The 72,089-nt window shown below is 38.6% G+C and overlaps 1 protein-coding gene across 1 annotated transcript; it reads right to left on the bottom strand.

Annotated features, from left to right (window-relative positions):
- Positions 1 to 20,733: 20,733 nt before the first annotated feature.
- LOC115260052 (uncharacterized) lies at positions 20,734 to 39,500 on the bottom strand. Its single transcript, XM_062857519.1, has 2 exons — positions 33,315 to 39,500; positions 20,734 to 20,997 (listed from the first exon to the last, which is right to left on the bottom strand). The coding sequence occupies exons 1-2, from the start codon at positions 39,498 to 39,500 to the stop codon at positions 20,734 to 20,736; spliced, it is 6,450 nt and encodes a 2,149-aa protein (XP_062713503.1).
- Positions 39,501 to 72,089: the final 32,589 nt, after the last annotated feature.

Raw genomic sequence — 72,089 nt, 5'->3', positions numbered from 1 at the left:
TTAGGTTCTAAGATGGCGGCCAAAACTCCAAAATGTATGCTATTTAACGACAATATGGGTATCTATCGATCGGGCTTGATCAGTAGAAGTCAATAATCGATATTTAACGCTATTTTGAAATCCAAGATGGCGGAACAAAACATGGTAGTTTGAGCTATGATATCATGGAATATGGGTATCTATCGATCGGGCTTGATCAGTAGAAGTCAATAATCGATATTTGACGCCGTTTTGAAATCCAAGATGGCAGACCACATCCAAGATGGTAGTTTCAATTCTACACTATTTCTGCCGATATTTTTTTTTTTCAAGCAATCCTAGATCATAAAGATGTCTTCTATGGTTCTTACAGGAATTCCTGCGTAGCTTCAAGCCGGCATTCCTGTCGTGATCCTTCTAAGGACTCCATCAAGTATTCGGGCTTCCTTCAGGAATAACTTCAGGGATTTTTTTCCAGAGTTGCTTTCGTAAATCCTGAAAGGATCCTTACAGAAATTTTAGCCAGTATTCCTTCATAGATTTCTGCTGGAATTACTTCACAGACTCATTCTTGTATACATTCTAAAAGTTCTGTCGAAATATTCAGTTGAATAAATTCTAGTGGAATTCTTTCAGGTATACGTCTCGCGATCCATGCTGGCTTCTCGGGAGTTTATACAGCAATTTCTCCTGGGATTTCTTCTGTGATTATTATAAGGGTTTCCTACCAAGCTTTCTGCTGAATTTCCTCTCAGGATTCTTCCAAATATGCCCCAGAATCTCCTCCTGGGATTTCTTCTGTGATTATTATAAGGGTTTCCTACCAAGCTTTCTGCTGAATTTCCTCTCAGGATTCTTCCAAATATGCCCCAGAATTCCTTAAGGGAACGTCCATAAATTACGTCACGCAAAAATCGACCATTTTCAACCCCCCCCCCCAACCTCCGGAAACTTCTCCTAAATTCCCAGAGCCACCTGAAATATACTGAATCGCCTTGAATTCTTTACGTATCCCCACGAGGAACCGCGTAAACTTTTCATTGACTCTCCTGAATCCTGAAACTCCATGAAATGGCTTGAATTGCATTGAAGCCCTTCTAAAACCTCCTGAACATTCCGGGAATTTCTTTAAAAACTTTCTTTCAACCGTGTTGCCAGAGCTACGCTTTTTGTAGGGTAAGTTCGAAGCCAATACCCCCAGTCCCATTGATTTTTGACTCACTCGACTTTACTGCAGCCCATATCCACAGTGATGATCTCTCCCATACACGTTTTGTTTGTTGCGTTGTTCCCTGGGACTATCTGGCCGCACTGGAAATCAGCTAACATTTCTTCCTTGATCTGACAAATTGTCGTTAACATTGCTGGGTTTGGAAACAAGCATATGAGTAACTCTCGCTGAGACCGGCCTGTCAATCAGTGATCGTATAAGATGTTCAGTAAGATGTTAAAGTGGAGACGATATGCGTACATTTTACATGCGCCGTAAAATACACCTTGTCTTTAAAAATGTTTAAGGTGGCGATGATCTGAAAATCCTCGCCAAAAAAGTAAGGAAAATGCATTTGGTTACTCGAATTGATGAACGTTAGTAAGAGTTACTCAAATTGATGAACGTCAGTAAGAGTTCAGAAATCATTTTTGCGGACCCCTCGATTTTGGGTAATTGTTGGCTCATTTAACTCGTTTTAACTCGAAAGATTTTCCAAAAGCCACCTCTACACGAAATGTTGTTGAAAAGAGGAGAACTACATTTAGCAGCTATAAAAAGTTATTGAATTCATCCGCCATCTTAAATGACATCTTAAAAAACAGACATTTCTAATTTTTTTATATGTTGTTTATAAATGCCCCAGCTTTCAATCAGTGCAAACATTTTTTGAAAATCGATGGTTGCCAACATGGCGACTCAACTCTTGATTTTATTAACTGTAAATTGTGGCTATCTTTCTTCTTTGCAACAACGTTTCATTTTCAGGTTGATTTCGAAGAAAATAACGAGGTATTATAGTTCAAATGGGCCAACTTTTGATCAAAATTGAGGGGTCCGTAAAAATGTTGGTGGCTTTAACTATCGGGGGGTCCATCAGTTTGAGTAATCAAATACATTTTCCTTACTTTATTGACGACTACTTTCAGAAAATCGGCACCCCAAACATTTTTCAAGACAAAGGTAAACAGTGGGCCGGTCTAATCGAGAGTTATGCTCTCTTATTACATAATATTAAATAATTTTCAATTTTAAATCAAACTAAGCAAATTCATAAAAAAAACTTTTCTGACATTTTTCAGGCTTTTTCATGTCGGCGAAAACTGAATCGTATTATCAAACTTTGATGACAAACACCTACGCACATTTTTTAATGAGACACGTCTCTTACTTTAGTTATTTTGCACATAACATTTAACTAATCATCTTCTATTGAATAGTTATCAGCGTTATACGCCAAGTAAAAATATAAAATTTTACGGTTACGAAATGCCATCAGCAAGAAAAAATAAACCTAACCTAGGGTAGGACAAAACATGTCATACTCAGACATTAATAACTCCACCTTCCGCGTTTTTATAGGTACGTCCTCTAAATACTTGTTTCGCAAATATCTTTCCTTTCATGTTTTCCGTGCCGGGAAAAGGCTTTCTCCTGTGGTGCTCTTTTTCCGCTACTGGTCTATTGTTCCTCCTGGCAGTTGACGTTCAATCTACCGGATTCCGTTAAAATGTAGCACCACCACCGGTAGAGCACGAAAAAACTCTCGGAACAGGTAGTGGCATCTCCTTTCCGAGAGTTTTCCAGCAAAATTGTGCACTGCAAGTGAGATGGTACACAAACTGAAAATACAAAGAAAGTAACATCACAAAAAGAATTTTTGCATTTCACCAACAAGCAGCGCGGCGCTTTCTTTCCCCTTTTGTGATGCGCAGCTTCCTGCAGAAGAGTAATCATGCCGGAATATCTTTATTCAGCAGGAAGTGTTTGTTTCATTTACTCGTTTCCTTCGCTCGTGGAGATTTCCGTTTTTAAATTTGAAAAATCCAACCCACCAACGTACACGCTGGGTCATCGTGTTGGCATTAATGCGAGCAAAAATAAGAAGTTTTTCAGAATCTGACTGAGGATTCCTGTAACAGGTACAGTTTTTAAAAATAAAATATTCACAAAAAAATCATTGATCGATTGATTGATTTGTCTTTATTAAAGAGACTTTCAGCCCGCAACAGTTTCCTTAATTGTTTTAAAATGTACATCTGCTCATCAATATCATCAGAACATCTTGATTTGAACATTCTCAGTTTTTTAATGAGTTTTAATTCACGAAACTTAATGTTTCCATGGGAAATATACTAATTTTCATTATTTAAAATATTATTTATTTAGATATGCGTTTTGAAAATATTTTTAGTCAACTGATTCAGACACCGACCTCAAAACTTCTGTAGCACTCAAAGTTTTTGAAGAGACTTTACTTCGATATTTTCAGCAAGAAACACTATTTTCCTTATAATTTTAATTTTTTATTGTCTATATTGAAGTTTTTTGAAAAATTCTTCCGGGAATTCCTCCAGAACTTCTAAAAGAATTCTTCCAGAAATGCTTCCGGAAATTTTCAGCAAGAAACACTATTTTCCTTATAATTTAAATTTTTGATTATCTATATTGAAGTTATTTGAAAAATTCTTCCGGGAATTCCTCCAGAACTTCTAAAAAGAATTCTTCCAGAAATGCTTCCGGAAATTCCTCCAGAAATTCTTTCGGGAATTAATCCAGAAATCCGGTAATTCTACGAAACACAATCCTGCAAAAAGTCCACTTGGAATTCCTCCAGAATTTCTTTTAGGAATTCCTCGAAAAAATCCTCCGGTAATTGCTCCACAAATTCATCCAGGGCTTCTTCTAGAAATTATTCCGTGCATTTATTCAGAAACTAGCTGACCCGGCAAACCTTGTATTGCCCATTTTAATTTTTGCTCATGCACTACGTCTCAGTTTTTTTGTTAATTTTCTGAACTTATTCTACATATGAACGGTGGCTATGAGCTTATTGTCTGATTTTTTTTTATGCGAAGGCCCACTCTTTCATATCAGTGCAAAAGAACAGTCTATTTTAAAATAAGGAAAAATCTCAGAATAAGAATGTCGTTTGGTGATTTGATTGCTAATCAATTCTTTATCAATGTGACTTAAAGGGACAAATCGTATATGACCGTAACAGTTCAACTGCCATAAACTTACTCAACAGTGCCACTCTAAAGAAAAACCTTCGATAAACAGAAGGAAACATTTAGATATGCTGTAAATTGTAGCAGTTGGTCCGTAAAGAAAACGGGACTTGAAAGAACAGCCTATTACTAAAAGAAGGAAACACCTGTGATGGAGTGAGCATTATAAGCAGCAGGAAGTTCAATCTGTGTGACAAAGATGGCATGGTGATCATTATGCCTGTGAATTATATGAACATTCGGCCTGATGTCCATTCGAGCTATTCTTCATTCGACTCTATGAACTTCGGCCTAATAACCGTCGGCCGTACACTTCCGGAAATTTTCAGCAAGAAACACCATTTTCCTTATAATTTTAATTTTTTATTATCTCTATTGAAGTTATTTGAAAAATTCTTCCGGGAATTCCTCCAGAACTTCCAGAATTAGATCCAGAAATAGCTCCAGTAATTCTTCGAAACACAATCCTGCAAAAACTCCACTTGGAGTTCCTCCAGAATTTCTTTTAGGAATTTTTCCAAAAAAATCCTCCGGTTATTGCTCCACAAATTCATCCAGGGCTTCTTCTCGAAATTCTTCCGTGCATTTATTCAGAAATTTCTCCGGAAATTCCTCAAGAAATTCCTCGTGAAATTAATCCAAAAATTGCTCCGAAAATTTTTGGAGACATTTCTCCGGGAATATGTACAGACATTTCTCTGGGAATACCGCCAAAAAACTTCTAGAAATTCCTCAGAAGTTCCGCTGGAAACTTCTCCAGAAATGTGTCAGAGAATCCCTCCAAGGATTCTTTCGTGCATTCCTTCAGTCAGTTCTTCGTGGATTGCAGCAAAAAATCCTTCTGCAATTTCTCCAAGATTTTTTTGAAAATTCATTCAGAAATTTATCAGGGAATACCTCTAGAAAGTCCTCTGGAATTTGTTTTAGAAATTCCATGGGCAATTCATCCAAGAATTTCATCTAAATTTCACCAAGACATTATTCCGGTAATTTCTCCAGAAGTTCCTTCGGGAATTCATCAAAAAATTCCTCCAGAAACTTTTCCGAGAATTCCTCCAAAAAGTCCTTCGGGAATTCTTCCAGAAAATTCTTCCAGAAATTTCTCCAGGAATTCTTCCTGAAGTTCTCCTGAAAATTCCTCCAGATTTTTTTAAAGAATTTTTCAAGAAATACCCAAGCGAATTCTTTCAGAAATTTGTCAATAAATTATTTTAAAACAATCTTCCAAAGAGGGAATTCTTGGGAATTCCCCAAAAAATGTCTCCATTAGTACTTCCAAAAATTAAAATTTTTATGGGGATTCCTATAGAAATTCCTCAAGCAATTTCTCTAGGAATTTACTAACAAACTGTTGGAAATTCCTCAAGAAATTCTTCCGCGAATTCCTCAAAAAATCATCCAAAATCACAATTTCATCTAAAACTTCTTCGAGAAATTCCTTCAGATCTTCTTCCTGAAATTTCCTCAGAAATTTCTCGGGTATTTTTGTTAAAATTCTCCCGCAAATTCCTTCGGGAGTTCCTCCAGAAATTCTTCCAAGAATTCATCCAAATATTACTCCGGAAATTCTCCAGAAAGTTCCCAGAGAAATTTCCTCAGACAAACCTCGAAGAACTCCCTCAGGGTATAGAGGAATTCCACGGAGTCATGTCAGTCGATCCTGAGCGACCATTTCAAAAATATCTGAAACTTTGCACAGTTTTTCAATTTCATCTAAATCGCCATTTTTCGATATCAAACCTTCATATTCACTCACGACTAACTTTTCAAAAGGGTGTATGCGAAAATAGTTCAAAAATATTCAAAAAGCTGTACAGCAAAAACGCATTGTTCGATTGTTATGAATTTTTCAGCAAAGTTAGATAACTAAATGATGATTCCTTAGAAAATATACACTGTAAAAAAAATCTTTTTTTACTTTAAAAAAATATGATCTTTGTCACAAAAACTCAAATATCTCAAAACCCTATCTTTTTACCAACGTCAATTTTTTAGGGAAAATGGCCCATTATATCAGCTATCTACCATAAAATTTTGGTGATGGTAAACTGATAAACAAAAAAGTTATGACATTTCAAACATTTCACAATTTTTACATTTAGTAACAAAAAAAAAAATTTTTTCTGTGTAAATTATTTCGAGAATTATATTTTGATGCTGATTTTATTGTAAAGGCTATCGCCTGAATTAAACAAGTTGTTTTCATGATATTTTTGTTTGATATTTCATAATTACTATAGTATCTATTTGAAACTAAGACGCGATCCAATGTTGTGATCAAAAATATTGAGAGTGTCATACTTTTTATTGTACCTGACTGGTGAAAAAATCCCTTGATAGTGTTGAAAAGCTGTTGATCATAAGAAAAATGGAATTAAACTTATTTTTAGGACGTAAGCTGCATATTAAAAGTTTTATATATACGCGTATACGTCTAGTTGATCTGCAAAAAAAAAATATCTCTTAGAGAACAGACTTTATGATCGGAAGAATGCGAGTAACTTCAACAACAACAAATGCATGAGAGGTACATACCACAGACAAACAGACGAAACGCCTAGAACAATTTTCGTGATAATCCATCGCCCAGTTCACACTACCACCACCTGGTGGAAATGTTTCACGAAACACTGCGTTATGCAATATCGTCATCAGAAAGCGCTAGTGTGAAACGTCAAACGCAAAGAAAGACGATGGGCGCTCTTCTGGTTATGAAAGCCACAACCAAGATTCAAAATGATCGTTAAAGGCGTGGTGAATGAAAATTTCGTCAGTGTTACGTTTGTTTGTCTGTATACATACCATGACAATGCTCACGAAAAAGCAAAAAAATGCTACCGCTATGGATATTAAAAAAATTATAGTAAATTTTTTCTTCAGCCAAGCAAACAACACCAAACTAGTCAGTTAAGGCCGGACGGGACGGTGGTTGAATCGTCCGCCATTTCTCTGTTGTTAGTAAGATGCAAATCTCAACTTCTACTTCATATTATTGGCTAAAAATTTGATCGTTCATTTGCTCACTTGCGGTGCACAATCGACTAAAGTTTCAGTTACGTCAGTGTAGTGGAAATTGATATTTGCATCTTCAAAATCGTGAGGCAAATTGTTAGAAAGAGAAGGAAGATAGGAAAAATAACACGTCGTCCCGTGCGGCCTTAAAAGTAATAAGTGATTTTGTTTATTATAATCTAACGAACAACATGAACAGTCGCTTTCTCAAAGGTCTTTAACTCAACGCTCTCTTGTAGACCGTTTGATGAAAAAAAATTGTCCAAAAGAGTTACGAAATCTCACCGAAAGCACCATAGATAAACTGAAAGAGACTGGTTAAGCCCAAATTGAATACAAATTTACGCATTTGCACGTCCTGCCGTCTAGACTTCGACAAATGAGCCATCTGTATATCATCGGTAAAGCAGGGCGCAGAAAGTTCGAAAACGACAACAACTGAGAAATTGCCAGAAGTGCTAAGTGCAGAGAGTCATGCTACCGTACCATCAGCGACATCTGTTTAAACAATTTAATCACGCCCCTTTTCAAAAATGCTTTGAAATATACTTCAACATCTATACCCATTTCAATATGTTTAACGTTGCAAAACACGCTTTCAACATTCATGTTGAAGGAGAGGGAAAACACTTGTCCTCAAATGTAACAGCAAACTAATAAATAAACGACTAATGCGCGGAGGGCGTGATAAAATCGGAACATTACTGTACATATAATATACATAATACATAATAAAAACAGCTTGGTTTACTCACGTAAGGCCATTAACAATAAAATCAGCATCAAACTGCGATTTCCGGCCGAAATAATTTACACTAAAAAAAAATTATTACTAAATGTGAAAATTGTGAAATGTTTGAATTGTCATAACTTTTTTGTTTATTAGTTTATCATCACCAAATTTTTATGGTAGATTGCTAATACAATGAACCGTCTTCCCTGAAAAAAATACGTTGGTAAAAAATAGGGTTTTGAGATATTTAAGTTTTTGTGACAAAAATTATATTTTTTAATGTTAAAAAAAGATTTTTTTCACAGTGTATATTTTCTTAGGAATCACCATTTAGTTATCTAACTTTGCTGAACAATAAAATTAGCATCAAACTGCGATTTCCGGCCGAAATAATTTAGACAGAAAAAAATATTTACCAAATGTGAAAATTGTGAAATGTTTGAAATGTTATAACTTTTTTGTTTATTAGTTTACCATCACCAAATTTTTATGGTAGATTGCTAATACAATGGACCGTCTTTTCTAAAAAAAATACGTTGGTAAAAAGATAGGGTTCTGAGATATTTGAGTTTTTGTGACAAAAATGATATTTTTTAATGTCAAAAAAGATTTTTTTTCACAGTGTATATTTTCTTAGGAATCACCATTTAGTTATCTAACTTTGCTGAAAAATTCATAGCAATCGAACGAACCATTTCGGCTGTGCAGATTTTTGAATATTTTTGAACCATTTTCACATACACCCTTTTGAAAAGTTAGTCGTGATTCAAAATAAAAATTTGATATCGGAAAATGGCGATTTAGATGGAACTGAAAAACTGTGCAGAGTTTCAGTTCAATAGAAAATCATGAATTAAAAAATTTCATTAATTTTGATGCTGTTGCTTGGAATCGCTCTATACTCAATAATTTCCCTCAAAAATGCCTCAAAACATTTCCACACAGAATCCTCAAGGAATTACCTCAGGGATCCCTCAAGAAATTTTCCTTGAGAACTCTCAAGGAATTCACACAGAGGTTACTCAAGAAATTTGCTCAAAAATTTATTAAGGAATTTCCTCAAAAATTTTTCTCAGAGAATCTTCAAGAAATTCTCATGTGGTTTCGGCAGGGATCCTCAAGAAAATTCCTCGAGGATTCCTTAAGAGATGCTCGCACGGATTTCTTAAGGAACTACCTCAGAGCATCCTCAAGGAATTCCTTCAGTCAGTGACTACTCAAGTAATTTCCGCATTGGTAACTTGAGGAATTTGTTCGGGGATTTGTTAAGAAATTTTATCAGACAATTCTCAAGAAGTTCACTCAGGGAATCCTCAAAAAAATCCCTCAGGGATGGCACCTGGAGGCATTCCTGGAGGAATTCTCAAAGGAACTTCTGAAGGAATTCCTGGAGGAATCTTCAAAGGAATACCTGGAGAAACTCCCAAAGGAATTCCTAGAGAAATCGCTGAAGCAATTAATAAAGGAATCACTGAAGGAATTGCAAGGGAATTCCTGGAGGAGTCCCCGAAGTTTATCGATATTATGGACACTATTTTCATCCCACATCAGTGGAATATTCACAACTATTCTGGAACAAATCATTTCGTCGAGTTATTTTTAAACGCGTTTTATGATTCCGGTTTCATGCAGGGCAAACATATCCAACGCACCCTGAAGTAATGCTCGCATCTAATTGCATAGTTTTTTTTTTTTTTCAATTATTTCATTTACTGTGAACGAACGTCAGTCCATTTCATAGAACGAAATCCCTATACACTTATCAGATAAAAAACAAACAATCGCGTTAACTTTTAATACGCAAGAGAAACTACGCTTATCATCAATTTCTATACTGCATCTCAATGCATTGGTTCTCGATGCGAGGCGAGGTGCCTTCAACGCATACACATGTGGGACACACAGCAGCTTCCCAACAAGCAAACACCGAACAGCTATGATTATACCGCCCAGTAACATGACTTGCATACAGACCGTCACGTTGTTGGCGTTTGGGAAGGATGCGTAGCGCATCCCGGATATTGCGAGTATTTTTTTTTGTTCCTAATGCTCATCACTGGCTCGCTTTGACCATATCCGGTAGATATGATATGGGCCGCAGAAGTATAAAAATAAAGGGTGTCTCTCCCTGTGCCTCTTGACGTCGGTAGCTGGAAGCCATAGATTTCATAATGAAAGATGATAAGGCCTGCGACAGAAAGGATAACTTTCTAATGTCAGCTTTTTACCCTTCACTTTGCTTTTGTTCTACACGCTTTTTGCTGCTATGAAAGACAAGCCGAGCGAGCTTAAATTAGTTTTATGTTTACCTTTACATCATTCACATATGATCTAGATGAGCGGTTACACAACTCCGTCGCTTCGTGGCATCATACATGCATGCATGTTTACCAAGTCCAGCAGTAAGCACGAAGTTGGTTCCTCTTCTAGGTACCGGTTGATTTCAGGTGCCCGTTGACGACGCATCGTCATTGCCATAATTACTCGAATGAAAAGGATAAACCGAATAGGAAGTCAAGATGAAAAGATGATAAGACCAACTCATAGAAAAGGTGAGTATTGATGGTACTGATGAGTTGAGTTATTCAATATAGAGCTGGTAGAGGGCATGAATTTCGGCATGTAACAAATTGAGATGTGTGGAACCGTATGCGCATCAGTTAGGAACGGGTTCATTAATACTCACCCATTCAGGTTGTCATGCCAGTTATTCCTACTGAACTAAGATTTCTTGACGATACTCGTTCGTGTTACAAACTGGGTTAGACTTACTGGACACATCAACGTTTAGGTACAATACCGCGCTTAGAAGGTAATCTAGTCTAGTTTAGAATATATATTTCTTTTTCTGTGCATTCGTAGGAGTTTTTTTTAGCTGTATTAACGAGATTTTAGCCCTTGGCTAGTTCATTTCGGGACCCACACTTTACTTCTCTTCCGAAGGAAGAACTCACATTTTTTCGTTCAACGGAACAGATGTGGAGGTCTTGGTTCGGGTACCGCTTGGTCTAACAGCGTTAGAACGGGTATCTGCATGGAGGCTCTAGGTCTCGGATCCCCAACAGTGGCCGAATAGTAGCCCGATTCCTCTGCTGATATTGGCCATAGGCAGGGCACTAGTGTTCAAAGGTTCGATCCGTTCCGGGTCGACCGGCCAGACGTCCACATGCGATTACAGTCCACTCGATGAATCTGAGGAAGCCAATCTGGTAGATGCTCGGGAGGTTCGCGGTCCAGTGAAATCAAAAATAGGGCTTCCGCCACAGGGTTATCACTCGCGTACACTTCGGGTTTATATCCCCCGGATTATTCTTCTCGGCGGGGACTCCGCCTCGAAGCGATGCGAACGTGGTTTTCGTCTTCGCGGCTGAACTACGACTCTCCTCGATTGTTCGCCGATCGCTCTCACCCCCTGACACTCATTCAATATTACACAGCGTAACAAAAATTAACTTTTTGTCTGTCTCAAGAGCAAACTGATGTGTCTCTGACAGATTTTGGGCCGCTGAATCCGAATCCGGGCTCAGATTTGCTCCAACACGTCACAATTTTAAGCTATACCTCAATTTATAGGGCAAAATATGCGATTTTGGGCTTTTTTGACTGCAAGTTATTAAGCATGGAAATATTTTTTTTAATTTTTTAATGCAAGTTTTCATACTAACATAAAATGCTTAAATCTATCAAATTTGATTAGGTAAAACGAAATATTTTACATGAGTCGTTAATTCAGATGTTAATTGACCAATTAACCTTTTGATTGATTAAAAAAAATATTTCCATGCTTAATAACTTGCAGTCAAAAAAGCCCAAAATCGCATATTTTGCCCTATAAATTGAGGTATAGCTCAAAATTGTGACGTGTTGGAGCAAATCTGAGCTCGGATTCGGATTCAGCGGCCCAAAATCCTTCGGAAACACTTAAGTTTGCTCTTGAGACAAAAAAATGTTGCGCTGTGTTATTTGTCACACTCCACCTTTAATTTCCGGAAGTAAAGAAGATGACTTCTTCCGGGAGTTCACAAGCCACTCAGCAGTTATTGCGTTTGCTGAATTTTACCCGCCAGTCGCACGCACAACATTAATGAACAGTTGGAAAACAAAGTTTACAAAAATTCTCCCTATTGTCCCAAATCTATCATACAAATAGAATCTAATTAAGATGTTACCAATTGGTAACAATATCGAAACTAATTTATAGATATATGGCAAAATTTTAGAAAATATAAATCTGGAGAACCTCCTAGAGATTGACGGTTTTGATCAAATAGATCATTTTTTAACTGAACAGTTAACTAATGTTGCTTTGAAATTTTTATGTTCCATAATGGCTAGTTAAAATATGATAACCAACATAAGAATACTTACAAGCACTCATTGAATCGCAAAAATTTTAAAAGAAATGCGAAGAACTGTGTTTTTGTATTACTTGCAACATGGCAGAACCGAGTTTTGCAGCAGTACATTGGAACACTTTTAAATATTTTACTCTCTTATCTGGCACGCAGTGTACAAACCAGAGCAATGATACTAATTGAAGAAGGCATGAACCGGTAGGAAGAGTAGCAAAGCATGTACCATTTAATGGACTACTACCGTACGTATACAAATTGCGGACGCATCATAAAAATTGACGATACAACAGTCAATTTATTTATTTCCCTACACATCCAGAAAATGCTGCACAGACTGATTCTTAAAACTATCATAGGACCTTAATAGCTATTATAAATGTATTCCTAGACATTCCGAAGTCATACACGTCGAAAACTTCATTGAAGTGTATAAGATAAAATAATATGTACTTCACGTATGTTTCGATGAACCATGGTAAAATCGACTAACGAATTACGATAATCGTTCAGTCTTCAGATCCTATGCCAAATAAATTATTGAACAGATGAAACTGAATTTAATGATTCGAAAATAAGGAAAAAAAATGTATTTTTAATCTGAAACTTTGCATGAAATGTAATTATACAAAACATTGTACCACTCAATCAAATTCTTTAAAAATATTTCGAATTTTCAAATTTACAATTGCCATTTTCAGTAGGAACATGCTCGGTTTGAAATAATGCCAAAAAAAAAAGACACAGCCACACATTCTGAATTTGACGGTAATTCAAGCTCAACTTTCCCACCAACAAACCTTTGCTTTTGTGCGCAACGAAAAATATCATCAAGATTATAAAAAAGTACTTTTACACGCTCCACTATAAATTACTTCATTATTCTTGGGCAAATGCAATTGTGATCCGGGGTCCCCTCCCCAGAGTTTGCGCTTTTCTTTTTTACTGAACCAGAAGCGTTACCTAATTTAATATACTGCCGGCTCTAGGAGTGGCATACCGGACGTGAAAAAAGGAAAATAGCCATCCCCTGCCCGTGTTAATATTTCTTGAAATTGTCCGATCTCATTTCTTAATTTTCAGGCTCATTAAAAATCTTTTCGCTTCATTTTATCTCTTTAGCAAGGCATCGCTCGGCCGACGCCGCCTGATACAGCACCGAGGATGATTGAATGAATAAATGAGAAACATCAAGCATAAACTGACAACAGCAATGGTGAGACAAAAAAGGAAACTTGTTGTTGACTCGAGTGTACTCGACTTGAGAAGTTGAAAATTAGACAATTGAGAAAATAAATGGTCTCTGCTGACGACGATCATAATAAATCTGTGCTCTTTTTTGTGTTTTGAGCAGCGATTAGTTAAAAGATACATTTATGCTAAAGTAAAGATTTTATTTGTTTAATAGTTTCCATGCTAGGACTCACGTAAGCGCCCAAGTAACACAACTTGTTATAAAACAGTTTATAATTCACATATAAAACAAAACCTGCTGTATTTTTCCTGTATTATTTACTTTATTTCAGACACTTGTATAATCAAAACAGCGCAAAAAATGACGGCTTATAAAACATCATTTAAGTTGTATAACATGTATTGTAGAACTCTTATGATGCTAATATTTTTTGACCATTTAAATGTTAAATACTAATATAGTTATCTATCAGTAAGATAACAGTCCAAACTACTGGTTTTGTACACATGCATTCAGTATGTTGGAAAAAAGATCTTTTGTTAATATATAGCTTGCAGAAATCATCTAAATAACACATCATTTGCAAAATTTCAATTCAAGCTTTTCGAAAGAAATATAACTTGAAAAAAACGTTCATATAACTAACTTAAAAAGGGTGTGTCCAACTGCCATGGTTGTTCATCATACAAAAGATATTTAATAATAATAATAATAATAATACAAACTATGTATTTAAAATGCTTATTCAATCCAAATGTGAACTATCCAAAGATAAATTGGAAATAGTTCTATTTTGAATGACAAATTATGAAAATGATGATGCTCACTATTGATACAACTGTTGCACCTGCAGTTTCAGATTTATGGTGAAACTTATGATTTTACTTATGATTTTACATACGCGCTTCATAGTTGAATGGAAAAAAGTAATAAAAAATTGTCAAATTGTTCAATTTTGTTGGGCTTTTTCGAATCGACGCAAAGAAACAACATGGCAGAGTTTTCAAGAAGCTTACAGTGCCGTTAGAAAGTTTTATGAACAACATGAAAATCATTCATAACTGTATCTGAGCGAACAAGTGTGGAAAGTGGTTTTGAAGAATTTTGATTACATTAATACAAAAAATGTAAATATTTTCCAGAATGTCCTTGCATTACAAAAATACAGCAAAGTAAATTTCTGTCATGTAAAATTCATCTATTCATATTTTTGGTCGGTACTGTACTTTAAACCACATTGCGAACAACTCTGTGAGGAAAATTTATGATAACGATTATAATACGTTTGAAAACATATTTCCAACATATTCACAAATAAATTATAATTCTGTTTTGCGGTAATCATTTAAACGTCAGTATAGCTAAATTATAGCTTATGTATTTGCGAACAAAAAAACTATCAAAACGTCAAAACTTGTTATTGTTTCTCCCATCTTTTCCGACTAAGCGAAATTCGACTGAGAAAAAAAATGGTTGGTATATTGTGTATATCAATAGTGCAAAATAGTGTTTCACCCATCAAGAAAATTATTTTAGTTTCATGAAATCAAGAAAGGTTCACTTTCAACAGCTAAAGCTGGGAACAAGTCAGGTGCGAGCTCCGAGCATTCCAGTTTTCCCTTGCATGTGCCGTGGTGAACTTTCTGCCTCATTGTATCGGCTCAACAATTTAGAAATCTAGTTTCACTGAGATCATAATGGTTTCTTAATGATTATAACTAGATGACGTTTTCCCGAAAAGGTAGACCATGAAATATTTAAAACCGAGTTTAAAATTCGCGAAGCTGTATATTTTTGTAAACATTGATTGTTTCGTTTTTTGATTGGTTGGATGTGTTTATAGTTCGAATTATGTTGTATAATTGGGCGATTAAAGTATTGCAGACATGATGCAGTCACAGATATTTTAATTTGCTGTTGGTTTTCAACGAACATAAAAAATGCTTGGTAATAACATTAGGTGTTCTCCGGTTCACTTATAATACAATTATATGACATCTTTTTGAATTGTTATTTTTCAAGATGTTTTCTGTGTTACTTGGGCGAAGTGGAGAGGCAGTTAATCAATCTTAGGCTGTCTGGGTTCGATTTCCGGTCGGTCCAGAAGCTTCAAACAATGCTTTTTTTATTTCCCCCATCGTTTGAATCAAAATTCAACCATCGCATCGCGCAACAATACGGACAATGTCGCAACCTGTATTTGTTGCGACAATCCAACCAATGCGACATAAGTTTGTCCCAGCTTGAACAGAATTGGTGATTTGATGTTGCATCAAGAAGAAGATCAAAAACGATGATGTTTTGAAAAATCACTATCCATACAACACAGGGGAAGATTATTTTTTATATCCGTATTAACGAGATTTTTAGCACTTGGCTAGTTCATCTCAGGCCCACGCTTTACTTCCCTTCCGAAGGAAGAACTCACATTGTGTGAGTTTGTCGGGAGTGGGATTCGATTCCAGGTCCTCGGCGTGAAAGGCATGCGCTTTAACCATAACACCAGATCCGCTGCCGGGGAAGATTTAAAAATGCCTCTACAAAATCTAAAACAAAATCTTATTAAAACGGTTTGATGTACGGTGTTAGACTTTCGACGGACTACATATTGAACGTATACAGTTAAATTTAATATTTTTTCCTTGATAAGATACTTAGTTTGTAGTCCGTCCAAAGTCTAACACCGTGCATCAAACCGTTTTTGATTAGATTTTGTTTTAGATTTTAAAGAGGCATTTTAAAATCTTCTCTTGTGTTGTAGGGATAGCGATTTTTCAAAACATCATCGCTTTTGATCTTCTTCTTGATGCAACATCAAATCACCAAATTGTGCAACACAAGTTTAAAGATTTTAAGCATAAAATTGTGATTTTCGAACGGTAACTTTGAGTCGATAAACACTGCAACGTTGCTGAAGATGTATCATCAAGAAGTTTCGATTTTGAGTTGGTAGTAATTTATTACTACGAATTGAAAAAAAAAACAACAAATTCAGCTTGTCTGCAACAAAAAAATTCGACATCATGTCATGTACTGTACTTATACTGTACTCCTCTATTCCATAATCGTTCCTGATAATAATATAATCTTGAACAAGTTCTGATCATTCAATAAGACCAACGTTTCCCGTAAGGTTAATCTGCTTTCATTTCAAACCCAAACCGACGTTTTCCGTAAGGCAATAAATTTAAATATTTATTATCAGCCTAGTTCAAGTTTATTCAAATTCCATATTTACCAAAGCAAGAACGATTCAACGCATTCTTGCTGCGGATCAAATTGCAAACCTTTTTGTCAACACACCAGATGTTTGACAACATACGCTACAAGGAAATGCAACACCACCGACCAACAACGCGTGTGGCAATTGTTGATCGTTGGCGTCCCACATCTTCTAGCGTTATGTATGTCCGTGTTTTCATTATGTATCTTTCTACTTTTGGTTACGCCTATTCTAGGCAATAGTCTTTTTGTCAAATGGTCTAGGCTCCACCTTTTTTTTTATAGAATGAGAAAATCTGCAACAGATACCTAAGAGGTGGTTCCTCGGGTGATGTGGGGATCGACCCACTAAAAACTCATTCTCTCTCTCTTCCTTACCTTCGCGGTACACCCGTTAGGGATGACTTCGAGAAGGGGGGACCGTACATGAGTACACTTTAATAGTAAGCGTTCCACCAGCTACCGCCTCAAGTTTTTCACTCTCCCCTGGAGGCTCGGGTCCTGGCTAGTACTTAGACTACCCGTTGAACTCAAGCTCCTGGATTGGGAAGGGGGCAAGCTCAACTAGCTGTTGTTCGGCTCGCCATTTACTCTTAGGCTCCACGCTTAAGAAATGTTAAGTGTAGATAAGCTAGCTGTTAGGATTTTGATGGAATAAAGAGCATTGTGATTTGTGAAGTCAAATAAGGCTGTAACTTTTCTAGTCCGAAAAGTCCAGTCTCTACACTCCGCAAGGAGCATAGCATAGTCATTATCTGTTAACATTTTAGGATAATGAGTAATCGCCGTGCCCTCTTTGTTGCTTGTTTTATGCCTCTTTTGTCTGACAATTCTCTTCATTTGTTCTCTGGGTAGTTTCCCCACTTTTGGCAGTAGGACTAGGCTCTGCCGCTTCCAAACTTCAGCAAAGACTCGCTCGTCCAGACATTTCTGCATAGCAGATGATCCCATGAACCCTCTCTGCAATAGCTACTTTTAGGACCAGGTTTGGAACCTGTCATGGCATGTACGCGAAAGCACCACAACTATCTGGGCACTGCTTAGTAGGCCGTCCCTTATTTTGCAAAAATTGGAAATGTTATAAGTTCGTTAGTGGAAAATGATCGTTTTAGCTGAAAAATGATCGTGTCAAAATTTGAAGTCCGTATCTCAAGGCTAAGTGGTCCCTCAAGGGGCCTAAAGTTGTCAAAAATTGTATGGGACCAAAAAAACATGAAATTTTTTTCGACGAAAAAATAGTTTATTCTACTAAAACCGGTGATTTTAGGACCCTAAAGGGCCAAAAATGTGCTTAGATTTGCGATATCTCTACTCGTTTTTGAGTTATTGAACAAAATAGGGTAAGTTTCCTTCGGAATCTAAAAAAATGGTCAAAAATGCTGATTTTTCAGTTGTTTTTTTTTGACAATATCTTGGAAACGAGTAGAGATATCGCAAATCTAAGCACATTTTCGGCCCTTTAGGGTCCTAAAATCACCGGTTTTAGTAGAATAGCGTATTTTTTCGTCGAAAAAAAATTTCATGTTTTTTTGGTTCCATACAATTTTTGACAACTTTAGGCCGCTTGAGGGACCACTTAGCCTTGAGATACGGACTTCAAATTTTGACACGATCATTTTTTAGCTAAGACGATCATTTTCCACTAACGAACTTATAACATTTCTAAATTTTGCAAAATAAGGGACGGCCTACTGCTTAGGCTGAATAAGTTTCGATCATGGCGTAACGCCTCCCTAATTACAGGGGTTACTCAAAACAACTGCACAGATCGAAAAAAAGAGTGTAAAATTCTGTCACATATGATGCACATGTTTGGAGCATGGGATATCACAGAAGTTTACATGACATATCATGTAAAAGTCATAAAATATCATGTAAATTTCCATTATATGTCATGTAAATCTGCATGACTCTGAGTGTTTACATGACATATAACACAAATTTACATGATATATCATGTAAACCATGATAACACTAAGTTTACATGACTAAAATGAAGATTACATGACGTGTAAATCTCATTATTTTTATCTGTGTGGGATAGGTAAAATTTTCACTTTGAAACAATGTTCAACGAGCTGTAACTTTTCGAAAAGGGCATCAAATAATCTCAAATTTTTACTGTTAGTTCATCAACTAGTCGTTTCAGCGCAATCGGTGAAACTATGATTTAGCGCAAGCGGTTCAAAGTTAGCATAGAATTTAGTATGGGAGTATGTTACACTTACAGAAATAAATTCCCAGAAGGCGCCCCTCGTTTCCTTAATTCAAAACTCCTTGTTGGAAATGATCTGACAAGAGGTGCCCAGGTGCACATGACATCCGTGTTCGGTTGAATTTGGCACTGTATGTGATGTTGATTCTGGACACTGTTCTGGCGTTGGATTGCTCACATCAGATGGAGAAGTTGATTGATTGATTTGTCTTTATTATAGAGACTTTCAGCCCTTGGCTGGTTCGTCTCTCGCTGGAGAAGTATTCGGCTATAGCGGTGTACTTCCCTGATCGTTGTGCAGCAGTTTGTGGTGCTTGTTGCAGCCATTTCTTTCACAAAGTTTAGTTTGTCATCCACCATTATGTTGATGTAGACATCGGCGGCAAAGGCTTAGATCCCGAACAATCGCCCAGCGAGAATCGCGGTAGAAATCCAGGAAACGGCTACACTTGGCGATCGATCTACAACTCCCTCTGCAAACTAGGCAGCTATCAGTTGTTTCTTTCGCGTTGAATGGCGTGATGAAACGTTGGCTGGACAGGGCTTCTTCGGAGTGAGCGTTGACAAACGAGTTGCACTTTTTGGCTGAACGTGATTCACCATGCACGGGATTAAATTCGCAGGTGATGTTTGGGATGGTGACTGCGCTAGCAGCCCCTGCTAGAGAATACAGCCAGCTGCTGAAGGACGACAAATTGACCGTCGGTAGCGATAATCGGTAGCTTGTTCACGAGTTGGTGAAGGAAAGCTATGTTGTAGAAGTATTCTTCCAATCCACACGCGTCCACGGTTGCGCAGAAGTTTTGAACGCTGACAGCGAAGTCCACGATGGTTTCTAATTTATCCTCTCTCAGTACCGGAAGGGAGCTGATCTTCGACATCATCGAGTGAACGATTACCTCTGATTGTCCGAACAGCATTTTGAGTGTCGACATGAATTCGCTGACGTTCGATGGATGAAGCAGTCGGCTTTTGACCGCTTCGTATGCTCGACCCTTTAAACTTCGCTGTAAGTGGACGATGTTTTCATCATTGGTGAACCCACACATGGCAGTGGTGCTGTTGAAAGTGGCCTTAAATAAGGGCCACTCTTTCGGGTCTCCAGAAAACGTCGGTAGATCCTTCGAAATGGCTTGTCGGGCTGCCAACTGCTTCCGAGAGATCGGGTAGGAATCATCTCCTTGGTCGTATAGTCGATAGTCTCGTATTGTAGATGAATGGGAATAGTTCTGTTGACGATCCGCTAATTGATTAGAGTTTGGAACAAATCGCTGGTAATTTGGAAGTGACATATTACGTGTGATGCGACGCACTGCATCCGGTTCCATGTTTTGAGAAGCAATCGGTGCGACAAGTCCGCGTTCGCCAGAATGAGGAAGCTATGCCATCGAAACACGACGCAAAGCTCGGACCGGCCGATGCTGTGTCGGTAATGGAGCATGATTCGTCGACTCGAGAGACAATCGCTGCATTCCATCGTTTAGCATGGGTGGATTAAAGGGACAACTCAACATGGGCGCTGGAGCGGGAATTCCTCGGACGAGCGAGTGCTGCTAATCTGTGCAGCTGCTGAACTCCAAACTTGCATTTTGCCGGCGTGTATGTTCGGATTGACTTGACTCTCGATTTGAGTTGCTGATAGCTCAATGCTGTGTGCATTTGTGGCTGCGATCCAGTTCTGGGTTCTGTTAAAAGAACTGTTCTTAGATGAACCGTCGTCGCTCATGGCTTAATCCAACAGCTGGTACTTTTGCTCCAGGAATGCCCTTTCGTTTACTGCTTCTTCCGCTGTCAATGCTCGTTGTCACTCTACTTCACGCCGCTCGACGTTCCTTATCTCCTCAAGCATTTGAAGTTTAAGTCTAGCGAGAGCTTGCGAGGAGTGACTTGAAGACACTGAAGCAGGTTTGGCTTCGTTTCGGGACGGAGAGACAACCCACTGAAGCGAAGTGACGAACGGAGCTTGACCTACGATTTGGGTTTGGTTCAACCCTTCCGCTGCAAGCGAGAGGGCTTGTTGACTAGTTGTAGGCTCAGGCCGCTGCTGCTGCTGTTGTGGCTGATGATGCTGTGACGGTACGGCGAGCCTATTCGGATACGTTCTGGATGGCTGCCCGGAAGGACTACCACCTCCTTGAAGAAGAGTTGCAGTAGAACTGGTTTCCTGGACACCTTTTGCTGATTCGCATTTGGCGCAACTCCAGGAAAAATTCTATATCTGCTGGGTGACTTCTACACATTGGAAGTGAGACCATTTGTAACACACGTTGCATTGCATCATCTCGGATGTATCCACTTCACGGCATACCTGGCACGACCGCCTAGGATGGGATTCATTGGGATCTGCCGTGACCACCACATGCACACCTCTTTGATTTGCACTAACACTATCACCAACAACTTTGCCCGACCGTAGAGTTCGTCTTGACATGACTGGAGTTTCGTATAAACGAAAATAATAATATGCTGGAAATGCCAACGGAAAGTTTCCGAAATATTAATCCCGAAGTAAAAGACGGCGGCTTAAGATTACTGATAGGGGGATTATTACTTTCCTGGAATGTATAATATACGTCTTATTGTTGCAACAACCGATAGTTAGGGCTTAAGTAGTCTGTTCGTTCAACTTACGTTTAGTTTCCTTACTAGTGTCCAATCTGCCTGTCTGTCTTGTTGAACCGGTCTAACGCTGCTGCATTTATGTGGGTGCAAAACATGCAATCCGTACTATCAACTCGTCTTACTATCCGTACTGTAATTTAGTCTAGATTTAGTTTATTTACATGATAAATATTAAGTACGTTGTCATTAAGTTATTTACCCTTTAGTTTGTAGGTTTTTACTAACAATTTAGGTTTAGTATATGGGTAGATTAAGTGCTAAAATCCCTGGTAAATTTCATAGTATGTAAGATACAAATTCACTTGTACATATGCATGTCAAAATACCTTCTGGAATACAAACTAGTTCACGATATCCAATTCAATTAGAGGCAAAAATAATCTTATTTTTAACAACATTTGCTAATACTAGGATGCACTTTATCTTCTTTCTTCCTCAATTTCATCTCTATTCATCTGTCAAGTCATCGCTGTGACAGATGCTCGATCTGCCATTCCGTATTGTACCTACCGACAATGGGCACGCTGACGGGTTCGTGTAGAGACATTCCACTCGTAGAGGTGTGCTGGCGTGTTTTCGCCAACACTCCTTGTAGGAAATTTATCTATGAAACTTGCTTTCGAACAACTTGTAAGACTAGGCCAACAGAAAAACAGGCCATCAGTGTTTCTAACAGAATCTATATAACTTCATGGGCCAGCAATGGATCATTGAAGCCGACTTTTCCGCTACTCACCGCATCAAAACTAAAGCGCCACCGTATATGGACGGTAACACAGTGACAGCAGTCGAATTACGCCAAACACACAAGGCTACGGTGGCGCTATCTGTTCATTTCATAGCGGTTGTTTTAGTTATTTTAGTGATCCATTGAAATGAGCTGTCCTACCATGTCCTGTCAGCTCGAACGTCATACATTCTAACATATACCTGAACTGCTAGATCTACCACAGCGGTGAACTTGACGACCATTAAGACCTCGTAAGATGTGGACACTAACTTCTGGAATAGGTATACCCATTGTCCATATCGTTACCAATTTTGACATGTACGCGACCCAGTTGCCGTTATCGGAGGGTACTCGGAATAGATCCGCTATAATGGCGATATGAACCCGTCCACTCAACGGCTGCCTTACAAGCTGCGGTAAAGCTGCGTTACCTGCACTGTGACTTTTCAGCAATGGCTCTCTTGAAGACCGGGCACCTTTGCGGCGCTTGAGCTCAAGGATCATTTTGCCTAAACAAAGTCTAAAATGTCAAGGTGGTGAACTTAGCGATTTCGTCGAGGTTTTTGATTGTCAGAGTCGCTTCCGTGGTGATTTGATCATTACTATAAGTAATTGGTGTCAACATATGTTTGCATAAAACATCCTTCTAGAAGCCAGGTAGGCAAACCCACGGATCTTTTCATTTCCCAAAAAAATTGCAACTTCCAGTTTTTCGTGCCTGCTAAGACATGGAGGCGCATGGTTGTTTATGCCTACGCTATCCATGTTTGGGGCCATTCAGAAAAGACGTTCATCGTTTAGGGGAACGGGGTCTGTAAAAATGTGACACTCCACGTATTGAGTATATGAAAAAGCGTGACAGAGGGAGGAGAGCGGGACAAACCAGGGATTGAACATTGGATGCATACGCTTCGGAAATGGTAGCCGTTCGTTACACCACCGATGCCTGTCTAACCCGGATCATTATCATGTAGACCGTCTGTTACGTCTGTTGCGTATGATGAGTTTTCGCCTGTGGATATATAAAAGCAGCGCTCATTTTTGATATCCCATTCCAAACTTTTTCTGTCATAAAGAATGGAGTTACAATAGATTTTTTTTTTTTCGGTAGCAAGTGTCTCATCCAAAAAGTTGAAGAGCACAAAAGGGCTAATCTTTGCCATAAATTACAAATTACTCGACGGTCCCGATTGAAACCCATTCGATCGTGCGGCAATGGTGCTTTCACTCGATTGCCTCGGACGAAGCCACATAAAACCACAAAGCTCCGGTTCTGTATGATTTCCTAGCAAATATTTGCCAAGTGGGGTGAGATGCGTATGAAACATCCCGGTGCTGCAGGCGAACCGTGTGTCTCCTAACATATCACCAACGCCCCATAAATGATAACAATAAAAACGCTCTTCTGAAGTTATCCAGTGTGTGTGTGTATGATGTGAGAAAAGTAATAAAGTAAATGACAAAGGTCTCGTCGTTTATTTAACTGTCGGAGAAATTCTGAAAATTCACTCCAGGTTACGAAGCTACTCTGCACTGTCACACTTATTTCAAATGGAGCGTAAATTGTGGCCACAAATTAAAGACGAATGCCAATGAAAAAACATTATTTTTAAACATGAATGGGTTTAATTTTAATGGATTGTTTATGTAACTATCGTCGATGTTATTTTTCCAAGGAAGACTTCTTGGATTCGCTAATTACTTGTTTGAAGTTTATGTTTTGAGACACCGAGTACGCTAAATTAATATTGTTCAAATTCCAATTCAATCATATTGCCGTCAAGACGTAGTTAATTAATGACCAACGTGACCAAAAACGCTTTTCATTGTGGCTTTAGTAATAGTCCAACAACAGCTGCAATGATCCGAAGTAGCCGTTCTAATTTATCCCAACCAAAGTTGCTGCCCTATAATTCGCATATATGTTTATCTGCGTAAATGGAAACAATCACGGAGATAAGGAGGCACAAAGGCATAAAGTTAGAAAAGCGAGACATTTATTATGATAAGACAGGCTACCACACACCAACCGATCCGATGTGATGACTGACTGAATGAATGGGCTGGGATATTGATGAGAGTATGGGAGGGGTGTCATCAATATCCGGAGGTCCTTAAACGAGACGTGCCAAGAATCGATCGTCAATATATTTACGAGTAGCTATTAACGCTAAATTTATCATTGATAATTCTTCGCTCCTTCATCGGTCTACGAGACCGCCAGCTGCTGTCTTGTTTGGTTATCGTGGAAGGAAAAGAAAAAAAAAACGTTTCGGAAAGTGGAACCAGCAACGAACGACGTGCTTAATATAATATTGAATAATACCAGAGTTTTATTTGACATTTCTTTTATGAGGAAATTGCCAATAAATGTATATTTTAATAACTAATATCGCTATCATAAAACTTATATTTTACTCCAATAAAATATTTATATTCCCTTTCAGCCACCAGATCCACGCGACGGAAAGCTCAGCTTCCTATCGTGACGAAGCTCAGAACAGCCAGGCTATTGAGTAAAACGGTTTAGTTTAGCATCCACGGCCCTTAGACGACCAGCTGCACTATTCTTGCAGCTTTCGCGAGGGGTCACATATAATCGCTATCTCGCCTCGTTTGTAACACCACCCTCATGTAGTTGGTCGTGCTACACGAAATGCCTGTTGCTGCTGCCGGAAAAGCATTCTGAGTCCAGCCAGAGCTGCACGAGTATTCACCGATTTATTCTTATAGAAAATGTGTCTGTTCATTTTCCATTGATAGAATTCATTCTTTATACTGTGTGTACTTTATATGCATTTGTTATGGATCTGTATTTATATTATTTTTTTATGATTGATTAATTCTTTTTTATGCTACAGTAATAATCAATCAACAATCAAACAAAATTGGGAGCTTTCCTAGACTTAAGTCGAAAACAATTATTTTTATTTTCTCCTGACGTTTCGGCCGATGGAATTTGGTTTTTTGAAGTGTCGTCGTAGTTATGTTTGGGTTTATCATCAGTTGTTTTACCATATCTTTTTTATTTTTTTATTTTTTTTTTTTCACGGGTAATTTTTTTTTCATCTGTATTAACCCGTTAACGTCCAAGGCGTCTCACAATTTTAATCTCCAAATAAATTTGTTATCAAAGGTCAAGTTCCATTAAAATAAGCATGATTTGATGAAAAAATGGAAGTCTATGGTGTAGTTCCAAAAAAAATCTTCATTGGAGGTCCTCAATGTCTGATAATTTTCTCGAGTTCTACTTCAGCCCAACTTCTACGCTATTGTTATATTCTGATCCGTATAGATACAATACAGCTCTAAACAAGTGAGAGAGATGATAACCACTCAAAAAGAATAGAAAAATGACTTATAAATTGGTACAGAAATAGAGCCCGATAAACGCCTAAAAGTATGCAATGCATGATTCTAGTAATTTCATGTAATTTCGACTGCAGTGTTCAACATTTCTCATTTTTTTTAACAAATCAAACAAAGAAAGCTCACAATGTGTGGCATAAGCAAACGTTAAAATGCTGTAGAAGTTAGATTTTACACAGATAAAGATTTTTTATAAAGTAATTGAGTTGTTCCTTCAGCACCCCACAAACTCTCTTTACGTACTCACCATACGTAAACTTTTCAGAAGTTTTTCATAAAAAATCGTACTGTACCATTTAATTTGTATCCTTTGACAGATACGTATTTCGACCTCAACTATAAGGTCGTCTTCGGTGTCTCATATTTACAGGTATTCCACTAACACGCCCAGGTTCATCATCATTCCATGTTTTGATATAAAATTTCAACCAGATATACTCGACAAGGCTTCTCCACTTATGTTTGTACTACTCCATGATTGCTTATTCGTGAACAATATGTGGGTTTTATGGTGTTATTCTGGGCACTATCAAAGTTACATCGAAAAGATAATATGAAATCCCCGAAAGAATCCCGGGAGGATTTACAGAAGGAATTCTGAGAGGCATATCTGGTAGAGTTCTGAGGGAATCTCAACTGAAAGCTTGGTGGGAATCCCTGAAATAGTCACAGAAGAAATCCCGGGAGGAATTGCTGTATGAATCCCGAGCGAGGGTCCCGGCTCATAGAAAGAATTCCATTAGGATTCTCTGAATATGTTTCGACAGATCACTTTGAAAGTATACTAAAATGAATCTGTGAAGTAATGCCAGAAGATATCCGTGAAAGAATGCTGGGTAAAATTTCTGAAAGAATCCTTTCGTGATTTTCCAAAGCAATTCTGGCAGAAATCTCTGGAGTTATTCCTGAAGGAATCCCCCTGATGGAATCCTTAGAGAGATCATGACAGGCATGCCGGCCAGAAGCTGAGCAGGCATTCCTGCAAGAACCATAGAAGATGTCTCTATGATCTAGGATTGCCTTAAAACAATCTCGGAAGAAACATATATTTTTCATATTTTTTTTCGGGAGGAATCTCCTAGGGAAAAACAGCAAGAATCCTGGAAGGAATTTTTGAAGGAATTCTAGCACAAATCCCTGAAAAAATGCAGAAAAGAATAACTAACAGAATCCTTTCAGGATTTTCCAAAGCAACCCCTGCAAAAATCCCTGAAGAGAACACCAGAGCAATCCATACAGCAATCTTAGAAGCAATGTCAGAAGGAATCCCGGGAATAAACCTGAGAAGATTCTCGAAAGGAATGCCTGAAGAAATCCTGAAAAGAATTCCTAAAGGTATCTCAAAAAAAGATCCTCAGCTCATCTAATCTGATCTCAATTCTTCACACTACTCTCTAGCTTCTACCTTACTGTCTTCTTTGCCCTCTATTCCAACTGTCTATCCTAAGCTCCATCATAACCTTCAACCCTACCTTCTGCCCCACCCTCTTAACTATCCTCTACCGTAAACACTGCCCTATCCTTTACCCTCTAGTCTATATTGTGCTTAATCGTACCGTCTAACCTACTCTCTACCACAGGCAAACAGACGTAACACTCTCCAAAACGGCTTGGCACATGCATTTAACGATCAATTCAAATATCATTTGATTTGCGCGATCGTTCCACCAGATGCGCTAGTGTTCGATCGCTTTGACGTGTGCCAGTGTACACGTTGCTGAATGATGCAAACGAAAATTACTGGAAATTTGTGTAGTAGTGTGCGTGTCAGCAAAACGTCAAGTCGAAATCCATCATGGCCGACAGTGTCGAGCGCGGTTCTACCAACAGGTGGCAGTGTGCTCATAAAAATGACACCGGGCAAAAATTTTGATGAATTTCCTCTAAGAGTTACGTCTGTTTGTCTGTGTCTCTACCCTAACATTTTTCCTACCCTCAAACCTACTCTCTATTCTACTCTCTACCATAACCCTCTACCCTGTGTCTCATAAAGCCCTATCGGTAGATACCCATATTGCATGATATTATAGATCAAACTACAATTCCGTGGCCACCATCTTAGGTATGGTCCGCCATCTTGGGTTTCAAAATGGCGTCGGATATTCATTTTTGAGTTCTACTCATGAAGCCCGATCGATAGATACCCATATTACATGGTTTCATAGTTCAAATTCTCATTCTAAGGCCACCATCTTGGATATGGGCCGCCATCTTGGATTTCGAAATAGAGTCAAATATCGTTTTATGACTTTTCTACTCATGAAGTCCGATCGATAGATACCCATATTGCATGGTATTATAGATCACACTACCATTCCATGGCCATATTGCATAGTATCCGAAGCAGCATTGCCGTTAAAAACATATATTCTGGAGTTTTGACCGCCATTTTGGAACCTAAGCCGCCATCTTGAATTTCAATATCCCTGCTACCACCTCCACATCCTAAGGAATGTGTATACCAAATTTGATTGAAATTTCTTGACGCATTTCAGAGTTATGCCTATGTACCGGCATACATATATACATACATACATACAGACATATAAACATACAAATATACAAACATACAAGCATATAAACATACAATCATACATACATCGACTTTTGTATGTATTGATTAACAACTCTGCCGAAGAAATGAAATGTAAATTATTAACCATAGCCAAGATTCCAGGGAAATATTTTTTTTTTCGCATTGGAAATGAAGCTCACAGATCGTGACAATATGCATTCTTTGCAGCATCGTTTACGCCACCTAGTGAACCAGTCACAAACTATATTGTCCACTATGAGCAAGGTATGGATGTGGAGAGCATCTTCTCTGAAGAAAGTATTCTAAAATTTTGCATAATTCTGGAGATATTCACATATAAAGAACTGTCCTATTTATAGGACGCTGGGCGTTCGGGGCATCTGTCCTATAAATAGGACGCTGGGCGGATATGGGTTAACGAGATTTTTAGCCCTATGCTAGTTCATCTCGGGACCCACGCTCCACTTCCCTTGCCCTTCCGAAGGAAGAACTCACATTTTGTGAGATTGTCAGGAGTGGGATTTGATCCCAGGTCCTCGGCGTTATAGTCATGCGCTTTAACCATCACAACAGATCCGCTTCACGACGAGTCAGATTTTTGATCTCACAACAACAAACGCATTTTGAAACGATCGTTGAAAGTACTGTGAGATCAAAACTTGTTAAAAATCCTTAAAAATAATAATAAAACAACAGGTAATGAAAGGGTGCCAAACACGAATATCAGGCAATACCACAAATGAGAGACGATAGAAACCCTAATATAAGCAAAGCTATAATCTTTGATTAAAAACACGAATGAGTGGTTTTGTATGAAAAATTTCAATCACTACACTTGCATGAAAGACCTAAAGTGAGATTTTTTTTACATTGGATGAGAGACATTTTATCATGATTCTTTCCACACTAATGACAATGACGTTTCCCGTGGGGTAAATACTGGAGATTTTTATCGTACTAAATAGGATAACGTTATAGGGTAACTTATTCTTTTCGTCATGGGACTGTAAACTGGCCTCAAAACTTAACCTATCAATCTGGATTGTACGAGCAAATTTTCGGCAGTTTGGAAGAACCCCTAATGGCGAAGAAAAGAATTCTGCCGAAACTACCAAATTTACATTACATCCACAAAACAAATTTTACCTGGGCTTTTATTTCCCTAAAAAAACTCCAGTGAACATTTTTTTATTTTAAATAACTCCAAAAAGTGGATCTAAGCTGTTTGGTGAAAACATGAGTACGCTGCAAAAAATACAAACTAGAAAAGATTTTCCACAAAATGTCCCACTGCTGAGAAAATTCATGCCAAAAGGCCTCATCTTTTGATCCATCTAGCGTTGCGCGAATCAGTCCAATTAGTTTAGTTCATAACTCTTTGGGGCTGATGATCTCAATCTTGATAATCAAACGATCTTTTTTTTATTCTTACATTCCGCCTTCAGGTCTTGTAATTTCGATAATGAATGCATACCTAAAATTTGAAGTCCAGTTTTTGTTATTCAAAAGGTATTGAATAACAAAGTAATAACATTTCTTGCTATTAAATTGAACATTTTTATATAGCTATAAGATGTAATAGCAAAACTTGTTGTTAGGTCATTTTCACTGCTAAATAAACAAATACCGTATCAATATCAAACTCTGCTCAAATACCTCCAATTGGTATTATGATGTTCTCATAAAATTTCGTAGAATAACATAGCAATCACATTTTTTTGGTATTAGAGCACAGGTTGCTCTTTGCATGGTATTCTCCTCTGCTCAGGTGGCTGGAACGTGGGGCAGAATAAAATAGAATGTTTGATTCTCAATAGAGAGAGTATATATAGAGTATAATATAAAAAATGAGCCAGATTCGCACAAATCTGATCTAAACTGATCTTAAACAATTAGTAAATCGCATTTTCAGGGCTAGCGCTGGACTTGGAGCTGAAATCCAACCAGTTTAACCCTCTAATACCCAAATTTTTGATTTTGATCTAAATATCATTTTTCGTCATCTAAAATCGATTTAAACATGTTTTGGAAGATGATTCTTTTTAATTCTCGATTTCGTGAATTTCAGTTTTTGATTTTTCTAATTTTTATTTTTGAACATCCCCATGCTTTTATATTTTTCCTGGAAGCCTATTTGGGGTACGGATTTTTTGGGATGAAAACATTTTGAGATTTTGCAATTATTGTTGAAATATTTTTATTTTAAATTTTTTTCATATAAAATTTTATTTTCCGTGTAATTTTAAGGAAAATAATTTAAGAGTGTTTTCGATCCCCTTAAACTATTAAACACGGATAGAATGGTTCGGGAAAAATTTAAAATATGTTAATTGTAGCGATTCAATACAAAATAAACAATGACTTCTAAAAGGTGACCAAAACATCAATTTTTCAATGATTTTAAAAAAATGTAAATACGCTTTAAAATACACCAAAAACCATTTTGAGATATACAAAACAGTCCTAAATATCAGCCAAAAATATAAAAATTTTGATTATCCACGAAACAAAAATTACAAAAATGCTCAAACTATACCCCGTCTAAAGGCGGGGTTGGGTATTAGAGGGTTAAGCCGTATAATATTCTTGATTGTACACCTTGAATTGACACGATTCTAGCACTAATGCCATAGATTTGGCACTGGAAATACGATTTACTCATTTTTTTAGTTGTCTGACTTTACTCAGAAACGTGTGAGTTTTCTGACCGTGTAGAATGTAATGTAATTTGTATTTACAGCAAGCTTATTCACATATTGACTATATATTATCAGGTATCAGGTATCAGAAGGCCGGCTGTGCCATTGCCATACATATAAGCCTATTTCATCATTTACCTGAGGGAATTGGACAAGGGATGGAATGGGATTAGGAAAGGGAAAGGTAATGAAATAGGAAGGGATGCCCTAGAAGAGAGAATAAACGCATAAGCGCAACGAGAGCTCATAGCCCATACCACAGCGGGTTTAATCAGTGCCCTGAAAAGGACATTGTAAAACGCATAAGCGTAAAGAGAGCCTATAGCTCATTGGAGGTAGCTTGTGACGTCATGCAACTTTCAATATGACATTGAAAGGCACGTCATCGAAAGCATCCTCAATATTCAAGAAATCACCCAAGCAAAAACTACGTTTGAGTGAGTACTTTCTTGAAAACGTATACAACTTTGTGTAAAAGAGTCACTGTGGACATCGCAAATTGGGATGTCCACATGAAAAGGAATGTCAGCCAGACGAACATCACAGATGTGATAATCGACAATGCGTTTCAAGCATTACAGAGAGAACGAGGTAACCAGATGAATCTGGAACTCATTCCTTCTTTATACAACGCACGCACCCTTTCGGGATAAAACTATGGAATAATTTCACGCCATGAGAATACCCAATAGCAAACTACAAGAGTTCGAAACATGTTTGAAATACTCAAATCCTTTTGGAGAAAAATAGGACAAACCCCCATTTGCACCTGGAGATTTGAAGTAAGCAGAGCTTGTAAGGGCCCACTAAGTCGATTATATAGCTATAATTCTCAAGCGGAAGCTAGAGATTCGTAACTATACAAAAGAATGGGTTATCCGAAGATATTTTGAACTTGAACAGATCAGAGTTCCATTCAGGAGTACCTTTTGCGGTCCGCACAGACCGCAGAGGACAAGCTTCTTTCAAAGCAATAGTTATGGTATACCATAATGGAGGGCATTGTAGGTACAAAACCACAGTGAAACTCTCTTAGAGTAGCAATGGAAGCGAGTTATCCATAAATGTGGTCGCAACCAATTAGTACAGGTTCCCTAGTTTGTTGAGCAGGGTCGCCTGAATACGCAAATTTTGCGAAGGAACACTCAAAAGTGCAAAGAAGGTCACATGGAGACTCCTCATCTGACACATGCCAATCAGCCAATTCTGCTCATGCAGAGTTGGGTTAGGTGAAATTCTATGTTAAGTTATCCATGAACTGTACTACCTAAGTAATCCATCCAACTGAAGCATCTCAAATTAATGTTTGAGCTACTTCAGATGATGTAATCATCGTAGTAATACTGCCAAATACCAGCGAAAAGATCCTGAATACAAGAGCTTGCTTGAAGGCATCAATAAGCAAATGTTGAAACATACTGTTTACGTTATTCTAGAATATAGCATGCTCGAGGCACGACACTTCATTTATAATGAAAAAAAAAGCAAACTGGGTTCATAAGGTAACTTATATAGAAGTTACCCTACGAAAATGAACTTTTTGAAGTAGAGCCACTTGGGATACGCACGCTTTTTACGCTGAAAATTGATCTGAGTTTTCCTAGCCGTAGCCACTACCCAAACTAAACAGGATTACACTCTTCACAATCACAGCACAAAAAGGAAACATCAACGACAAACCAAATCGGTGTCAATTGAAAAACGCCAATGGCGAAAACGCATTAAGCGAAACCATATAGGTGGTAATGTAAGCTAATTTACAACATTTGAATAATCCCGCCCTTATTTAGCCTCAAATTTGAGACTTAAGAAAGACTGTTTCGGATAGGACAAAGAAACTTTGGGCACGTCTTGTTAGCAGCTACTGCAGCTTCAAAGCTGTAATTATTAAATTTTTAGTTTAGGGTCGAAATTGCACAAATAATTTCACTTACATTTTCGTGTACTTCTCCCTATCGAAACTCTTCAAGTCGTTTGCAAGAATGCGATATTGCGTGACTAATGCCTAATAGTTAATAGATAGTTAACATTTTTCAATGGGAAATTCAATTGTGTCGCAAACTTACGCATAGATTAAGGTTACAAATCAATTCACGAACTACACTAGTCACGTCGTCGTACTAATAGGCTTAGGATACTGTTAAGATATAAACGTTTGAATTAAGCAATTTATAGTAATTAAATAGGATAATAAATTTACCCGGCCAACAATTGATTTGATACTCGAATAGTTAATCAATACTAGAAACAATTGTTTGAGAAAAATGAATTCTAAACGACCAGAAATTGTCCTCTTCGATTGCTTATATGATTCAGCATCACCTCGCACTTTTGCCTTATCATCATTCGATCAGATGTCAATCTATTTCGCATCTACGCTTCCTACCGTCATCTGTCTATTAGACAGTAGAGGGTGATACGGAACTCACCGTGGCGTTGCTGAACACTGCTGCCCTGTGGTTATTTTTTACATTCCCCCTCCCGTGAAGTTCCGGGGAATCCTCATCTGCACACTGATTCCTATTTGAACTAACGTCCAGTAATGCTAGCTTAACGGCAGGCCGCGTTAGCACTCCATCTTTCGTTCGTACGACTGCTCTTCTGGTCTGTCCATCCTTGCCTCTTATAACTTCAATAATCCGTCCTCGCAGCCATCCGCTCCGTTTGCTCTCATCAACTACAAACACGATGTCTCCGGTATCCAACGGTTTTGTAGATTGAAACCACTTTGTACGCCTAGTCAACGTTGGCAGATACTCCAGAACCCACCGCTTCCAGAATTGATCTACTAAGTACTGAGAAAGTTTCCAGCTATCTCGTAGAGTAGTTCCTTCGACTGTGAACGCTGATCTTGGTTGAACAACTCCTGTAGAACCGTAGAGCAAGAAGTGGTTCGGTGTTAGAGCCTCTTGATCGGCGTCATCGATCGGAATGAAAGTCAGCGGTCGTGAATTGATAATTGCTTCTGCCTCCAATACTACGGTCTCCAACACTTCGTCACTTGGGTGCTGGGGGTGTCCTGCGATAGCTGCCATTGCGGTCTTGACAGAGCGAACCATCCGCTCCCAACATCCGCCCATGTGGGGTGCCGATGGCGGATTGAAGTGCCACGTTGTCCTGGCATTCGTGAAAGTTACCGCGCAGTTCTCATGGATTGATTGGATCTGCTCACAAAGTAGACTGTTCGCTCCCTTGAAACAGGTCCCGTTGTCAGAGTAAAACGTAACCGGGGCTCCTCTGCGGCTGACGAATCGACGAATGGCCATTACGCAGGACTGCGTAGTCAAGCTGTGTACGATTTCTAAATGCACAGCACGTATGGTGAGACACGTGAACAGTGCCACCCAGCGTTTCACCAAGCTTCGTCCCTGTTTGACTAATAGAGGGCCGAAGTAATCCACTCCACTATAACTGAATGCCCGGATGTTCGGAGTTAGCCGTACAGCTGGAAGCGGTGCCATCATGGGGGGTCTGGGTTCGGCTTTCTTTATTTTACAGTGCTGGCATTCATTAGAAATCCGTTTGATGATAGATCGTAGTTGGGGAACTCTGAAGCGTTGTCGAACTTCGTTGAAGACTGTATTGTTGTTGCCATGTAGAAAACGGCGGTGATAACTATCAACCAAGAGGCGAGTAGTGGGATGATCTTTCGGCAATATCACTGGATATTTCGTTTCAAAAGAAGCGCTAGGTGCTGCCAAAATCCTACTGTTCATCCTAATCACCCCCGAATCATCTATAAACGGCGATTCTGTATATAGTTTGCTGCACTTTTCCAGACTTATCGGTTCCTCCGTTGGATGCTGACTGTTATATTCCAGCGCAGTATATTCGTCCGGAAAGGCTTGAAACTGCGTCTGACGCCACAAAAGATTTTCTCCCTGTAGCAGCTCGTCACTAGTTAAGATTCCATGGATTTTCTCATTCCGAAACTTTTTTAACGCCCGATACACATATGCTGCCGTCCGAATCAATCGATTCCAATTGGAGAACCTTGTCACATCGATAAGTGGTTGTGGTAGTTCCCGATGGAGATGGTAGACAGCGCGTACTTCCTCTTCTGTGTAACACTGTTGTTTCTGGACCTGCTTCGGCCATTCCGATTTGGATTGGTAGAGAAAAAGTTCTCCGATGTACCAGCGACTGTCCGGTAGAAAGTCTGGTCCGCATCCCCATTTCGTGGCCAAGTCGGCTACATTCTGCTTCGATGGAACGTGATGCCACTCGTCAATGTTAGAGCTGTTGAGAATTTCTCCTACTCGGAACGCTACATAGGGATGATACCTTCGGCTATCGGATTTAATCCAAGCGAGGGCTGTTGTGGAATCTGTCCAGAAATAACGCTCTTCGATGTTGAGATTCAGAGCTGCCTTGACTGTTTCCATTAGTCGGCATCCAATAATACAAGCTTGGAGTTCCAGCCGAGGAATCGACAGTGGTTTCAAAGGGGCTACTTTTGTTTTAGCTGCAACGAGAACACAGTGGATAGCTCCAGCTTGCACTATACGCAAATAGGCCGCGCATGCATAAGCTTGCTCGCTGGCGTCGACAAATACGTGCAGCTGTATGTTTGCAGGTATTTGGCTGCTAGTCGAACCGAAGAAACAACGTGGAACTTCAACTTCCTGTAAACGCTCCAGTAGACGAATCCAATCTCTCCACATTTGGTGCAGCTCCGGCGCAATCACTTCATCCCATTCTGTACCCGTCCTCCAAATGTGTTGCATTAGAATTGTGCCGTGGACGACGAAATGAGCGATGAATCCATAGGGATCGAACAGCGACATCACCAGCCGTAGCACTTGCCGCTTTGTGGGCATGACTGACTGCACTAGAAACTGTTTCAAATCCTCTTTTAGCACTACGTCGAATGTGAACACATCCTCATTTGGCTTCCACACCATCCCGAGTACACGCTCGATGTTTACCGAGCCATCTAGATCAAGCGACTTCTTGTGCAAGCTCCTTGGCTCTCCCAACTGCCGCAAGACTTCTGGGGAGTTTGAAACGAAGTTTCGAATTTCGAAGCCACCTAGAGCGTGTACGTGCCTTACATCCTTTACCAGCTTTACTGCTTTTTCTATGGAGTCTACGCTGTCGAGGTAATCATCGACATAGTGCGCGTTGATGATCGCTTCAGCTGCTTCTGGGAAGTCCGACTCCAACTCTTTTGCGTTTTTGTTCTTGACGAACTGAGACGAGCAAGGCGAGCATGTTGCTCCAAATGTTGCCACGTCCATCACGTAGATTTGGGGTTCTTCATCTGGGTGCTCACGAAGTATGAACCGTTGATACTGCTTGTCCCGAGGTATGATCCGAATTTGATGGAACATTTCGCGGATGTCTCCACACACCGCGATCGATCTCTGCCTGAACCTCAGCAGAACAGCAAACAACGACGTCAGCATGTCCGGTGCTTTCAGCAGCATGTCGTTGAACGACGTTCCATGTACTTGCGCAGCAGCATCCCAGATAAGACGGATTTTCTCCGGCTTCTTTGGGTTTCTTACTACCCCCAGTGGAAGGAACCAAGTTTGACACGAATCGGTGGATTCTAGCTCTTCTTGGGTAATCTTGTGCGCGTAGCCTTTCGCCTCATAGTCACGTATAAGAGCAATAACTTTGTTTCTCAGGCCTTCATCCTTATTGAGTCGCTTTTCTAAACACTGTAGTCTACGCATTGCTAGTGGATAGCTGTCTGGAAATACAGGTTTGTCGTATCTCCAGAGCAATCCGGTCTCGAATCCTCCCCGCGTTCTACGTGTTGTCTGCTCCAGAATCCGTCGAGCTCGGCTGTCATCCACAGACTCGATCGGGGTAGCCACCGCCGCTTCCTCAACAGCGAAGTACTGCTTCATCAAATCATGTAGCTCACGGTTTCCCATTTGTTGCTCCTCGGTGTGAAGATGCAATCGCTCAACAGGTAAGCCCTCTCCAATCGCCTGCTTGCCGTAGACACACCATCCCAGTCTAGTCTTAACAGCTACTGGGTCGTTTGATTTGCCCTCTCGCACCTTCAATGCCGTTAACAGTTGTGCATGTTCAATGCCGATGATGAGTCTTGGCACAGCATTGACGTAACTGCGCAGCGGAAGGCCGCGTAGATGTGGGTACGTCTTCTTCAACTCCTCGTACTGGAACGTCTGCCCTTGCAGTTGAAGCCTCTGAACTGTACGTACGTTATTCAATTTGTATTTGCTGCTCATACCACTGCCGGAAATGTTCAATGTTACGCGCTGCGATCCATTTTCCTCTCGTGTTATGTTACCCGTCCATCCAAGCCAGAGTGATTCACCCGGCCCGGCGATGTCTAGATCAGCTGCCAGTCCTGCTTCCATGAGGGTTGTTTGGCAGCCATCATCCAAAAAGGCGAAGGTTTCCACCTGTTTCCCGTTCATTTCTAGTGTCACCGGTAGGTAACGAAACAGACAGTAGCTCAGTGTCGAATGATGATTTTGTTGGGTAACTCTCGCCTCGTTCGATGACATCCTACTCTCGGACGAACTCCGATTAACACTGGCATCAGTTCGCGAATGCAACAGTGCGTGATGGCGTAATCGGCAACCGTCGATTTCACACTCCTTTCGTGAACGACAGGGCCATCTTCGATGCGGAATCAAACAGGTTCTGCAGAGACCTTTAGAACGGATTGCCTTCCACCTCCCATCTACATCCAGAGCCTTGAACTGTGGGCACTGTGAAATGTGCTCCTCAGCGGTACAGTAGTGGCAGGATTTATTGCTTCTGTCCTGCCAGGGTGATGATTTTGATCTGCCTTCTGTAGTCTGAATCACGGCATGTTCCTCTCCTGACTCTACATGCACGTAAAACTTCTGCTTCTCCCTTCCAGTTTGGCCTGTTGTTGAGTGCTGAGCTAGGGTGTCAACTGGAAAAGTGACGTCTGAAGCTGTGTTGACTAGCTCATCCATAAACGCTCCAAATGTCGCCAGGTTCACATCTGTTTGCGAGCGTTTGTACCACGACCACTGCATTTTCATCGATGACGGAAGTTTCTCCACCAACTCGTGTAGCAGCATAGGGTTACGGAGATGATCCAGCAGCTGTGCCACAAACATATGGTCGACTAGGTTTCTCACAGCCATTCCGAAAGTGATGACCGATTGCAGATTCTCCGATCTCGGAGGCGGAACGCTTCGTAGTCTTCGCAGGAGTGTGTGGATGAGCACTTCTGGCCTGCCATACAGTTTGCGCAACGTTTCCATTACATGCGGCACTGATTCAGGCATCAACAAACGACTCTTCACCGAATCCAGTGCGTGTCCTTTCAGACACCGTTGAAGCCTAGCTAGGTTCTCCGCGTCTGTGAACCCACACGCTGCCGTTGAATTGTAGAAGGAGCTGGAAAACAACGGCCAGTCTTGTGGATCCCCGGAAAAGTCCGGTAACTCGCGTGGCATCACCTGTCTCGCCGCCAATTGTGCACTACTGGGCACCGGTTGGTGCGATGTTCCCGTTTGCGACGCTCCAAAGTGATGCACACCGGGCGGCGTGGACTCCAAACCGGCGGAACCAATCATCAGATTAGCCGATGCTGGTCGCTGATTTGCTTGCGGATGTTGAATAGCTGCTGATGTCGTTGGGTATGTTACACTCGCGTAGGGTACGGTATCACATGGAGGAACTACTGATGCTTCTGTTGACATACCGACGACCGAACTGATCATCGAATTTCGTGGCACTGGCATACGACCAGCAATCGTTTGACATTTGGGAGGAACTACTTCTCCAAACTGGCCCGAAAAGGTCACTTTTGTGTCAGCAATTGATTTAGAAACGCAATTTCCGAATATGTGGTTCACGTGGGAAGTTTGACCATTGACAACGCGAGGAAATGACTGTCTAACTGTGTACATTGTCGAGGAACAAGGCTGTACTGGGGACCTAGACTCGAGATTGTCTCGCCTAATACTTGTACTGGAGGATATTGGTTCTACCTGCTGTGATAAACTAGTCTGAGGGATGTCTACTCCTATCGCTTTACCTGACTGTGGTGTTGATGACGAAGTGGGAATTCCAGCCGCTGGCTCAGAAGCAGGATGTGCCGGCCCCGTTGAGCGACCGGTTGATGTCGATGCGAGCGGTACAGGCAATTGAGGGTAGGCTCCGTTGTGCGACAACCCGATTGCTACCCGATCACCTTGGCTATTGCTGAGCCAATCCACCACTTTCTTCCGGCTTGCTCGACTACTCAGTCTGCTGCTTCTGCTTTCGTCGTCTTCCTCCAGGATAAGGTCCAACTTTTGCTGAAGAAAGGCCTCATCCTCCTCAGCCCGCTTCTTACGGATTTTATCTTCTTCCGCCCGCTGCTTCAGTTTCAAAGCGCGCTGCTCCTCCAGCTGCTGCAGTAGAAGTTCCCTCCGTGCTCTACTACTCGCTGAGCTTCTCACTGACTTACTCGTGTGGCGACTAGCAACTTCCCCGGCATCCTCCTTGGAACAAAGGCTGCACTTCCACGTCCTATCTGGGTTGAGACTTGTCTCCGTTTCGCCGACGCAACCGGCGTGGAACCAGACGTCGCACATATCACATCCGACCATCTGTCCGACTAGACCGCCGGAGGAGCATTTCCCGCATTCCTTTGCCGCGTGCATCATTCTTGAACTGGTTTGCTGCTTACTACACAGCAGATCCGGGAAAATCTTTGAAGAGTGTTTCGGATAGGACAAAGAAACTTTGGGCACGTCTTGTTAGCAGCTACTGCAGCTTCAAAGCTGTAATTATTAAATTTTTAGTTTAGGGTCGAAATTGCACAAATAATTTCACTTACATTTTCGTGTACTTCTCCCTATCGAAACTCTTCAAGTCGTTTGCAAGAATGCGATATTGCGTGACTAATGCCTAATAGTTAATAGATAGTTAACATTTTTCAACATTTTACTGATTATCTCGGAGAAACGCAAGGTCAACTGCACTATTGCTCCGGGTAGTGCAGTAAGGGCGTAATACTGTGGAGGACGCCCTAATTCTCCACAGGCTCCGTTTGTGGTTAGGTTTTTATATGACCCCCCTAACCATTCATTCCTTGGCACGGTAAGCATAAAGCCGCATAACACCATGAATTAGGGGTCACCTGTTTAGTGGACTCTTACCACTGGATCAGGCGGTCCGTAGTGTTATTCTTAGCCAATTGAGACAACCGCTACCGACACTACACAGCTATCTAGGCTGATCGGGAAAAGAAGCTAACATTGATGGTTAACTTCCAAACGAGCCCGAACAGCCCCTCACTCATTTTTTTAGTTGTCTCACTTTACTCAGAAACGTGTGAATTTTCTGATCGTGTACAATGAAATGTAATTTGTGATGTAATGTGTGAATTTACTGATCGTGTACAATGAAATGTAATTTGTATTTACAGCAAGCTCATTCACATATTGACTATATATTATACATTTTCACATACGGTGTTGTCAATGTATTTCAAACAAAGTTAAATGTTGTGATATTCGCCTTGTGAGAACGATCTAAAAGTGTGAACAAAATCATACTCTTACAAACAGTAAACGTAAGTAATTCAACAATTATCGGTGCCATAAGCAATAATTCAACGTTTTCAACCGTCTTGAAAATTGAGCATAACTTTGACAACATTTCCCATATCAGACAAGGAAACTTTTCTTGTCCCACAGAAATAGTTGTGGGCCAACAAAACAATAGAAAGTTACCAAGGTATACATCGGCTCGGAGCAAAAACAAGTTCCGTGTTCCGTTGAAAGATTTCTCCCATCTTTTCGTTCACTTTCAAAAACAATCTTTTCTGCATCGGAGCAATGTAGAATGGAGCAGCGTAGCTATAGACCGAGGGGACGCATCTATTTAGTTTCATCATCTGCACCTCGGGCCACCTATAAACTTGCTCGTGTCACACAGACGGTTACAGTTCCAGCAGGTTCCAAAACGAACGAGAAATAATGGTACGATAGTGGAAACTTTGAAATAGAAAAAAATGAACTATGATAATGGAACTCGATCTACCGGTGGCGAGCTGAGCAACAAGGAAGCGCTGCTCTAAAAAGGTGCTGGATAGGGTTGGATTGTTGGTAACCCTAAAACTTTGGAAAGTACACCACACAGACCGTAGAAACAATGAGCGCTAAAAAACCAAAGGCAGCTGCTCAGGAGTTCTATCCCGAAGAAACATGTCCCTTGCCTCACATTCACCACACAGTGTACTCTTTCTAATGTATTTCCTGGATGCAGGAAAACAGCAAAAAAAAACGGATAAAAATTGCAACTTAAAACAGGTACGATGATGCTCTCACAGATCGTTATAAAATATCTAACCTCAACCCTTCCCAAACTGAAACATAAAGTTGAAATCTGTAGGGGAAGAATGGTGGCGAAAAGTTTTACCTTTCGCCTTGAAACGAATGTGCATGGGGGTGTATTTGTCGTCAGATTGGAGAACAATTCGAAACTTTCCGAAGAGTACAATTCCTTGCGGAAAGCCGATTATGGTGGAAAAACCTACATCGCAAAGTTTTACTCTTATAATTGCTGCCAAACGAGGTAAACTTATCAACGTTAGGATAAATCATGATACGCATGAGATGTACACCAATAAGTAGAGCTATTAAAAACTTTAATTTTTCATATTGTAAATTTCGGTTCAAATCACACGAATATATGTATAAAACAATCGTATCACAATCATAGGTGCGATATAGCTTTGGACAATTTTGAATCGATGTTCGCAACATCGATGTTTTTGTTCCGATTAATCGATTTTTTGAATCGATGTTGAAGCCCCAAGAAATCGATCGAATCGATTTTTCTTTCGATTCAAAAATATTAAATTACTTTTTTTTTCAGAATGCACTGTAGAATTTAACCATTAAAAAAATGTTCATAAAATCGAAGTACATATAATCGAGGGTCTATATAATCTAGGGTCCACTAAGTCGAGGCATACCTACCTATATATCTCAGGTTTCTTGGGCAACCCCTCCCAAGAGTCCAAGTGAATCTTTCTCAGGATTCTAAAGGAATCCTCCTTATGGTCCCTTTCAGGGTTCTAGCGCATCCTTCTCAGGATTCTAGATCAGTTCAGGGATCAGGGTCTGAGGCAATCTCTTCCAGGATTCTAACGGGATGTCTTTCAATACTGCAGGAGAATTTCTTTCAGGATTCTAGGAGAATCTTTTTCAGAATTCTGGAACAATCCGTCAGAGAGTTCAAGGGATATCCGTCTCAGACACATTCCACGCACCTCTACGCCAAGGGTGTGAAATATCAAAGTGATTGTTTCGCCCCAAGCTTTCCAGCATATGAAAAAGGGTAGATTCAATCTTAGGAAAACCATTTGTTTCACCTAAAATTTGACTGGTTACGTATTTAAATAGCTAGATGAAGTAATAGCATTTTATGTAAGAAAAATGAAATTTTTCATTGATAATTTTCAAATATGCCTGCTGGCACGGTAATGCTCGAAAACATTTAAACTATTTTTTTATTAATGTAGTATAATAACGTATATTTTATAAACCCAAAGGACACTTTTCATAAAAATAGGTTTTGATATGTTTTAAGCACTTTTTGCAATAGCCGCAATTTAATGGTGTCCCGTTACGAAAATAGTATATTTGTTGTAATAGCGAATTTATCACTAGCTTTAGAAGAATGATTTTCAGGATTCTCTTAGTACTCGTGGAGACCTTTCTTCCAACATATTGGGTTACCTTGATCGACGCGTTATCTTAGGCGTTACTATGGGTGCGTAGATTTGGTGTCCCATTACGAAAATTTTAAAGACATTCATAAGTGGATAAATAAGTGTGGTTTGATCAAATATTTAACCAAAAATCTGTAACCGTGATGAAATGATAATATAGGGTGTATATATTTTCATTATCCTTCTTGGTGTAACGCCCCTACTGAAACAAAGCCCACTTCTCAGCTCTCCACGGAAACTACGTAAACAAAGGGCAGGTATTCTGGTGGATCAGTATAAAAAGTGATGATAGCATACTCTTTAAAAGCTATAAACTTTTTAACGTGTCCTATGAATTACCACCATGATGTATAAAATGGTTTATAGAATCACAAAGCGTTCAAAACTTGAAGATCCCGAAGTGATGGTTGGCATTCCTTCTTTATTCCATTCATCACCGTATAATTTACTTTTATGACGACAAACATATTTTGAAGCTTATGTTCTTACTAAAAAAAGTGTAAAATGCATCACGAAAATAGCGTAGCATTACTTTTTGTGATAACATAATTTAGTAACCGTTGATTGAAAGTCTAGCGACCTCCCTCTTGTCGTTTTGGTTGACAACTTTTTTTTCTTCTCGAAATCCGTTTGTTTGTATCGTTACTGGTTGTCGTTAGCTAAATATCAACGGAAAGCCCCCATAATCTCATCCCCTCAAAAAAAAAACTTTGTTCTCTCTAACCTCGACCAAACGACAAGTTCAACAGTTCCCCAAAACTAACATAGAATAAAAGAAAAATCCCCTTTAAAATATAAAATTTATTTCAACGAAAATTGGTTCCTTTATTCCCAAGGCGCATGAGCTTTCCAATAAAGGATTAAAGCAACATGCGACATATGCTTGAAAAGACTGTGTTGGAAGAATGCACTATAGATATCATTGGCCATATCAGTTGATACATACTTAAGTCAATTTTTTCTATCCCATTCTTTCGAAATGAAGATTGATACGTCGCTCGGCATGTTTTGGTTACAAACCAGAAATGTTCCCGATGACACCCCCGTGGAACCTGTGCTAAATGTTCCGAGGTGGCCATTTAGTTGATACATACTTAAGTCTATCCACAGACAAACAGACGTAACACCTAGAACAATTTTCATGAAAATCATCGCCCAGTTCACACTACCATCACCTGGTGGAAATGTTTCACGAAACACTGCGTTGTGCAATATCGTCAACAGAAGGCGCTAGTGTTGAACGTCAAAAGCAAATAAAAACAATGTGCCCGCCTTTGGTTGTGAAAGCGACAACTATGAAGATATAAAATGATCGTTAAAAGCATGGTCGATAGAAATTTCGCCAGTGTTACGTCTGTTTGTCTGTGGTCTATCGTTTCTGACTCAGTTATTTGAAATCATGAAGATTGATATGTCGCACGGCATGTTTAGGTTGAAAGCCAGAAGTGTCCCCAATGAGGCCTTGCGGAACCTGTTACGGGATTCCGGATGGGCCAACTGATTCAAATCTTGTTATAGTAGTTGTATTTCACTATTCGCAACAAAAATTTCGTTGAAAATCGATGGTTCAAACACAACAACATACGAAATAATCACTTTGAGCCATTTTGACAACCCCCTGATCCTAGCACAATCCGGAATATCTCCGGAATGGTTCCGGATATTGCATGGCCACTTGTGTATAATGAACTAGCTCCAATTTATGATCAATTGAGGGCGACTTCAAAAAAATCGGATGAAAATTGGCGAAATGCCAGCATTTTGAAAATGAGTTGTAGAGGGTCGGATACGTGAAGGTTAAATAAAACTCGAAACAGGTTCCCCAGGGCCCATTCCGATGGCCACCATAGGGCCAGAGTGGGTTTGAAGGACTATTGGTGTCCTGCCGGACAGCTACTATCTGTCTGAAAAATATTGCCGAAGACACCAATATTCTATCTAGCAAAGCGTTCAATCTACAACTAGATGACTTTAGCCGTAACGGGACACCATTTGCAAAACACTGTTTTCACGCGAGCGTAACGCTGCGCTCCCAAAACTAAATCAAAAATATTTCCAAATCTATACATTTCTCAGTAAAACTCACTTCGGCAATCTTGTTCACATCAATCCAAAGAAGAAATGTCTAGAAGACTCTATTATTCAAAACTTCATAACAGAGCTAATATACGCATTTCAGAATGAAAATTTTAAAAAGAAGATTTCTGCGATGGTGTCCCGTTACGAAATGTAACATGTTATATAAAGTAAATTGGAACCAAAACCCCATAGAACAAGTATTGCATCAGCAAGTACATCTAATAAGCTTGTTATAAAACCTGTTAAACCATATGATCATGAACATTATAATTGATTGCAGACGTCATTTGTTCACGAAAGTTAGTACCTCGCGGTGTCCCGTTACGCTGGAATGTGTCCTCAGCATTCTCAGAGAATCCCGAGGAAAAACTTCTCTCAATCCGTCACAGGATGAAGAGTAAATCCATCTCGGAAATCTGAGGAAATCCCTCAGGATTCTGGAAGAATTCCTATAAAAGATTCTGAGAGAATCCATCTCAGAAAACTAGAGTAATCTCTCCTAGGATTCCAGGGGAATCCTAAATAGAATTCAGGGAGAATTCCCTTCCTGTTATTCTCCCTTTTCTAGAATCAGGTCTCTCAGGATGCTGTTGTGATAATTTGCAGCATTTTGAAGAAATCTCTCACAGAAATTTAGAGGAATCCTTACAGTTATGAAAGACTCCTTTGAAAAATTCTGGAGATTTTTTTCTCAGCCGTATGAGAATACCTATCTGAATTCTAAGAAATTTTTGGAGTCTAAGAGAATTCATTTCCGGATTTTGGGGTATTTCCTACCACGGTTCCCTACCAAGGGTGAAATCTCTTTCAGGATTCTAAAAAAATCTCGATGATCTGGGTTGATTCCTCTAAGGATTCTGAAAGACCCTCACTTAGGATCACACTCAAAATTCTGAGTAAATCTTGCTCAGCATTCTCAGAATAGTTGCGTAATTCTTCTCAGAATTCTGGGGGGAATATTTCTTAGGATTCTGGGGGAATTCCACACTGGATTCTAGTGGTATCCTTCTCGGGATTCTGCGTTAGATCCTTTTAAGATTCTGGGGGAATATCACTAAGTATTCTGCGGGTACTCTTCCCAAGATTCTCTGGAAATTCGGCTATCTGGGATAATCAGGACTTTGGGGAAATTTCTCTCAACATTCTGAGGAATTTGTCTCATGATTCGGGAGAAATCCTTTGGATTCTGGAGGTATATTTTTCAATAAGGCAATCCATGACGACTTTTCGCGATGGGGGTGACAGCCAAAACTGTAAACACAGTGTGAGTACAACTTAACAAAATTTCGTCAAGTGTCGTCGGTGCTTAACAAATTCCTTTGTGTTCAACTGTCACCCCGATCATCGATTGTCAAAAATACATGCTAAACAAAAAAAATCAGCTGATCGCATCTGTCTCATGGATTGCCTTATATTCTAGGGCACTTTCATTCAGAATTATAAATTATTGAAGAATCTCTGACGAGATTCTGGGCAGAATTCTCTAGAGAAATTTGGAATTTGGAAGAATTCCTTGCAAAGACTTTGTGATTCCTCTTAGGATTCGGAAGAAATCCTTCTCAGCATTCTACGAGAATCCTAGTAGAATTCTGCTTTCTGTACTCTGGAGCAGTTGCTCCCAGAAATTTCATTCAGGATTCTGGGAGAGTCCCTCTTAGTAATCAGGGAAAATCCCTGGAAAGATTATGGAGAGATTCTCTTGAGGTTCTGGAGTAATAATTTAAAGTATTATAGAGGTATCACTCTCCGAGTTCTGGAGTTTAAAGGTGTCCATTCAAAGATTCTGGGAGAATGTGTTTCAGGAATCAGTGGTAATTTTTCTGTTTTTTTTTTGTGGGAATACCTCTCGGAATTCCAGAGATCCTTCTCAAGATGCTGGGGAAGTCCATTCTAGAAGTTTTCGAAACCCAGGAAGAATCCTTATCAGATTTTCGGAAAAATCCTTCTTAGGTTTCTAGATATATTTCTCTTAAGAATCTGGAAGAACTTCTCATACGATCCCTCTCAGGATTCTGGGGAATACCTTTCGGGATTCTGGTGGAATTATTCTCAGCAGTCTGAAGAATTCCACCCAGGATTTTAGGGGAATACTGGCAGAATACATAAAAGGATTCTAGAGGAATTCTTCTCAGGATTCAGGGTGAATCCTATCTTCCAGAATTCTGTGAGAGTATATCTCAGGTTTCTTTGGCCCAGAATGCATTGTCTCACCGTTATATTCAAGGATGGAAGAAAATCACTTCAAGCGATAAATGATACGAATAATCCAAGATAGCCTTGTTCTTGCAGTAGCATGATGCCAACGCCACACACCATGTTCGTATCACAGAGACAATCAAAGCATCTGATGCACGCTTAATCGCGTGATGACCCGTTATCGAATCATGTTACAAGTCGTGATAAATTTGATTCATCACAATGTATGCCACTTATGCACTCGTAAACCGCATTCATGATTCGAAATAATTCATTCACAAGCATATCTGGAAGTTAAAGCACCAAGAATGCTCGAAAAGTGAATAAAATCACGAATTTATCATTTCGACTTCATGATAACGATCGCATCGCGCCCGCACATGCCGAGCGAATCATTCTTCTCGGACCGTAGTTTGTTTATGACGCTTGACGACAAAATATTATCATTGTTGCTATGATCGCGCGATGCCGTTCAACCGCGACACTTTCGAAATCTGATTATGATCACTAGATTTCCATCCTTGGTTATATCCATTTTCGAATCAGAGTTGCGAAATGTTCGAATGTCGTTGTCTGCCTGCCTACTGTGTTTTTTGACATGTAGCTCTGTAGAAAAATGCTCCTAAAATGGAATTTCCAACTCTCTCGTTTTCGGTGCGTTCCCGGTCGATTTTTCCAATTATTTTTTCGTACGAACTCGTGGGAGCCTTACACGAATAAAACACTGTAAGAATGGTGTAGATCCGTTGACCCGTTCCCGAGCCTATTCGTGACATACGGTGTCTACGTTATTGGGAGCACCGTATACTCGATATTTATTTATTTATTTATTTCGTCAAACATACCGTAGACTACAATTTCACTTAACTATATCACTTAATAACTATATTCTATTATGTCTCAAAGACCTAAAATATTCTCTTAAATTTGTTCTAGACATGTTTAAACATACCGTAGACTACAATTTCACTTAACTATATCACTTAATAACTATATTCTATTATGTCTCAAAGACCTAAAATATTCTCTTAAATTTGTTTTAAACATGTTTAAACTAATAGATGCACAGTGGTGATTATAAAGGTTCATCATTCGATTCAAAGGACCAAATTTTGCATAATCTGTTCTATGTTTGTTTAGAGCAAATATATTACGAACTCTCAATAGTTCAGCAAGAGCATAGAAATTTATATATGATAGTAAGTTGACGGAGTCGATGCGTTGAGATATTAAATCATTTATAAATGAAACCATAGGAGACTCGCCGATGTCCTGCTGGACCGTGAATACGGCCTACACAGCAAAATATTTTTGCTGGTAATCAGTAAACTTTGCCGATTTTTTGCGTGCTGGTTGCATTCAGCAATACAAATTACTGAGTATCAGCAATTATTTTTCAACTTGCAATTTTTACAGTTGATCAGCAACGTTGTGCTGAAATTCAGCAAAAATGTTGCTGAAATTCAGCAATTTCTTTTGCTGATTTTTTGCGTGCTGTAAGCATTTCAAAAATTTGGGTGTATACGGTGTATCGGTTTCGCTGCCCCCGCGAGCCGAACTATGTTTGCCTTTTGGTGGAAAAACCTGAAGTGATTGAGGAGTGTAGAATTAGAATTTAAGTTAAAATACACATTAATAAAAAAAAAATGGAGTGATTGAAAGGAGGAAGCAGCACTTCAGTGACTACCTGAATGACCTGCAGAAGGCAGTCACGGAAAACCATGGCAACCGAGGAAACGACATTGTTGGGTTCAGCAGAAGACTGGAGGAGAAATGATCAACTCCACGCTGCTGAGGCAGTTATGACTGCCATTCACCAGCTGGAGCTGGAAGGATAGTATCGCAGCTAACTATGGAGAGCCATTTGTCCGCGCCCGGTTGATTGTCAGGACCTGGGGAAACGGGGGATAAGAAGGTGTGTAGGTTGGGAAAATAAACCTTCCGCACGTTAGTCTGAAGGACACTCGGATATTCCTGCCACCTGCTCATTCACAAGAAGATGAGTTGAAATATGTGAGAACTTCAGCGTAACCACCGAACAATTGGGCAAGGCCTCTTTAACTCCATAATCTTACGTTTGCTTTGTTTGTGGGTCATGTCAAGACACTATTCACCACTATTGACATTAAGACCTTCCTCTGAGCTGAGCTAATGCTATAACGAAATTCGACTGACTGCATGATTGACACACGGCTTCAACAATGACTTCCTACTGATAGATTACAACCATTAATCATCACCTTCAACAACACCACGTGCTCTTCGTTATACAGTCGATCAAGTGCGAAGGTTCTTGGCACCACCGGGTATGACATGCAATATGCTGTAAGAAAACAACAAATCGATGACCAAGTTCCCTGATAGGCAAAATCTGTAAGAAAACAACAAAATCACGATATCTCAACTACACTGTGAGGTGAAATTAAGTAAACACACCTGCAGTTTTTTTTTTTCTAGAACTTCTTTTTCAAAAAAAAGTAATCACACTGCATGATTAAAAATCGACTCAAGAAATTTAATTTTCATTCTTACGAAAAAAGTGACAAAAAAAGTGCCCACTTCATTGATCCGAAAAAGAATTATGAAAAGTAAAAAAAGAGCCATTTAATTGCTCCGGAAAATGCCTCCTTTATTAAAAAAAATAGCATTTTAATAGTTTTATGTGTCCTCCTTGCATTCATTACCTAATCCTGAACAGTGCCCCGCCGCAGGCGCTTTGGTATGCTCTCCACCAGGCTCCTTAGGTGCTGTGGATCAAGCTCCTCCCAGGCATGCTTCAGGGCTTCAAAATAGTTGGACTTGTTGGTAACGTCAGTTTTGTCAACCCTGGCATTCAGAATCGTCCACAAATTCTCGATGGGGTTGAAGTCCGGGCTTCGTGGAGGCCATTCCAGCGGTTTGGTCCGGCAAGACCGGAAGAAAGACTTGGTTTTCTTGGCAGTATGCTTCGGGTCGTTGCCCTGCTGAAATACAAACTTTTCTTCAAGACCCATCTGGATCAGCGAAACCTCCAGATTTTCTCGCAGGATGTCGATGTAGGAATCTGCAATCATTATCCCATCGATTTTCACGAGACTACCCACTCCACTCCAAGAAAAACACCCCCAGACCATCACATTTCCTCCTCCATGCTTCACCGTGCCTTGGATGTGGAGATCCTGAAGCTCCTCACCCGATCTGCACCATACACAAACCCGCCGCTTTCGCTTGAAAAGCTCAAATTTCGATCCTTCCGTCCAGAGAACTGTTTTCCAGAACTCAACGGGCTTATCAGCATGCTCAATAGCAAACTTGAGCCGTTTGGCTTTGTTTACCTTGCTATTAAATGGGCGCTTCCGGGCAACCTTGTTAATGAGCCCCTGTGCTACAAGACGGCGACGAACAGTTCCACCAGAAACTGATACCTGGAGGGTTTCCTGGATCTCACGGACAGTAACTTTCAGGTTTTTCTTTACTTCACGCATGATCTTGGTGTCCGTTCTTGTATCCGTTTTGCGTTTCCTGCCTCTACCTGGACAATACACCACTGATCCGAATGTTTTTTTTTTTTGTTTCAGAAGAATGTTTCCAATCGTTGTCTTGCTAATGCTGTAACTCCTAACGACAGCCTGGTGCGATTCACCTTTTCGCACATCACAAACCATCAATTTTCGGATACACAAGGGAAATGCTTTCGAAACCACTACTTTCTCCATCAAACGCGACCACGTAAACAAATCCACCAGGTCAAGCCGTTTGCTTCAAAACATGTCAAAATCTCAGAACACATACAATCGAGAGGCCTTTCGATGGAAGCTTATCGAAAACATATTTATTTTTGAAGTGGGCCCTTTTTTGTCACTGTTTTTTTTTTTCTTTAATACCAATAGATTTTTTTTTCTTCGAGTCGCACTCTTTTTTTATCATTGTTTGGCAAGTAAAACTTGAAAAGAATATTAAAAAAAAGTTCAAGAAAAAAATATAAACTGCAGTGTGTTTACTTTAATTTCAACCAAAAAAATAAGAGAAATTCACAAAATGATGGGGTGGGCACTTCTTTTGCCTATCAGTGTAATTTCTGGGATTAAAATTCAATGGTGAAACTATCATCAATCTCAGGATCTGTTAAGCTAGACAAACATTTGAAGGTTACATCAAATTGTTTTTTTTTTTTCAACAGAACATTTAGTTTAACTTTTCTCAACTATTTTAGCTTTCCCCGGAGCACCTTACAATGGAATGACAAAATCGATCGCACATGCCAAATTAAAAACGTTTCTGTCCGGAATGACAATGTAAATATCTGTAGCAAAAAAAAAAGCGCGCCAAAATTCCACCAGGGAATACCAACAAACTATCCAACATGATAAAATCTTACGTTAAATAGCAGCTCCTTAGTGGCACTCGACACCGAACAGAATAGCACTGGCGTCAGTTAAAGCATACGTTCCCTATCTGTGTACCTGCTGCTGTATTCCAAGACTCACCTTAAGCAAAATTCCATGCTCTCGTGGTCTAGATACCACCGTTCTGATTTGATGTTAACTTATGCTCGCGTTTTAACCTACCACAGCATCTCAGCCCAAGAAAGGCTTAAGGAACACTCTTCCGTGCTATACTTTCCATGTTTTTTGGGAAGGTTGTTGGCAGCTCGCTCAGAGTTTTTTGCCCGTGAGATCTAATCTCGAAAAAGCAATTTAAATTTCTTTAGCTCGTATGACAAATCAAAAGAAGCCTTCTGAAATGCTGAATAAACGAAGGCGAACTTATCAAGATTTGTGCATAAAAATTTCAGTTTTGGAAGAAATCTTCGGTATTCGCCCGCCCCGTGACGGGGTGTTCGAGTTTTCGTGAGTGACAAGTTTTCAAGATGAACATACGCCACCGGATCGAAGGGAGTAAGGAACGGCTCTATTGAAAAGTAAGTAAGCGCAAACGTCAATTCGGTACGACATGGAGAAAATGATGAAAATGAAATGTTTGCATTGATCTGGCATCAATAAATTGTTTTTTTTTTCGCGTGTGACTTTGGCTTTCGAAGCTACCGAACATACCTAGCCAATAAAAGCGAAGCTGAGGCAAATTATAAGTTTTTCCTACACTGAGGATACTGTTCGTATGTTTTTCATAGTTTACATCTTATGAAACAGTTATTCTTATATTTTTTCATCATTTCATAGTTCTCGTATGCTTTTCATACATTGAAAGCGAAATCCATATGACTTGTCGTATGAAAAATCTCATAAGAAACATCGTATGAAAATCAAAAGATATGTAATGAAACACCATTGCTAAAAAACAACAAAATCTTTTATTGGCTTCTAACCACTTCAACTTCCGAAGCGTCGATGGGCGTATGAGTTCGATTCCAGGTTACGATTTTTTTTTTAATTTGTGCAAAATATTTCATAAAAAATATGTATGATTGTCATAAGACATAGTTTCAGTTTTTATACGTTATCGATATGATTTTCATACGTGAGTGTTATGAAATTTATACAGTAACAGAATGACAATAATAGTTGGCACTTTGCGTTGCGTTGCGTGGTAACGGAGTAATTCGTAGATTGCATACTGGAAGTTTCCATGTTAAACACTTAAATTCTCTTATTCCAATTACTTATGGATAGATATTTGGGAACGAACAGCTATACAATCGGAGTTTGAAGTAGAAAAGTCATGAAAACTTCCATTGCCGGCCACGCCCATCTTCTCCGATAGGATAGTAAAGGATGTGATGATATGACACCTACTTTACAAGAGGTCAGCGACTCACCGACACTCCCATAGGTGTCAAGGAGTTGGATATTTGGAATGGCTTGCTTTGAGAATCACTATAAGCGAGTGATACGACAAGATTCGGATTGTGTAAGTGTATTAGAGTAGATCAAGTGGATAAGTTAGTGTGAGTGTAAGTGTAAGTGTAGTAAATTCAAACAGCAACGTTGGGAGTGATATAGCTAAAGATTTTGTCACTCCATGTATGACAATAATAGTAGGCACTTTGAATACAAAATCATAGTTCGTAACTATGATTTTCGCAAGAAATTCTTGTAGCAAAAAATCATAGTTGTTTCGTATGATTTTCGGAGTTGCAGTATCCTCAGTGATGCTCGAAAGAGTCCATTACACATGAAGAAATATTTGCCATAATATTCGGACGTTGGTTTGTCTTTACATTGTTAACCTTCCAGGACGCGCGCCATCAAGCAACCGAAACTGCACCGCGCTCGCGCTGTATACGAAAAGCGAGGTTTTTTGATAGTGTTGTACTTTTTACAACAGCGCGCGCGCTGAAGGGTTAATTTCACTATCGGTTTCTTACATCATTTGTTAATATGTAGTAGCATTAGCCATAGCATTAGCATTATGCTAGTCGTTCAAATTCGTAGGTGATACAGTCCCAGACCTCTGGTAAAAGAATTTCCCGTTCGTTACCAAATTACAGAGACTCTAAGACTCTAAGAGAGTTTCATAATCATTCGTATTTGCACTTCACCGATTAAAAATGGATGAAGATAATTAATTCTCGCATTGGTCATATATGTATCTAAATGCTCGTATGCTTTAAATGTGAAACAAATTGGAAAAATTACAAAATTTTGCTTTTTGATTCCAATTTGAACATGATCTAAACTAATAATGCGCAGGCCCCTTGTGCTGCTGTCACTTCAGCCAACTAACGAATCGAATGGAGGGTATATAGAAACAAATCCACCAAATTATACAAATCCCAGCAATCTCGAGACGAAATTGTTGACTTCCATTTGCGTTTTTCGCGAAAAATATCACCAAAAATTAAAAAGATATCACGCGAAAACGAAGACAAATTCCAGCTCCCCGATAGGAATAAGGCAAATTTTCACAACAACCACGAATTATCCTACTCAAAACTACGCGATCTGCCAAATCGAGCATGTATGCTTCGGACACTACGATATTAATCAAAAATATATGTTACATGTGTTTATCTGTGATGCAAGGAAAAGTTACTTTTTCACTTACCCATTTCAGTGGTTTTTCTCGAGTTGCGATGGGGAGATCGGTCGGGCCGCATTTTACGACGGGAAAAGTGAAAAGTGACGTGGCAGTTGCGGTCTATTGTCTTCGCTGCAGACAATTATTGATGGAGTCAAGGCGGGGGGATGGAATTGGGTGAGATCATTCTGATTTTTCTTATAGAAGGAGTCGAGGTAATTTTGCCAATGCGGTTTCATGAAACTCCTTTAAAACCACATAGAGTGCCGCAACATGCAGCTTAGGGTGGCCCACACTTATATGAAAACAAAAATTTCGAAAAATACCAAGCCTTACCTCCTAAATCAGTTGTTTTGAACTCCCAGAAGCTAGGTTCAAAATTTGAGCAAAATCGGTTGAGCCTAAGGGGGCGCTCAAAACGCTTGAAGATTGTATGGGAAAACTTGGTCAAATGTATGCAGAAATTTTAAGTTTTCGAATTTTGCCGCTAGGTGGCGCTGTAAGCGTTCAATAATCAAACCCTTTGGTATTATTGTAGGTGACTATATGCCGGAGAACTTTGTCGAAGACCGCGAAGTGATCCGACGGTTGTGAAAAAAGTTATACCCTAGGCAAAGTGAGGCAAAGTATTGAGATTTCATTATTGATATTATTCCTTTACATGTATTGGAAAAATAACAATAAAGTTTACCCTCACTTTTCCTAGGGTATAACTTTTTTTCACAGACGTTGGATCACTTTGCGGTCTTCGACAAAGTTGTTTGGCATATAGTCACCTACAATAATACCAGAGGGTTTGATTATTGAACGCTTACAGCGCCACCTAGCGGCAAAATTCGAAAACTTAAAATTTATGCATACATTTGGCCAAGTTTTCCCATACCGTATTACCCCGCTAATACGACACCGACTGTTGTCGTATAACCGGGGTAAACTTTTAATTCGACAAACTGGTCACCCTACACCACCATGCTCATTGAAATTTGGCAACTCTATTTTTGTTTTTGTTTTGATTTCCGGATTTGTTATGAAACATAATTTCATCAAATATTGCGGTGGTGCGAATGAAAAGCTCGTTCTTTCTACGATTGTTGCCATCCTCAGTTCATTCCGGTTGGTCTCCAGGCGGTTTGGATGTTGAATAGCACCAACTCAGAACTTCCGAAATTTGCGGCTGCAAGAGGAGTTGCTGCGGGTGCGAGTATAAGCGCAATATCAAACTGTTTTGCATTTACAGTGTACATCGCTGTGACATTTGGACACTTTTTAATTCGACATGAGTCGTATAAGCGGGGTACGAATTAAAAAGTGTCGTATTAAAACGTGTCGAACCAGAGAGGTAAGACGGTACAAACTTCTAGCGTTTTGAGCGCCCCCTTAGGCTCAACCGATTTTGCTCAAATTTTGAACGTAGCTTCTGGGAGTCCAAAACAACTGATTGAGGAGGTAAGACTTGGCATTTTTCGGAATTTTTGTTTTTCATATAAGTGTGGGCCACCTTAATGCAGCTCTTATATTGACTTTATATAGAAGCAATAAAAATGTTAGAAGGAAGTTATTCAAGCACACAATAATTTAGAAAAATAATACAGAATTGGCCAAATTACATCAACGCCTGATCACAAGCACTTTCTACTTTCGTTCAAATACATAATACGTGAATAGCAATCTAAGCATGAAATGCTCAAATTTGAATGTATACAACTCACAGCGACGAATATCAAATTTGTTAAGTTTTGCTTTAAGTGATATGAATGCTTAATTGAAAATAGGGTGCTCATATCTCCCCAATAGTTTTAAATCGACGCAAAAAACACCTGTTTTTTTTCTTCGAAAAATCGTTTCTCGTAGCGCAAACGCAATTTAACTACAGTAATCGCAAGTATGACACAGTAAGTAGCTTAAACTTGATAATCGTTTTGGTAATACAGTGTACGGAAGATTCAACGTTGTTTTCAAGTATCTTCAGACAACTTTCAGGCGGCCAAGTTAGGTGATTTGCGAGAAAAAAAAAAACAAGTTACAAGTACAGGGGATAGACAAAATGATCGGGACAGGCAAAATTTTCACTTTTCAAAAAATGTTCAACTAGCTGTAACTTTACGTAAACAGCATCAAATATTTTCAAATTTTTACTGTAAGTTCATCAACTAGTTGTGTATCAGTGGTCCAAATTTGGGAATGATCGGGCCATTTTCCACGAAGTTATAAAGATTCATGAAAAAGGTAAAATTATCCGATAGTCAACTTTGAGCTATTATATCTCCGGATTTAATGAACCGATTGCAATGAAATTTTGACCATACATGACTTATATAATGAGCTATGAAAAACCGTTGACTAAACTTGAAATTTTTAACAAGAGAAAAAACTATAGCAATTTTATTTTTTTCTCGATTTTTTAGCAAATTGGCCTATTTTCAATGTGTATTGCATTACTTTTACAATTTGTTGGCGGCTATGTTGTTACTTTCCTTCCGAACACGTTTATATATACGTAAATTAGGGGAAAATTAAATGAACTATAATTTGCATCTTGAATTTTCAAACGATGTTGAAGTTTTTGTTAAGTTGGTGTTTTATTAGAAAAATAATCTAATCGTTATAATTTTCTTCCGTGTTACCTACCTTGATACCTTTCTTCCGTGTTACCTACCTTGATACCTTGTTGGCTACAAAGTAACTTTACTCCAATGCCGAGCGTATAGTAGAGCTCCATCTTCGTCGGTCTTGGGCGATGTTCCTCCAGTTTCCCCGAACGTGTAGGGATCGTAGATCTTCTTCAACCGCGTGCAGCCAGCGAGTTCGCGGCCGCCCACGAAGTCGCCTACCTCTACCGGGTTCTCTGCTGAATATTGTTTTCGCTATTCTTTCTTCCGACTTTCGCACTACGTGTCCAGCCCACTGAAGTCTGCCGTATTTTATACGTTTCACAATATTCGCATCTTCGTACACTTGGTACAACTCGTGATTCATGCGTCTGCGCCACACTCCATTTTCTTGTTTCCCACCGAGAATTGTCCGCAACTCCAAAAGCTTTTCGGTCTACCTCCTTTAACGTCCACGCTTCGTGACCGTAGAGGGCAACCGTGTTAAGAATTTTAAATTAAGTCAACGGTTTGTCATAGGTTATTATATGAGTCATCAATGGTCAAAATTTCATTGTATTCGGTTCATTGAATCCGGAGATATAACAGCTCAAATTTGGCTATCGGATAATAGTACCTTTTCCTAGAATCTTTATAACTTCGTGGAGAATGGCCCGATCATTCCCAAATTTGGACCACTGATACACAACTAGTTAGTGAACTTACAGTAAAAATTTGAGAATATTTGATGCACTTTACGAAAAGTTACAGCTAGTTGAACATTTTTTGAAAAGTGAAAATTTTGCCTGTCCCGATCATTTTGTCTATCCCCAGTATGTAGGGTTAGTTTCGAAAGTTTATGTTATCACAACCGCTTTGTTCTGCACGGGTAAAGTGAGACGTTTGCACGGATGGTTTTAAAGGATTCTGTCGCGTCGCGGGGAATACTCCTTCCCTAGGCAACTGTGGGGATGCTGTGGATTCCACGGTTTCTAGTAACAACAGTTGTCGAACTAACATTCCTTCCCTCTCCCGATGACCGTAAGGACGTGGCCGGCGCCGTTTTTTACTTTCAAATATTGAACTGCGCACATTGTGCACATTGAGAGTGTGTAGCTAGTGTCAAGCACCATTCAATGGTTCTCTATGCAACATCGATTGTTCTGGTCAATCACGGAGTAGCAACTACGATGTACACGGTTATCTTTGCTTTGCTTCAGAGTGTTCATGATTAACAAAAATTTTATTCATGATTAATCATTGATGATTAAAATTCCAATTTTGGTGATGAGTGATTATGATTAATGATTAATATGACTTTTAGGATGATTAAAGATTATGATTAATGATTAAAATTGGTTTTATCTGTGATTATGATTAATGATTAAAAATGGCTCATTGATTAAAAATCATGATTACTCATGATTAATCAATCACAAAAAAACTGGAAATGATTAAAATATATTTATTGTTTAACATGTTTTTGAAGTTTCAGAAGTAACAGGTAACTCTGTCCAGGAGGTTTTTGAAAAAAGAATCATAAATTATATTATTTAGAACAGCATTTGAATCAATTTAAATTGGATAATATATTTTATATGATGAATCATTTTTAGTGATGAATGATTAATGATTGATTAATATTTTTTTCTTATGATTATGATTACTGATTAATGATTAGATTGCAAAAACAGTGTGATTAAGATTAATGATTAATGATTAAATGGGATTTTTTTTGTGATTATGATTAATGATTTTGATTAATCTTAATCATTAATCATTAATCATGATTAAATTTATGATTAATCATTAACGCTCTGCTTTACTTTACCCATTTCAGTGGCTTTTCTCCTTCTTTTGGCTGTCATACTTATATTTTTATGCAATTAACTGAGTTGAAGGTATGTAGAAGAATCGAAAAAAAACAGCAGCGTACCGAAAATCCAAGCTAGTTATAAATGCATATTAAAGGAATAACATTATGCTCAAAGATTAAAGACGCATTTTATGTCTGTATACATGAAACGCTTGTACCATTTGAAAACATTTAATTACATGCATATACATACACATTCTAGCTCCTAGACAGACCCCATCCAGAGAAAGTCCCACAATTGCTCATTTTCATACGTCTGCCGCTTGTACTGCGGAACGAAGAGGCATGGATACTGCGGAACGAAGAGGCATGGAACTCTAATCCCAACTAAATACCACCTCTAGAAGCGTCATCCCTCTGTCATATACATACTGTTCCTTCTGATGAGAAAACAGGAAGTTAATACAATATTCCATGAATAATTAATGATAATTTGTGAATTTTAAATTGTTCGCAAATAATTCCATATGTTCCCCCCGCACAGACATGGCAGCAAACGATTAGAAAAGGCTACACTGGAAGTAAGCAGACAATATTGTAGCAAATGCTACAGCAATCACCTATACTTATATTTTAGTACCCCATCGTATTCTTTAAAACTTAATTTAGCTTCTACGTTTAAACGATGAGGCGTTAGTATGTTGAATCCGATTTGCGGTGATAACGATCAAAATAATGTTTTGAAATTTATTATGGCAAACTATTGTCGTTGCAATTGTATCTTAAATGCATTTGCTCTTAGGCTGATGATGAATAAGTTCATAGAGGATTGCTGATAGCATATGTATATCAAATGGATGATAAACCTCTATATCAGGCCTTTTGATACTTATCAACCCTGTTCACTGAACCTGGATTGGACAGGCCTGTCGTCATCCTTAGCCCGTGGTTATTCGACGACTAATTAGCTTCATTCTAGAGCCAAAAATATAACTATCAAAATTATCATCTCAAATAGAGCATGTTATTACTACACATTTAGTTTACATTTCAATAAAAATCACATCACTTCATTTGACGTACGGAAAAAACTTGTAATTAATTAGAAGGTACATGATGTTGCTAATTTACAAATTGAGATATGAATTTACGAACAAAAATCGCATTCTGATGGGGTTCGAACCCACGACTTTGTATTCGCTAGACCGGCGTTTTAACCAACTAAACCACAGAACAGGTAATTATTCTGCGGAATAGAAAGCCAAACTGAACCCAAGCCCACAACATGAACATTCCTTTTTCCACAAACCATCACTCTGTCGGCTTAGATGCCAATCCACAACACACCCGCGTTTGTGCCCATTAGCTACGAGTAAATTAGCTACGAGTAAAAGACTGCCCACACTTTTTGTATATAGTTTTGGGCCCAAAGAGTTAACATAGGTACTTAATATTTATCTGTTATTCTGTTATATTCTGTTATAATCAACGCAAACAAAGGTACTTAATATTTATCTAAAACAAAAAGTTTATTCTTCTTTTTGTCAAACATTAACTTCGAAAATGTAGCGATTAAAATTTTCTCTGTTTGTGTTTGTTTAACGATTTCAACTATTAAAGTCGCACCAAAATTCATTATTTGAACGGAATTTGCATTTTATTCACGACTATAAATCAGATTTATAGGATCAACTTTATTTCCCGGCTCAAATAAGACCTCATCGGTAAAACCAACTTGGTACACTTTTTATCTCTGTTTGCCAAACCTGCATCATCACCATCATCATCTCTATCAGCAGCAACCTCATCCTGCACCGGCGACCATAGTCAGACCGAAAGCGCGCGGTAATCAATCGGGTTACCATGGATTTGCCGCTTCCGGGTGCTGTTCGCTGTTGGCAATTCGACTTTCTGCAGTTGTGTGCAAATTAGATCAAGTCCTCAAATATTTGCACCAGCACTTTCCATGTGCACTTTTTCCGAAGCTCTCGGAGAGCACTAGGGTAGGTAATCATGAATTGAACCAAATTGCGGCTTTCTGAAGCAGCGGCACTTTTGATCAATTTTTTCATCCACATGGAAATAATTTACTACGGTAAGGTCTCACGTATATGAAAGCCACGGGTATTAGCTTTCCGTAAAGTGGCAAAAAGTTAACATTTGCACCAAATTTCATTGAGAAATTCAATTATTTGTCAATAGTGATTTTAATCTTAATTTGAACCATCGTAATCATAATTTGAACCAATTTTAATCTAGATTTGAACTAGTGGCGGCAGCAGCTCGAGCAATTCCCGCAACAGCCAATTTCATGCTAAACAACTAAAAATCACATGGATCTGCTAATTCTCATAACTCTTTTTCATTAGGCAGTGGAATTTCAGCTCGGAATGTTCGGAATCTTTCAGGAATTCGAAAACTAAATTTGGAATTTTGCATCGCCCAAGAGTAAACAAAGCAACCACTAGCGCAGTCTGCAGGCCAACACTGGAAGCTCGCCCCCATTCACTAGTTCAAATCTAGATTTCAAATGGTTCAATTCAAGATAAGATTCTCCAAGTAAGAATTACTTAAATTTGATAATTTTATGACAAATAATGCGGAATATTATTCGGTTGGTCGATTCTACGATAAATAAGCTTTCATTTGACGTGTTCACTTATTGCGTGTGATACAATGCTTGAGCTGTACGAGTGCACCGAAAATGTGCTTTCTCTGGGGGGAAATGGGTGGAATCTTAGTGATTTTTCAATTGCCTGTTTTTTCATGACAAAAACGCATTTTTCAATGCTTTTAAAGTCCATGTTATCAGGTTATATTACTGAAAGCTGTTTACCATCTTTTTCGGGACAATATTTGCCTAAAAAATACGTCGTTTTAATGAATTTCGAAATGGTTCAAATTAAGATAACAATTTGACTAGTTCAAAGTTTGATTTCTTACCCTATTTTAATTTGAAGTTTTCCATCCATTTGCCCTTATCCCTCCACAACATACTCCAATCCAGCATGTGATGAGGTTCAAGCTAGATTCTGTATCCGATCAGAAAACACTGCACAACCCCGCAAGGCATGTGCATTTGAATGCATGGTAAAGTCTTTATTCCCTGTCAAACAGCTCAGTTGGGGAGCAAACCAAGCCTGCGGTATCTCATGTAGGTTCGCGGAAGAGCTACGTTTGTGGCATTTTTTTTTTGTTCTAAGATGTGATATTTCCAAAGGCAGAAAATGGATATTAACAACAATTTGTGCTTGTGAAAACTTGCAGAACTGTTTTCGAAAATTACTTTTCGATTTTTATAAATATTCTGAAATGTTGGTACTAATAACTATAATGTTAAAGCTAAAAACTATTCTGGTAATCTAATTGGCATTTGCTTATCTATCTATCTATCTATCTATCTATCTATCTATCTATCTATCTATCTATCTATCTATCTATCTATCTATCTATCTATCTATCTATCTATCTATCTATCTATCTATCTATCTATCTATCTATCTATCTATCTATCTATCTATCTATCTATCTATCTATCTATCTATCTATCTATCTATCTATCTATCTATCTATCTATCTATCTATCTATCTATCTATCTATCTATCTATCTATCTATCTATCTATCTATCTATCTATCTATCTATCTATCTATCTATCTATCTATCTATCTATCTATCTATCTATCTATCTATCTATCTATCTATCTATCTATCTATCTATCTATCTATCTATCTATCTATCTATCTATCTATCTATCTATCTATCTATCTATCTATCTATCTATCTATCTATCTATCTATCTATCTATCTATCTATCTATCTATCTATCTATCTATCTATCTATCTATCTATCTATCTATCTATCTATCTATCTATCTATCTATCTATCTATCTATCTATCTATCTATCTATCTATCTATCTATCTATCTATCTATCTATCTATCTATCTATCTATCTATCTATCTATCTATCTATCTATCTATCTATCTATCTATCTATCTATCTATCTATCTATCTATCTATCTATCTATCTATCTATCTATCTATCTATCTATCTATCTATCTATCTATCTATCTATCTATCTATCTATCTATCTATCTATCTATCTATCTATCTATCTATCTATCTATCTATCTATCTATCTATCTATCTATCTATCTATCTATCTATCTATCTATCTATCTATCTATCTATCTATCTATCTATCTATCTATCTATCTATCTATCTATCTATCTATCTATCTATCTATCTATCTATCTATCTATCTATCTATCTATCTATCTATCTATCTATCTATCTATCTATCTATCTATCTATCTATCTATCTATCTATCTATCTATCTATCTATCTATCTATCTATCTATCTATCTATCTATCTATCTATCTATCTATCTATCTATCTATCTATCTATCTATCTATCTATCTATCTATCTATCTATCTATCTATCTATCTATCTATCTATCTATCTATCTATCTATCTATCTATCTATCTATCTATCTATCTATCTATCTATCTATCTATCTATCTATCTATCTATCTATCTATCTATCTATCTATCTATCTATCTATCTATCTATCTATCTATCTATCTATCTATCTATCTATCTAATGAGTTTGAAGCCCCTTTGAGGCAACAAAACTCACGAACGGATGAACCAATCAGCATGACTCTTGCACGATTCGATTCGTATTCATGGTGGGTGTTTTTATATGAAGAACAAAGTTTCGAAAATCATCCACAAAAGTATAAAAATTGTGAAATTACTGTTTTTTTTATGAGCTGGGAAGAAATTCAGCGCAATCGAAATGAAATCAATCTAAAGTGCATTGCTGCGATGACCTCAACAGTTGTCATACCACTACAGCTTGGCAAAACGGTTGCCGGACCAGCTAGTTACAAAATATTTTAAATCAAAATGTATTGTATTCTTCATCATGTATCATGTATCATGTATCATGTATCATCAACAACCGGCAAAAGTTAAGGACAAACGTCTTGAAATCCCGCTTCAACAATGCATGAGATCTTCAGACGCACAAATCTCAAAAATCAAGCTTCAAACAACAGTGCATTTGTTTATTTTGGGCATGCTCACTTGTAATGATGATGATGATGATGATGATGATGATGGTTTCCATTCATTGTAGCACGGTACTAAGCCCGATAGCAGTGGGCTGTCCATCCAATGTGATTTGATCAAGCAAAACATTATAATTATACAACCAAGATCATGCTCACTTGTAATAAGCTTAAAATAAGAAGATCAGGCGTGCGGGTTTTGTTTACAAAGAGATTTGTGCGCTCAATATCGTGAGTAGGTGCCGAAGTCAGCAGTGGTCATTTTGGGATTCTAACAAGTCTGTCCTTGAATACCTACAAAAAAGAATACCGTCATTGGGGGTGAGAATGGGTCAAAAAAGGATACTCAAAGATTGTTTGTTAAATAACAAATGCAATTGAAGTCGGATTAACTTCTTATTCGGTATGTATACTCTTCAATGTGGTAATGATAGTTTAGCAAGAAAGTTGTTGTTGTTGTTTGTTTGTTTATTACCAGGGATTTTAACCTTTTATGGGTCATTCATCCCGTCAAGCAAGAAAGTATCACATTATATAAATTATTTACTAAACTACAAATGATTGAAAATTGACCCAATCTCACCCCTTAGAGTTGTTGTATTGCCATTTTTACCCACCATAAAGTTTCAACCGCCATGGAGCCATGGAAAGAGGGGGGGGGGTTAAAATGAGGGAGGGGCACATTCAAAGATTGATTGAAAAAAATATATTTTAGAATAGGTACTGCATAAGAAATGTTTAACCAAGTCCTCCGTCAATAACTCGTCTTATGTTAATGATTATTGGCCAAAGCAAATCACTCAAGACAGGGAGTCGTTCAAATATTATGATACACATTATTTCACATTTTTAGACCCTTCCGCTATAACATTTAAGAGGCTTTTTTTTAATAAGTTTTGTATGAGGCCTAGCACAACGGTAAACTTCCCCTTCTTCCTTTAGTATTTATATGTATTTTATGAATGATGTCTATATGGCACTCTCAGTTTCACAATATTTCCTTAAAATTTCAAAAATGAGTGGAGAAGAAGAACGCTATTCAGTCCTTTTTGTGAGCTTACAAAATATTGCAGTGCGCTAAAGTTCAGCTGATGATTAGAGGAGCTGTCCAAACGCATGGGTTTATTGTTATTAATGATTTTAGGTACTAAACGTATGAACACACTTGCTTAACACTTCTGTGACATAGGCCCTTATTATGAGTGTCACTTCACGGTGAAAATCGATCACGGTGACACATTGCGAATCCACGGTGAAAAAGTTGTGGGTTAATCAAAGGGGAATCACTTTCACCGTCCTTATTACCGGTGTCACTTTTTGGTTTTCACCGTGAAGTGACACTCGTAATCAGGCCCATATTTTCGAAAAAAGCTCGCCTTTATGAAGATACGGCAAACATGGTACCACTCTAACGTCAAATGGGGACTGTATAACAAGTTGAATTTTTAGTTATGGTTATGTGCACTCGATTTCTTGCGTGACCCAATCTCACCCCCATTCCTAATATTTAGACAAAAAGTCGAAAAAATTGAGTTTTTAAATAAAAAGTGAACTGACAACCAGCTTTTTTCATTATATCAACCAGGTAATACCTATACCTAACCACTCACAGGAAAATTTATAGTAAGGTACTTGTGTGAAACATTACGAAGGAGAACTTTTTTCAAGGTCATTTGGGGTAAAAAATATAATTTGGACATGTATGTAATTTGGACATGCACGGCGATGTATGTCTTGTTCCGGAGAGCTAATTAAGGTAGTTACTTCTCAATGTCGATTATTGAATCAAACAGACCCTATTCTGATGACTTACGTTGAAAATACGCTTAACAATTAAGAATTTACTTCAAAATTATCGAAAATGTAAATTATTTCACTAAAACCCATCAAATGCACAGGTATGCAAGACGACATACACTTCACAGTCACATACAATATTCACCCCAAAATCGTTGAATTAATAACTGTAAGAAATTTGAATGCCTTATCACAATGAAAAATGTTCAATAAAGAAGCATTAAGCAGCCAATCTCTTAACATTCATCTAGAACGCTTAAAATAGGTGGTGTCCAAAATACATTACTGGTTTTCTACTGCAAATATAGGGTAATTCATGTATTTTGGACAGGCTGAGGACAACGTTGGAAAAATCGTCCCCTAGCTTTCTTAGAAAGCAATTGATTATTTTGCAAAGTTACTAATACGCTTATAATATGATTGTACTTTGCGTTCCAGGTGACAAAAACCTTAACGAAAGCATTTTAAGCTGAGAAAATCACAATTTCCAATCGCCTGTTAGAATCGCATTTTGGACACCGAATATATGTTTTGGACACCCTCAGGTATATATAATTTGGACATGGCAGTTATCTCAATGTTTAGCCATGAATACTGCTAAATCATGGAAGCAACATAAATTAACAAATATTTTCTTACAAATAATCACATTTTCACGCTTAACAGGCATCTATTTTGATAACTATTACATTTTTTTTAGAATCGAGAAAATATCGCCAGACCCACAGAATACGCCTCCAAGTATGCAATCGCAGTGCATCCCCATGTAGTTCGTCAGATGACCAAAATATATTTGCAGTAGAAAACCAGTAATGTATTTTGGACACCACCTATTTTAAGCGTTCTAGATGAATGTTAAGAGATTGGCTGCTTAATGCTTCTTTATTGAACATTTTTCATTGTGATAAGGCATTCAAATTTCTTACAGTTATTAATTCAACGATTTTGGGGTGAATATTGTATGTGACTGTGAAGTGTATGTCGTCTTGCATACCTGTGCATTTGATGGGTTTTAGTGAAATAATTTACATTTTCGATAATTTTGAAGTAAATTCTTAATTGTTAAGCGTATTTTCAACGTAAGTCATCAGAATAGGGTCTATTTGATCCAATAATTGATATTGAGAAGTATCTGCTTTTATTAGCTCTCCGGAACAAGGCATACATCGCCGTGCATGTCCAAATTATATACATGTCCAAGTTATATTTTTAACCCTATTTTGGTCATCTGACGAACTACATGGGGATGCACTGCGATTGCATACTTGGAGGCGTATTCTGTGGGTCTGGCGATATTTTCTCGATTCTAAAAAAAATGTAATAGTTATCAAAATAGATGCCTGTTAAGCGTGAAAATGTGATTATTTGTAAGAAAATATTTGTTAATTTATGTTGCTTCCATGATTTAGCAGTATTCATGGCTAAACATTGAGATAACTGCCATGTCCAAATTATATATACCTGAGGGTGTCCAAAACATATATTCGGTGTCCAAAATGCGATTCTAACAGGCGATTGGAAATTGTGATTTTCTCAGCTTAAAATGCTTTCGTTAAGGTTTTTGTCACCTGGAACGCAAAGTACAATCATATTATAAGCGTATTAGTAACTTTGCAAAATAATCAATTGCTTTCTAAGAAAGCTAGGGGACGATTTTTCCAACGTTGTCCTCAGCCTGTCCAAAATACATGAATTACCCTATGCAGCCAATCTCTTAGCATTCGTCTAGAACGCTTAAAATAGGTGGTGTCCAAAATACATTGCATGTTTTCTACTGTTAATATATTTTGGTCATCTGACGAACAACATGGGGATGCTGAGCGATTGCATACATGGAGGCGTATTCTGTGGGTCTGACGATATTTTCTCGATTTTAACAAAAAATGTTATAGTTATCAAAATAGATGCCTGTTAAGCGGAGAAATTTGATTATTTGCAAGAAATTATTTGTTAATTTATGCTACTTTCATGATTTACAGTACACATGGATAAACATTGAGATAATTGCCCTGTCCAAATTATATATACCTGAGGGTGTCCAAAACATATATTCGGTGTCCAAAATGCAATTCTAACAAGCGATTGGAAATTATGATTTTCTCAACTTAAAATGCTTTCGTTAAGGTTTTTGTCACCAGGAACACAAAGTACAACCATATTAGAAGCGTATTAGTAACTTTGCTAAATAATCAATTGCTTTCTAAGGAAGCTAGGGGACGATTTTTCCAACGTTGTCCTCAGCCTATCAAAAATCAGAATTTTCGATCTTTCTTGATTAATTCTCTTGTTACAGCAAACGTTGCATGTTTTATATTTTTAAAACAAGTACTGGCCTTCTAAGTATGTGTTAAGCTACACGAAAAAGTATTGTAAAATTTTAAAACATGTTTAAATAAGCTTTTTAATCTAATTTTTTATTTTGTTGATTTGGGGTAACATTGATCATGTCAGTGATCAATGTTCGTTTGTGTTGAAAATACCCTTACTTACTAAATTCGGAGACGCTGATTTCGAATATGTTGTCCAAATTCTTACAAGTTTTGTATTTTTTAAGTTATTTAATGATTAAAATCCTCTAAACTGCGAATAACGCCTAAAGGTAGGCAATGGCTTAAGAAATTTAATGCCTTCTTTTAAAAAATCGTAATTTTATTAAAAAAGAGCACTTTCATAGACGTTTCATTTATTAAATCCAACTCCAGGATATCGTATTGAAGTAATACAGTAATTTCGAACCTCATATTGTATGTAGTATTCATGCCAAGCATGAATGTTTGACAATGTATCTCATGGCGTTATAAAACACAGTTTTGGGAAAATACATTTATTTCAATGTTTATGTAATTCAATGTTCATGAATTACATGTCATTTAATAGCTAAATAATAGCAGATTACGATATACCATTCGATAGTAGAAACTGAATCAATGTAAAATGCTTGTTTGAACATTTCATGAGGTCGGTCAAGCCGATCAATGTTACCCCGCTGATCAATGATACCCCGTATTACGATACACTACTTGTAGTTTCATCATATTTAGTTTAGTCACAAATTTATCAAAAAGCGATTGTTGCTAAAACTTTTATTCTGCGCCATTATGTGTAAAAATATCTCCTCTTTGAAATAATATAAAGTCTTCAATATAAACTAACGATAGTTGAAGAGATATTTCAAGTTTTATGTTTCTCCGTTTTGACCCAATCTCACCCCCCTGACCCATTGTCACCCCCATCGACGGTACCGTAGAAGTTATAACTGAATTGAAATAAATCAATTTGATTTTAAACATATGATATGCTGGAATAGAAATTGCGAAAATCAACCAACTTCTTAGCAGAGCAGCTTACATTGTATCCAGCGTTCACTAATAAAAGTAAATCACGGTTTAATGTATAGCTATTGCAACTATAAAGTTTTTACCGTCTATCTTTGATCGCTCATAAATTTAATAAACTTTAAAATATACACCAGTCTGTACTCCAAACAAAGTTGCCATACTAGTACTGCCACTACAATGTTCCAAGATCTGAAACCCGACGGTGCGTAGAGAGGTGCAGTAGAGTATAAACTTCAAGTAGATTAAGATATACACTGCCGCTAATGCTTAGCTTTACGGCGGGTGGGGCTAATGTGTTACGTAGGGCAACCAGTCAGTTTGGTGGTGTGGGAAACCTCAACCTCCAAAAAGTTGCCTCATAGCCCTCTCCTTTAGCATGATATTACCGAAGAAGATATCGAAGAGAGCTGCCGTTCGCCCTTATACGATGCAAGAGTTTCCTGTTTCCACTAGCCTTCAACCACAGCAAAATGACGGCTGGATGGTTGCAACTTACAAACTAATAAACCATTTAATCAGAGAATCTATCCGGTTCAATTTAGAGGAAAGGGCCGTAGGCTGAGTAGAGTTGCAAGTGGGTCACCTTGATATTTCTCATTTCTTGAAAAACTTTGATTGCATCTCCGGGAAATTTTAATTCATCATCAAAGCGTGGTGATTAAGATTTTAAAATTTAAAACACTTTTAATGCTACCTTTATTTAACCTGAAGATAGTAATAAGGTAATCAAGAGGATGTGTTATAAGAATCAGTATTATTGAAAATTTCATAAAATTGGACAGTGGCGAGAATCTCTTATTCAGCAAAAATAAACTTAAAATGTTATCTCGGTATAGAAACTGCCAGCGACGTCTACACATCTGGAATCAGGGAAATGAACGTTCTTACGTCCCAGACTACCTCAGCTTGTTTTTGTCAAGATCGGCACTGTCCCAGCTCGAGCTGACTGACAATCTAGGGGCCGTTCATAAACCACGTAGACTTTTTGTGGGGAGGGGGGGGGGGTGTGGCCAAAGTCTATGCTCCATACAAATTTCAAAATTTTTGTATGGACAAAAGTCTACGAGGGGGGAGGGGGGGTCTGAGATGGCCAAATTTTGGTCTACGTGGTTTATGAACAGCCCCCTAGATAAAACATCAGCGAATAAGGGTAGGTAATACAAAAACCAACGGACGTGCATATAGACCTTTCTCCCTTTTGATTGAAACGCACTAGCAATACGTTTAACTTAATTTTCATTTAGGTTTCCATTTCGTCGTGTAGATCCAATGAGAGTATATTTATTACAGGTGGGGAAAAAGAAGAGATAGCTATGTATTAGTAAGGAAAGAAAAATGTTAACACAAATAGTGACGTCACTATTTGACACGCGTTCTTATGGGAGCTCGCTTTGCTTGTAGAAGTGACATGTTTTGCACCTGACACGGATCTCACGCACACGAAATATCGTCTTCCTCACCTCTATTAGACTCTCATTGATTTATTACTCACTCACTCACTCTATTAGACTCTCATTGGTGTAGATCCTAATACATAAGTCGATGTGAAAACTGCGGCAGCCTCCGAATTCCTATGCTCAGCGAAGCTTGCCTGCTGAAAACAGGCTTACCTGGAAGGCGAATCGACATGGGACTTAGAAATGGAATTGAAGTAAGCTCTAAGTGAGCAAAAAACTCGTACTAGAAACATATAGATCGATCCGAGGGGGGAGGGGGGGTCTGAGATGGCCAAATTTTGGTCTACGTGGTTTATGAACAGCCCCCTAGATAAAACATCAGCGAATAAGGGTAGGTAATACAAAAACCAACGGACGTGCATATAGACCTTTCTCCCTTTTGATTGAAACGCACTAGCAATACGTTTAACTTAATTTTCATTTAGGTTTCCATTTCGTCGTGTAGATCCAATGAGAGTATATTTATTACAGGTGGGGAAAAAGAAGAGATAGCTATGTATTAGTAAGGAAAGAAAAATGTTAACACAAATAGTGACGTCACTATTTGACACGCGTTCTTATGGGAGCTCGCTTTGCTTGTAGAAGTGACATGTTTTGCACCTGACACGGATCTCACGCACACGAAATATCGTCTTCCTCACCTCTATTAGACTCTCATTGATTTATTACTCACTCACTCACTCTATTAGACTCTCATTGGTGTAGATCCTAATACATAAGTCGATGTGAAAACTGCGGCAGCCTCCGAATTCCTATGCTCAGCGAAGCTTGCCTGCTGAAAACAGGCTTACCTGGAAGGCGAATCGACATGGGACTTAGAAATGGAATTGAAGTAAGCTCTAAGTGAGCAAAAAACTCGTACTAGAAACATATAGATCGATCCTACTATGTCGAAACTGGTCCGTAGCACACAGCTCAGAGAAGCTTTATGTTGCCCAATTAGCAAGAAAAGGGTTACCAGAAATGAGAGTAAGTTTCAAGTGAACATGTTACTCATATAGGATTTACAAGTGGCAACGTATAGATCAAACCTATTGCAGAAGTCCATGTCAAAACTGTTTCGTAGCATACTCTCTGAGTTCTACTGCTCAGAGAAGCTTGCATGCAGACCACTAAATGAAAACAAACAAGGTTACCTGAACTGAGAAGTAAGCTCTATATGAACAGAAAACTCGTACAGGACTTTCATGCTAAGAAACCCGTTGCTCTGTCGACTATCAAGAAGGTGCATGATAACTGTAGAAGAAGATTCCATTAACCTTGGCGATCACGAAACCCTCGTTAAATGTAGACGCCGTTTCCGAGATAGCCTGAACATGGTTGTTATAGGTTCCCTATGATTGCACTACGCACACTAGTATGGGACAAACATCAAATTCTCGCTCCAGTCGACTTTTTCGATTCCATTTAGGTCCCATACGAACTGTACAAAATTTCAGCGCAATCGGTGAAACTATAATTTAGCGCAAGCGGTTCAAAGTTTTCATAGAATTTACTATGGGAAAAGTTACACTTACAGATAAAAAATCCCAGAGGTCGTCCCTTGTCTCCTTAATTCAAATCGATCAATGCTTCTTGTAGAAAAATCATTTATGAAACTTTCTTTCGAAGACCATGAAACGATTGGATGCTTGTGGAAAAAGTTATTGATTTATTACCGATTAGTGATCCAAGGAACGGCTTTTTCTTTTGTTTTATTAGCAGCACTCTGCTGCCTTGGCTGCTGCTGTTTCTGGGGGTGGTGATGCCTCCCGCCACCCCATGCAACAACGGCAGCAGCAGTGCTGCTGATAAAACATAACAAAAAGCCGTTCGTTGGATCACTAATCGGTAATAAATCAATAACTTTTTCCACAAGCATCCAATCGTTTTGTGGTCTTTGAAGGAAAGTTTCATAAATGATTTTTCTACAAGAAACATTGATCGATTCGAATTAAGGAGACAAAGGGTGACCTCTAGGATTTTTTGTTTGAAAGTGTAACTTTTCCCATAGTAAATACTATGAAAACTTTGAACCGCTTGCGCTAAATTATAGTTTCACCGATTGCGCTGAAATTTTGTACAGTTCATATGGGACCTAAATGGAATCGAAACAGTCGACTGGAGCGAGGATTTATTTTTTCCATACAAGCGTGTCCCATACTAACGCAAACTACATACTGTTGCGACTTCCGCTTCCACCGGACACTTCCTCAA

Source organism: Aedes albopictus, chromosome 1 (genome assembly GCF_035046485.1).
Source record: "Aedes albopictus strain Foshan chromosome 1, AalbF5, whole genome shotgun sequence".
Classification (NCBI taxonomy): domain Eukaryota; kingdom Metazoa; phylum Arthropoda; class Insecta; order Diptera; family Culicidae; genus Aedes; species Aedes albopictus.
This window is presented reverse-complemented; position numbering and strand designations above follow the sequence as displayed.

Bases quoted from the DNA above. Each gene is read 5' to 3' on its own strand.
- LOC115260052 (XM_062857519.1), bottom strand. From the start codon at position 39,500: ATGATGCACGCGGCAAAGGAATGCGGGAAATGCTCCTCCGGCGGTCTA. The intron at 20,998-33,314 runs GTGAGTTCCGTA...GTACCGTCACAG, and splicing joins CAGTGTTCAGCAACGCCACG to CATCATCAGCCACAACAGCA.